The 58,949-nt window shown below is 38.4% G+C and overlaps 3 protein-coding genes across 3 annotated transcripts; 2 read left to right on the top strand and 1 right to left on the bottom strand.

The window, feature by feature from the left end:
- Positions 1 to 8,052: 8,052 nt before the first annotated feature.
- LOC107787893 (putative UPF0481 protein At3g02645) lies at positions 8,053 to 9,413 on the top strand. The gene is made up of 2 exons (XM_016609505.1): positions 8,053 to 8,410; positions 8,554 to 9,413. Exons 1-2 carry the CDS (start codon positions 8,053 to 8,055, stop codon positions 9,411 to 9,413), a joined length of 1,218 nt encoding a protein of 405 aa, XP_016464991.1.
- A 14,830-nt stretch (positions 9,414 to 24,243) lies between these two features.
- LOC142178867 (putative pentatricopeptide repeat-containing protein At3g15130) lies at positions 24,244 to 27,502 on the bottom strand. Its single transcript, XM_075248644.1, has one exon. It carries the CDS (start codon positions 27,100 to 27,102, stop codon positions 25,021 to 25,023), a length of 2,082 nt encoding a protein of 693 aa, XP_075104745.1. The 5' UTR covers positions 27,103 to 27,502; the 3' UTR covers positions 24,244 to 25,020.
- Positions 27,503 to 29,844: 2,342 nt separating this feature from the next.
- LOC107764239 (cold-responsive protein kinase 1) lies at positions 29,845 to 34,889 on the top strand. The gene is made up of 7 exons (XM_016582795.2): positions 29,845 to 30,147; positions 30,853 to 31,041; positions 31,121 to 31,251; positions 31,510 to 31,723; positions 32,210 to 32,441; positions 33,899 to 34,049; positions 34,137 to 34,889. Exons 1-7 carry the CDS (start codon positions 30,123 to 30,125, stop codon positions 34,443 to 34,445), a joined length of 1,251 nt encoding a protein of 416 aa, XP_016438281.1. The 5' UTR covers positions 29,845 to 30,122; the 3' UTR covers positions 34,446 to 34,889.
- Positions 34,890 to 58,949: the final 24,060 nt, after the last annotated feature.

The following is a 58,949-nucleotide window of genomic DNA, read 5'->3' as shown; positions in this document are numbered from 1 at the left end:
GGCCAGGTCAAGACACCTACCGAACATATAAACCCGTGCAAGATATGACATAAAGCTAACAAGGAAGGAATATCAATATAACACCAATAGCAGGAAGAATTCATATGACAAACAGTAGTAAAGATAATTGGGACACTAACGGCAATGAGAAATAACAAAAGAATTAAACGGCAACATAGTGGGGTACATGTGTAGTATAAATGTGCTCAAACTCAACCAATCAAATCATTTCTAATACACGGTATCAACAGTCTCACTTCTTGTAATCTCATATTATAAATCACAACTTCAAATCCTTTAACACACATGGCACCTTGTGCCCACATGTTCCATCTCACTTCGCACGGCAAAATTCACGTGCTACCCGATACATAATATCCATGACTAATGCTAATTAGGATGTTCAAGAGATTTTATTTATATATCGTAAAATAAAATTACAGTTTCTGAACCAAGTAGGAAATCAATGAGAAAATATATTCAGTAGTGTCTTGATCTGGCCTTGTCACTACTCTACCGAGGTTAGGCTTGATACTTACTGGGTACTATCGTGGTGTACTCATACTACGTTTTTGCACATCTTTTTGTACAGAACCAGATACTTCGGATCGGGTTGGTTTTGAGACTTATGCTTGGTGTGACTAGAGACTTCAAGGTACACCCGCTGGGCTTTCGCAGGCACCTAAGTCACATTCTATTGTATTTATTTCCATTATTTTCTTTTGTTCCGGAACAGTGATGTATTTATTATGTTAACTACTCCTAGAAAGGCTTATGACTTGTATTACCAATTTTGGGATTGTAAATTGTACAAAGATTTCTATTTCAAAATTGTTCGATGTTAGCAAACATTGTCGTTATTCCTGTTAATGTTAGGCTTACCTAGTTTTAGAGACTATGTGCCATCACGACTCCTTCAGAGGGATTTTGGGTCGTGACACCGAGCCTGCACCTCGGAACCCGACAGATTTTCACAAAACCCGAACATTTATTCCAATACGAGTTCAACCATACCAAAATTATCAAATTCTAATACCAATTCGTCCTTCAAATCATCATTTTATATTTTAAAAGGTTTCTTCAAAAATCCCCATTTTTCTCAACTTAAAACACTAATTATAAGAGAAAAATAAAGATAGAATCATGGAATGTAATAAATTTCGGGTGAAGAACAATTACCCCAATGTTTTGCTTGAAAATCCCACGAAGAATCGCTCAAAACCGGGCTCTATAACTCCAAAAATGATAAAAATGGCTAACCCTCGGAATAGAGTACTTTTATATTCTGCCCAAGTAACAAGCATCGCGATCGCGGAATACGAATGCAATCGCGAAGAAGAGATGATCAGCTGCCCAGAGAAAACACTACGTGATCGCGGATAAAGGAATGCGATCGCGTAAGGTGAATTATCACTGCCTCAAGGAAAAACACTACTCGGTCGCAAAAGGGAGAATGCGAACGCGGAGGCAAGGTTTCCAAGCTTCGCGATCGCGGGCTTCATTTCACGAACGCGAAGAACAATATTGCCTGCCTCCAAATTACACTACACGAACGTGGATGCACTGACGCGAACATGATGAAGGAAACCAGATGACAGAATCAGCAATATTAAAACCTGAAGAAATGGCTCGTAGCCCATCCGAACATACCAACAGGCTCCATAATCTAACACGGACCCGCTCGAGGTCTCAAATCACATCAACCAATGTCAAAACTATGAATCGCACCACGAATCGATCTTATGAACCTTCAAATCTTCCAACTTCCGAAACTCGTGCCAAAACATACCAAATCAATCCGGAATAACGTCAAATTTTTTGTGGAAGTCCCAAATGACATAACGAAGCTAATCCAACTCTCGGAATCACATTCCGACCCCGATATCACCAAAGTCAACTCTCGGTCATACCTCTCAATCTTTCAAAACTTTAACTTTCCAATTTTCGCCGAAATGCTTCAAATTACCCTACGGACCTCCAAATCCAAATTCGGACGCACACTTAAGTCCAAAATCACCATCCAAGCCTATCGGAACCATCGAAACTCCAATCTGAGGTTAAATACCTAAAAGTCAAACCTTGGTTTCAACTTCAAGCTTCTCAAATGAGAGTCACTCCTAAAAATCCTTTCTGAACCTCTCAGAAACCCAAATCGATGATGCACGCAAGTCATAATACACTGTGTAAAGTTACTCGTGACCTCAAACTGCCGAATCTAACGCAATTGCTCAAAATAATCAGTCGGGTCGTTACATCCTAACATAGGTAGACGAAAAGCAATTAGCTAATATCTACATTCATAGTGGAGTATCATATTCTCACATTTTAATTAAATTAAATAAATATTCTGTAGGGGTAGACTTGTCGTAATTAACTTACAATTACACTGTTATTTTTCCTGCCAAACACCTAAATTTGACGTTTTCTAAAACGACGTTTATCCCTATTTCTAAAAGTAGACCAACCTAGCAGACAAGCCTAAATGGTTGATTTCGGTTGGCTGAGACATCAGATGTGAAATAAGCCTGTTTATCTAAGGAAATATATAGTTTGTTTAAAATTCAGAGTTCTTACCGAAACATACAATCTATCTACTTTGCAAAAGGAAAAAAAAGCAAGAAACTCCCTATCTCCACTACTTTTCTTAGGCTCCTTTCTTGTTAAATTAGCAACAAACTAATGATTGATAATCTACTATATAGTACTATTCATCAATTTTCAAAACTCATTAACAAGACGTGACATCAAAATCTTCCCACACACCATCTATATATATACATATACCTTGGTCATTGTTTTACCAAATAATAGCTAGCAAATAAACATGGCATTGGATCCAATTGTTGCCTCAAATTCAAGTGCCAGGAGATGGACAGAACGCATAAGCAATGCCCTGAAGAAAGAGCTTTCCATTGACTTAAATCTTCGGTTGAAGTTTGGCAAATTCTTTGTCCCACATAGGCGGGCTCTTGAGTTTGGGGGATTTTCCCCCTATAAAAGAAGGCCTAATGTTTAGGATTTAAACACATCTCTCATTTGTCTTCTTATCTTCTTAAGGCATTTGTATTTTCTCTCTTTAGTATTATTTCACTTGTATTTTTGGAGTGGAATAAAATATTGGTTGTGTCCGAGGAGTAGGCAAAATTAGCCGAACCTCGTAAATTCTGGTGTTCCTTTTATTGTTGCTTTATTGTCTTATTTATTATTTGGTGGCTGTCATAATTTTTGGTATAGTAGTTGTGACTTATTCACACTATATACATTTGGCTTCCGCAACAATTGGTATCGGAGCCAAGGTACTGTCTAAGTATGCTCTGTGGTTGCAGCATAGTCTGATCTTCCACATCAGAAAAGATTTATCTTGGTAACTGAGTCAAGGTTCTGTCTGAGTATGCTCTGTGGTTGCAGCTTAGTCTGATCTTCCACACCAGAAAGGAAATAATCTTGATTTGTGTCGTCAGCTATTAAATAATATTTGTGTCAAAGATGGGAGACAATAAACAAGAAGAATCTACATCAAGTGTCAACAATACGTCATCATTGGCATCTTCGCTTATGACAATAATTGTGTCAAATGCGAAATTTGCGGTAGAAATTTTTGACGGGTCAGGACATTTTGGGATGTGGCAAGGTGAGGTTCTAGATGTCCTTTTTCAACAAGGCTAGATCTTGCTATTGAAGAAAAGAGACCAGATGTTATTGGAGAAGAAGATTGGAGAATTATCAACCGTGTTGCTTGCGGTACCATTCGATCCTACCTTGATAGAGAGCAGAAATATCCATACACAAAGAAAACTTCTGCAAGTAAATTATGGAAAGCACTGGAGGATAAATTTTTAAAGAAAAACAGTCAAAATAAATTGTACATGAAGAAGAGACTGTTTCACTTCACCTATGTTCCTGGTACCACGATGAATGAACATATCACCAGTTTCAATAAGTTGGTCACAGATTTGCAAAATATGGATAAAACTTATGATGATGGTGACTTGGCCTTGATGTTGTTGGCGTCACTTCCTGATGAGTACGAGCACCTTGAAACTACTCTACTCCATGGAAATGATGAAGTTTCTCTCAGAGAAGTTTGTTCGGCTTTGTACAACTATGAACAAAGAAAGCGAGAAAAATAGAAGGGCGGAGAAGGAGAAGCACTGTTTGTGAGGGGTCGTCTCAAAATCAAACGAGGACAAAGACGGGAAGATCCAAGTCAAGATCCAGACCCAACAAAGATGAATGTGCCTTTTGTCAAGAAAAAGGGCACTGGAAGAAAGACTGTCCGAAGTTGAAGAATAAGGCCAAACATAACAATGGAAAGGCCATTATAGATTCAAATGTAGCTGATTGTGATGATTCAGACTTCTCATTAGTTACAACAGAGTCATCAACATCATCAAACATATGTTTGATGGACTCGGCTTGTAGCTATCATATGTGTCCCAACAGGGACTGGTTTGTGGAATTTCAAGAAGGAGAATATGGAGTCATCCACACAGCGGATAACAGCCCTCTTACCTCATATGTCATTGGTTCAATACGATTAAGGAACCATGATGGAATGATCAGAACATTAACATATGTTCGATTTGTACCGGATTTGAAGAAGAATCTCATCTCTAAGCCCTAGAATCAAAAGGGTTCAAAATCATTGCAGAAAATGGAGTGATGAGAGTATGCTCCGGTGCACTAGTGGTAATGAAGGCTAATCAGAAGAATAATAATATGTACCGCTATCGTGGCAGTACAGTTATTGGGACAGCGATAGTGACATCCAGTAACGACAAAGAGGCAGAAGCAACCAAGCTATGGCACATGCGCTTGGGACATGCTGGAGGAAAATCCTTAAAAACTCTATCAGATCAAGGATTGTTAAAAAGAGTAAAGGCTTGCAACTTGGAGTTTTGTGAGCATTGTGTTAAAGGGAAACAGACAAGGGTTAAATTTGGTACAACGATCCATAATACTAAAGGCATTTTGGATTATGTACACTCTGATGTTTGGGGTCCTTCCAAAACACCATCATTGGGTGGGAAACACTATTTTGTAACTTTTGTTGATGATTTTTCCCAAAGAGTATGGGTGTATACAATGAAGAGCAAAGATGAAGTGTTGGGAATTTTTCTCAAATGGAAGACGATGGTGGAGAATCAAACAGGCAAGAGGATCAAGTGTATTCGCACAGACAATGGAGGTGAATACAAAAATGATCATTTCAATAAGGTCTGTCAAAATAATGGTATCGTCCGACACTTCACTGTCAGACATACACCACAACAGAATGGAGTGGCAGAACGTATGAACCGGACCTTGCTGGAGAAGGTACGGTGTTTGTTGTCCAATGCTGGCTTGGGAAAGAATTTTGGGCTGAGGCAGTTACATATGCATGCCACCTCATTAATCGCTTACCATCTGCTGTTGTTGATGGCAAGACACCATTTGAAAAATGGTATGGAAAGCCTGCTGTAGATTATGACTCTTTGCACGTGTTTGGCTCAACTGCATATTATCATGTGACAGAGTCAAAATTGGATCCAAGGGCAAAAAAGACTATTTTTATGGGAATTACTTCTGGAGTCAAAGGATATCGCTTATGGTGTCCTATGATAAAGAAAGTAATATTCAGCAGGGATGTTACCTTTGATGAATCTGCTATGGTAAATAAGGTAACAGAAGATACCAAACAAAATGAAGGTGCTTCTAAGCAGGTGGAGTTTGAGGGAAAATTTATTTTTCCTACACAAGAAGCAGAAGAGGAAACAAATGAAGATTACCCTCTGGAAGGAGAGCCAGTAGAGGAGATTCCAACTCAGGAACCTCAACAACAACTTGAATCAATAGCAACCAGCAGGCCAAAAAGAACAATAATGAAACATGTTTGTCTCATAGAAACGGTTGCTTGTGCAACCTCAATTGTAGCTGATGATGTTCCTACAACTTATAAAGATGCAGTCCAAAGTTCAGAAGAAGATAAGTGGAGGATTGCCATGAATGATGAAATACAGTCCCTTCATCAGAATCATACATGGAGATTGGCCAATCTCCCGAAGGGAAAGAAAGCAATTGGGTGCAAATGGGTATTTGCAAAGAAGGAAGGATTTCCTAACCAAGTAGATGTTCGCTACAAAGCAAGATTGGTGGCCAAAGGATATGCTCAAAAGGAGGGAATTGATTACAATGAAGTATTTTCTCCAGTTGTAAAACATTCCTCCATTAGAATTATGTTGGCTTTGGTAGCACAATTGGATTTGGAACTAGTTCAGATGGATGTAAAAACTGCATTTTTACATGGAAACTTGGAGGAGGAAATCTACATGACTCAGCCAGAAGGATTCAAAGTTGCTGGAAAAGAAAATATGGTATGCAAACTTGAAAAAATGTTGTGCGGATTGAAACAATCTTCTAGACAATGGTACAAGCGATTTGATGAGTTTATGTTGCGGCAAGGGTACAAGAGAAGCAAATACGATCATTGTGTGTATTTGCGCAAGCTTAAAGATGGTTCCTTTGTATATCTTCTCCTATATGTTGATGATATGTTGATAGCTTCCAAGAATTCGGAAGAAATTGATAAGTTGAAGATTCAACTGAAGAAGGAGTTCGAGATGAAGGATTTGGGTAAGGCAAAGAAAATTCTTGGCATGGAGATAATTAGAGATAGACGTTCAAAGAAACTCTGTTTATCTCAATAGGAATATTTGAAGAGAGTACTTCAACGTTTTGGAATAGATGACAAGACTAAGCCAGTTAGTACTCCACTTGCTTCCCATTTTAAGCTAAGTACTACTATGTCGCCAATGGATGAAGCTGAACGAGAGTATATGTCAAAGGTACCATACTCAAATGTTGTTGGTAGCTTGATGTATGCAATGGTTTGGAGAAGGCCTGGCATTTCACAAGCTGTTGGAGTTATTAGCAAATATATGCACAATCCAAGGAAGGAGCATTGACAAGCTGTGAAGTGGATTCTACGGTATATTCATAATACTGTAGATGTCGAGTTAGTTTTTGAGCAGGAAGACAATCAGTCTGTAGTTGGATATTGTGACTCAGATTTTGCGGGTGATCTGGACAAATGAAGATCAACTACTGGTTGTGTATTTACTTTTGCAAAGGCACCAGTTAGTTGGAAGTCTACTTTGCAGTCAATAGTTGCTTTGTCTACAACAGATGCAGAGTACATGGCTATTACAGAGGTTGTGAAGGAGGCAATTTGGCTTCAAGGATTGCTAAAGGAGCTTGGTGTTGAACAAAAAGGTATCACAATTTTTTGTGATAGTCAAAGTGCTATTCAATTAGCGAAGAACCAAGTTTATCATGCAAGGACGAAGCATATTGATGTTCGGTATCATTTCGTACGAGAAATCATAGAAGAAGGAGGAGTCACGGTGAAGAAAATTCATATTACGGAGAATCCTGCTGATCTGCTGACAAAGGTGGTTACTGCGATCAAGTTTCAACATTGTTTGGATTTGATCAACATTGTTGAACACTGAAGATTGAAGATTTAGACACAATCAAAAATTTAAAATTTGTTATTGAGAGAAAATTGAAGATGTGGAATTTTGCCAAGGTGGAGATTTTTTGAAGTTTGGCAAATTCTATGTCCCACATCGGTGGGCTCTTGAGTTTGGGGGAAATTTTTCCGCTATAAAAGAAGGCCTAATGTTTAGGATTTAAACACACCTCTCATTTGCCTTCTTATCTTCTTAAGGAATTTGTATCTTCTCTCTTTAGTATTAATTCACTTGTATTTTTAGAGTGGAATAAAATATTGGTTGTGTCCGAAGAGTAGACAAAATTAGCCGAACCTCGTAAATTCTGGTGTTCCTTTTATTGTTGCTTTATTGTCTTATTTATTATTTGGTGGCTGTCATAATTTTGGTATAGTAGTTGTGACTTATTCACACTATATACATTTGGCTTCCGCAACATCTTCTTCCTCCTGTCTGTGTTCTTCAGGTGCCCAAAACACTAAGTGACCAAAAACCAGAAGCCTATACTCCTCAACTCATTGGCATGGGACCATATCACCATTTAAGGCTAGACCTATATCAAATGGAAAGGTACAAACTTGCTGCCATTAAAGAGATTCTTGAACCAGCTCAAATCCTCAATTTTAAGCACCTCTTGATCGACAAACTAAGAGAGAATGACATCGTTGTCCGTTCTTGTCATAACCGGTTCATGGACATAGATGAGGAGACTTTAGCTTGGATAGTAGCCATAGATGGCTTGTTCTTACTTAACATCCTCCGTTCATTGTATGACAATGTGCATGATGATCAGGAGATTATTGATGATACCATTTTCACCCGAGACCTCATGATGCTCGTGAACCAAATCCCTTTTGTTGTCTTGAAGCAAATCAGAAAGTTTCTCTGTCTATCTTCCCCTGAGATAGAGAAGATAGCGAGTTAGTTTCCATGTTTAGGCACTTTTGTGAAATGCATTCCCCACTCGCTTTGCCTACAAACGATCACTCTAGAAAAGTCCAAGTAACTCGGCCTCTTCATTTGCTCGATCTTATGTATCGTTTAATACTGGATGATCGTGTAGATTTTGCTTCTATTCCAATGCAAACTCCAGCCATCATTATCAAACATGACAATATAAATGAAGACGAAGAAGAAGAAGATAATGTCGATGATCAAGATCGAGAAACACATGGAGGCATCATTCACAACTTCGAAACAATCTTGGAGGTCGTGGAGAATATCGGTCCCAGAAACGTGCAAAAATTTGTAAAGCCCATCAACCAGGTTGTAGCCAACATGCCATGGTCAATGATTTCCGGGCTATTTAGGGAAGGTACTCAAAGGAATAGAGACAAAGAGAATGAGATGATCACCGTCCCATCAGCATCCCGATTATGGCGTTATGCGGGAATCAGATGCATCCCCATCCATGAGGGTATCAGTAAGATTAAATTTGATCAAGCTGCTTCAACTTTTTACCTTCCTGTGATCGCTATGAATGCTGGTTCAGAAGTCATACTTAGAAATTTGGTGGTCTATGAAGCTGCCATGTCCAATTCTAAGCACGAATTTGCCAGATATATCAATCTAATGAGTGGGATTGCAGATACTACTGAGGACGTGAGGTTGCTAAAGCAAAATGGTGTTATCAAAGGGGATTTGACTGATAATGAAGTTGCTTGTTTGTTCAGTACTATGCAAATGTCATTTGTAAGGTCTAGTAGAAGTTGTAATGTGGAGATTGCCATGGAGAAAGTCAACAAGTATTATGACCAAATGCTAGGAGTAATAGTTAGGGCTCATAGAGGGTTGAAGAAAAACATCTACCTTTCTTGGAAATTTTTGGCTACTGCTTTGTCCATTTCCGTTGTGTTGCTGCTAATTTTCCAAACATTTTGCTCTGCATATGGCTGTCACAATATTTGGGGCAACAGAAAGTAGAATGATCTCAATAAACCAATTCCTTGTGGGATGAACTAATGTTGTATTGTGGGCCGGGCCTGAACCAGACCGGACCGGACCCGCGATCCTAACGGGCCTAACGGGCATGGTGGGCCGGTCTTGGTGGGCCGGTCCTAACGGTCCCTTAAAGCCCGAGGCGGGCTGGTCTTCAACATTAAGCCTACGAGCCCGGGACCGTTTAGCCCGGGACCGGTTGGCGGGCCTGGTCCGGGCCCAACGGGCCTAACGGCTATAATTTAAAAAAAAATAGCCCAACGGCCATATTTAAAAAGTAGCCATTTGGGGTCTTTTTTGACTGTTTGGTAGTTTATAAAATAGTCATTTGGCCCCTAAACTTTATTTTAACCCCAAACTTTATATAATTACACTTTTCCCCATTTCTCAACTATAAATACCCCCTAATTCTTTCATTTTTACTCACCAATTCATCAATTTCTCTCAATCTCTCTCAATCTCTCTACTAGAATTGCTTATTTTATTGTTGAAACTTCGTGAAAAATTGTGAAGTTTTCAAGTCTTCAACAATTTCCAATTTTCAAGAAGTTGTTCGGCAATCCGGTAAACTCGTTTCAACTCTTAAGTTTTAAGAATATATTTTTGTGTGTTTTAGTTTGCATAATTGTAATTAATATGGCATTTTCTTTGAAAAAAATGTTTGGTAAGGAAAAAGATAAAACCGGTGAAAGTAGTGGTCAACCAACCTTCCCCCGGCTCCCCGACCTAGAAAAGATAAGCAAGTTGAAAGTAGTCGCCAACCTAGACGTCCTCCTCCTCCCGTAATTCTTGATAGTGATCACCCTTATTTTTAATTTACCGATAGTGAATTTTGCCATAATGTTGCACCAGGTGAAAGATTAGATGATGAAATTATGAATGTTCTTTATCCTAATGAAACTATCTTAGAAAATAATGAGGAAAATGAGGATGATGATGATGAAACCCAAACACCGGATTTAGATGATACACCCACTAGTCCTTTTAATAACCCAACTGATGCACTGGCTGACCCACCTGTAGAAACTCCTACTTTTAATAGAGAACCTGCTAAACGCCTAGAAACATCATTAGTTTGGAATTTTTTTACTCAAGTAAGAGAACAAAATAAGGCTAAGTGTAAAACTTGTGGGAAATTAATGGCGCATAAATATACTGGAGACTGTAGAGGAACGTGTAGTTTGACTAGGCACATAAAAACACACCCTAGAGATAAAGCTAGATTTATACAAATGAAAGCGCAGCTAGAGGAGACAAGTGTAGATTCTACGGTTAACCCTAGTACAGGTTCAAATCTAGTTCAACCAGAAATTAACACTATGACCGGAGGTATTTTATATTACGATCCTAATAGAGATCGTGAAGAATTAGCAAAGATGATTACCGTTATGTGCTTACCTTATACTTTTGCTTCTAATCCTAATTGGATTCATTATATTCAAAGAGTTTTTAATCCTACTTATAAAGGTTGGCCTCGCGCAACAGTTAAGAGCGATATTTATAAATATAAACATGAATATGAACAATATTTGCGGTATTTATTTACTCATATACCTAATCGGATTTCTATTACTACTGATATTGGTAGAAGTGGTAATGATTGTGATTATCTAACTGTTACAAGTCATCGAATAGATGAGGAGTGGACAATGCAAAAACGCATAATTGCGTATAGAATAATTAATTCACGTCACACAGGTAAGTTTATAGCTAACACTGTTGCAGATATTTGTAGATATTTTTGCTTTAGAGATAAAATAATGGCAATTTCTATGGATAATGCTTCTAGGAACACTAATGATATATGCATACTTACAACAACACTAAATCCTGCATTTAGTAATATTTTCCATGTTAGATGTATTTGTCATATTTATCATTTAATTGTCGGTGATGGTATGCGAATTTTAAATTTAGAAATTGAAAAGGTTAGAATGGCTCTTAATTGGCTTTTTTATTCAAACCGTAGAAGTAGACTAAGAGAATATTTTAAAAATGTGATGAATATGGCCATAGAGAAAGAAAGGTTCCTAAACCTTGCCCGACTAGATGGAATTATATGTACGAAAGTTTAGTAGTTGCATATGAATATAGAAACCCAATTAATGCAATGTTTAATGCTCGGGTAGGTGGTGAGTATGATGATGATGAAATGCTTACTACTCAATATTGGACGAATGCTAAAATTCTTTTAGATTTTTTAGAACATTTTCAAATTGCTACAAATGCATTTTCTGGGCAATATTATCCTACAATTTCAAACTGTTTAGTTTATATTGCAGCACTATCTGATTTGTTTGTTGAATTTTCGAAGGGTGGAGAAATTTATCAACTTGCTATAAATGAAATGAAACAAAAGTTAAAAAAATATTTTTTTCCTATCCCTCCTATTTATGGTCTTGCTGCAATGTTAAATCCTACAATGAAATTGGGAGGTCCTCATTTTTGGTATTCAAATAATTATAAGGCTTTAGATTTTTCAAATGAGGAACTTGCTACTCTTGCAGATGCAAAAGCCTCAATTAAAATTAATGCTCAAACAATTTATAATGCTTATCAACTTGCCTTAGAGCATGCTAGGCCAAATATTCCAACCCCTACTTCGTCTAGTTCACAATCGTCTAAAAGAGCTGCGGGCTTAAAAGCTCTTAAATCTTGGACGGAGTTCAGGGGTTCTCAAGGTGATAATTATGATGAAACTTCACATCTAAATGAGCTTCAAGTTTATTTGTCTCAGGGACTTGAAAAGGAGAATCCAGACGGCTCTTTTGATCTTTTGGAATGGTGGAAGGCAAGGGAAAAACCTTTTACGATTCTTGCAAGGATGGCTCGGGATATTTTATCTATTCAAGCTTCAACTGTTGCATCAGAGAGCGCTTTCAGTCAAGCAAGACTTCAAATAGGTGATCATAGAGCGTCTATGAGGGAGAGCTTGGAAAAATCAGTACTATTCAGAGATTGGATCCGCTCGGAAAGAAGAAACTTTGGAATTGCGGAATCACAACCGGCGATAGATGAAGCTTATGAAGAAATGATGGCGGAACTTGCGGAGGATTCTGCTTTCGCCCGGAAGTGGTGATGAACAAGCTTCTTTTCCATCACCACCAACGCAACCTCATCCGAACCTTGAAGGATTTATGAGATTTTTTAGAGATACAATGTAGATTATGATGTAACTTGTGCTTTGGCACATCTTCTTTTAGATTTTTTTCCTTTTAATGGTGGTATTAGTACCTTGTTGTGCTCATTTCATTGGGGGAAGGAAGACTAAGAAAGATATGCCATTTTTCGTAATAAAAATTATAAGACATGCCCTTGAATATCTTGTTGCAATATTTTTTTGTCTTTAACTTGGAATTATTTATAAGCTATAATATATATATAACATACAATATATACTACAAGAAAATATATAAGCTATAATATATATACATAAGATACAATATATAATACAAGAAAATATATAAGCTATACTATATATATCCATAACATACAATATATACTACAAGAAAATATATAAGGGAATATATATACATAACATACAATATATATACTACAAGAAAATATATAAGAGAATATATACATAACATACAATATATACTACAAGAAAATATATAAGGGAATATATATACATAACATACAATATATACTACAAGAAAATATACAATGAAATATATATACATAACATTCTATACTAGTATACTATACAATATATACTACAAGAAAATATATAAGCTATACTATATATATCCATAACATACAATATATACTACAAGAAAATATATAAGGGAATATATATACATAACATACAATATATATACTACAAGAAAATATATAAGAGAATATATACATAACATACAATATATACTACAAGAAAATATATAAGGGAATATATATACATAACATACAATATATACTACAAGAAAATATACAATGAAATATATATACATAACATTCTATACTAGTATACTATATATATATATGCTTCATGTTGTACTTTGTTATTAATTTATTATGCATGACAATTTAGTGTTTTACTATTTTATATAGTCATGATATGGTTTACAAGATATTGCCTTAAACAAAAAAAACAAAAAAAAAGCCCGCTAGGCCCGCTAAGCCCAGGACCATATGAGCTTAGGCCCGTCATGGGCTGGTCTCACTCGTTGAGCCCATGAAGCCCGAGACCGCCAGGCCCGGGACCGCCAGAGCCCAGAACCTCTAAGCTCGGACCCGTTAAGCTCGGCCCATTAAGCCCAATTAGGCTCGGGCCCGACCCGCAGTGCAGCATTAGGATGAACTTGTGTGGAAATTCCCCTGTTATTAGGATTTCAGTTAAATACAGTGACAGTGTAAAAAATAATTATATGATCATCGTAGTATATTATAGCAAGTTACAATTTTATTAGATTACCAATTAATGCTATCACAAATATTTATATGTAAATAAATACATTACAAGTGATTTGATTGTGTAAATATGGACATCGTTAGTGTATAAAACTTTAAGTTTCATTATTTTGGTTGTGTAGTTTCTCGTCAAAGAATTCGTTCCCTGCCTCTCTTTCTCTTATCTAGTAAGTTGAGCTAATTTAATATCCATTTTTTTCTTTTCTTTAGGAGATCGTTATATGCACTCCTTTTTTTTAACTTTATATACAGACAGATTTACCAATTATGCTTTAATACTATTCTTTTGTGTAATGAAAGTATAATCTTACATTTTATTTGAATCATGAATTTGATAACAGAATCCACCATTTCAACTCCTTCAAAAGATTCTTTGCACTGGTAAAAAGACAATAAAAAAGTTAAAAATAAAAATTTTAAAATTTGAAAAATAAAATAAAGAAAGACAAGTTTAAGGTAGCCTAGAGAAAAAGTTTCTCTTATTTAATTTGTATTTTTTGTTCTTTTTTGTCATTATTATTTATATGATGATGTAACTTAAAGAAGTTGAATGACATGAACAGGTTACACTCATGCGTCCAATAATAAGAAACTAAAATAAAAATGAGACAAAAACTTTACATAAAATAGATGCAGAGGGGCATGGGGTTGCTACTTACCATAAGAAACTCAGCATTCTTTCATCAATGCCACTCATGTTTCAAATTCATTTAAAGCTACATATCCAGACATATGCGGCTATTTCAAGATATGCTTCAACCAACATGATGTTTATATGCAGCTATTTCAAGTGCAATAATTTGAAACAACCTATCATGTTTCTGCTTTTGAAACCTTTGAGGGAAATGTAATGTTGGTCGCTTAGTTTATCCCTAGATTCCACTGACTCATTTTCTAATAGTCTTCCTTCTTCTTTTGTCACTCTTCTTTTTCTTCTCAACCTCATTCTCAAAAAAACTTCTTAACATTGGCTCCTTCTAATTCCTTTCCAGTTTTAGCAAGATGACATTTCCCTTGCCATCATTTCTTGGATTTGCCTCAGAATTACCAGAAAGTGCCCCAAATGGATGGATACTGATTGTACGGCTATTTGTGTAAAGCCCCATAATTTTTTAGCTTAAATTTTTGATAATTCAGGTTTAGTAATATAATTAAGGTGCCCGAAAGGTATAAGGACATACACATTCTAAATAAGGTATTTAAAAATATTTAAATATGTACATAGGATTAAAATTGAAAAAAAAACAAATAAGATAAACTGGGCCAAAGCCCAATAAGACTACATAGGAACTTATTTGATTAGAAGGGTTTCAAAGCTATATGCATTGGTCTTCCTTAGTCAATAACCAACGAGAGTAAAAGGGGCAAGAAACAGAGAAAAAATCCCTTTTTTTTGCTAACACATATAGCAACGAAAGAGAAACAGATTGAAATAACAAGCTACTACGGTAAACTCCACTTTCTTGTCTTTCTTTAACATTTTTAGTTTATTTTTCTTTTCCTACCATTATTTATCCACCATTAGTATATGCCTACTTGATTTAGAAAATCACAAAAAAATCAAATAGTTTGATTAGTATTGGAGGAGAGTACTCTTAGTTTACTCCGCATTAGCAAGGTTCAAAATAATTTAAAGTTTTGTTCTTTATATGGGGCATTGTGTTAGTTTGGAATAAGTTAACTAGGGATTGGATATGAATGTTAGTGAATAAATATTTTCACCTTTGAGGTACTCTGAATGCAATTAGTCTGATAGTTGGTTCTTAGTCCAATTAACCAGGAAAGGATTCTAAGTATAATATTTGGAAGAACTAATCTAAGTTAGTATTAGTTTGTTAGGATGATAATCACTGCCAATGGGATATTTCCCTTGGACAAGAGAATCATAAATAAAGGTATATTCTTTGAGCACGCACTAATGTAAATTGAACTTGATTATTTCATGTAAATTGAAAATTTGTGAATCGGGAGTGTTTGGAGGATACGTGAAGTCGAAGCTGAGCTAGATTTAAGGTGAGTTGAGGCTTACTCTCCCAATAGAAAATTCCATTAGAACCCCTGTACATGTGTTCAATAAATCTAAGCCATGTCTTCTTGCGATCCAAATATTACTTTCACTTCATTCTTATTCAGTACGATGAAACATGTGACAGAAATACATGCTCATTTGTATTGCCAGTCATTACATGTATTTGTTTGTGATATTTATATTCAGTTAAGTATTCAGTTTCAACATTAATTCATGCATTAATATGATCATTTAGTAGGGAGAAGTGGCCAACCTCCCCCAGCGTGAGTGCCATGATGCCAGGGTTAGTTACCCCACGCTTGCAGGTGCCAATTGTTTGTTGGGGAGATAGGCCGACACTCCCCCATACGTGTTCCCAGATGTTCACGTAAGCAGGGCTACTACGTGTACCGATTTTCAGAAAATGTTCAGTTTTGGCTTATAGTTCAGCTTATAGTATCAGCTTACAATTGATTACTTGCTTATAAAATTTTATATGATTTATAAGATTTTCGGTATGCCTGTTTTCTTTCATATTTTTCCCAGAAGGTCTCGCTCTGCCTTTTTAAAAGGTAGCCTATGAGACTTACTGGGTATCCTTTGGTGATACTTAGCCCGTTTGGGTCTGCTACGTCGTGTGGCAAGTATTGAGGACGCAGGTAACGAGGCACGTGACTAGAGAAGATATTTCGGATTTAGTTTACAGACTCCGTTGATTCATCCCAGTGGTAGCGGACTCTTTTCATACTGTTATTTCTTTTTAGATGTTTATTTTATTTTCGGGGAATGCCCTGCAGGCTATGTATTTCAGTTTTGTCAAAGTCTAGAGGCTCATGACTTGTTTGTGGGTTAGTATTAAGATATTTTAGGATTTATCCTTTATTGATTATTTTATCAGTCCGTTTAAGAACTGCAACTTGAGTAGAATGAATATTTAAGCGCATTAGGTTGGTTGCTATTGAATCTAAAGTTTTGATACAATTAGCACAGGGTTCACTCAACGAGTGGTAAGGGTGGAGTGCCTATCACGTCCCACCTCAGTTGGGGGCGTGACAAGGTGGTATCAGAGCAGCCAGGTTTGAGAAGTCATAGAGAGTCATGAGTCGTGTCTAGTAAAGTCTCATTTATGGGTATGTTGTGCATAATACTTATATTTGGGAGGCTGCAGGACATGTTAGGAAAACATTTCTTTCTTTGACTCTTACATTGTACGTTAGAGCTAAACATTTCAGAATTCTAACAATCCTTTTATCCCTCGTTTCAGAACAAAATGGTTAGAACAAGATCAACTTCATCATCTTATACTAACAATGTTGATATAGCAGCTGGTAATCATCAAGAAGCACCAGCAGAGGTGCATACTGCACCAATGGCACCAGCTACAGTTAGAGGACGTGGAAGAGGTAGAGATCGTGGTCAAGGTCAGAATGCTAGGGGTAGAGGTAGAAATGTCATAGGTAATCAGGCTCGTTGTAGGGCCACTGGACAGACATAGGCTCCACCTCAGTAGGCTGATAATGACCAGGTGGAAATCACACCCCCTCATAACCCACTCAGGGCAAATCAACCATAACAGCACGATGATCGAATTGCCAGAATTTTGGACTTTTTGGAGTCCCTAGCCCCTCCTGCTGGTGGTCGGGCTGCACCTATTCATGCTCCTCCTCAAGACCCTTATGATTCGGATGAAGAGATTATAGAAGATGATTTTCAAGCTCCACTCGAGGTACCACCACCAGTTGTCCCTGCAAATATTGCCCAGCTGGTGCAGTTACCAACAGGAAAAATTGATGCACATGCCTTTCTGAGATTAAAACCTCCTACTTATAATGGTACAGACAAGCCAAATGAACCAATGTTATTTTTGGAAGAGATAGAGGAAATGTTTGTTTCTTTGGGTTGTCTTGAAACACAAGCCACAGAGTTGATTGGGTTTCGATTGAAGGGAGCAGTAGGAAAATGATGGAGAGCTTACAAGAAGGCCAGAGATTCTACATTACCACCACTTACTTGGCCACAGTTCAAAGAAGCTTTCAGGGCCAAGTTTTTGCCTAACAGTCGGATAGATTAGCTCTGATGTCAGTTCGAACATCTTAAACAAGGTACCATATCAATGACTGAATATAAGATGGAATTTACAAACTTGGCAGAGTATGCACCTAATTTGATACCAACAGAGAGAGAGAAAAAGTGAGAAGGTTCATTGAAGGCTTGAATCCACATATGGCAAAAGATATGACTTCACATCAGGATGACAAGACTTATCTTCAGGTTGTTAATATTGCTACGCGTAAGGAGGCTTTTGATAAAATTGCCATGGAAGCTAGAGATAATAATAAGAAGGCTAGAACAATAGGTAGTTATAGTGAACTTTCAGTTGGGGGTAAGAACACGAATCATTCAGCTCACATTCAATCAACAGCTCACTCGTCTCCTTATCCAGCTCCACTCACACATGGCCAACAAAGTAAGGGTCAGACCTATCAGGGGTCCATTGCAACCAGTCAAGTTCAACCTCGGTTCTCCTATCCTATATGTTCTTCGTGCAACAAAAGACATCCAGGGAAATGCCTTTTGGGTGATAAAGGTTGTTTCCACTGCCATGATCCAGGTCATATTAAGAAAGACTGTCCATGGCTTGGACAAGCTCCAGGGAAGGCTCCAACTTCTCAGGCAACGTCCATAGGTAATTCTGCAATTGCACCTCCTCATATTCGGGAACCTATTACTCAGACTAGGCGTGGTGCCAATAGAGGTGGAGCTCAGGGAGGAGGCGGACCAGCCAGATTCTATACAGTTCTAGACAGGCAGAATGCGGAGGCATCTAACAAAGTTATTACAGGTATTCTCTCAATTTGTGGTCGCCCTGCGTATGTATTGGTTGATCTTGGTTCAACTTTCTCCTATGTGTTTCCTTATTTTTGTGTCGAGTTTGAAAAAGCATCAGAACAATTAGGGGTTCCGTTTGAGGTTTCCACACCCATAGGGGAATCTGTTAAAGTTGAATATATATTCAAAAATTGCACCATCACAGTTCAGGGCCGGGAAACATCAGCCGATTTGAACTTATTAGATATGGTTGACTTTGACATCATAGCTGGCATGGACTGGTTATCTTCGTGTCATGCTATAGTTGATTGCCACGCGAAGACAGTTAAATTCTCATTTATTGGGGAAGATCCAGTTATAATTAGAGGTGAAGGGGGTACGTCTGTGGGTAAGTCTATTTCTTACCTTAAGGCTAGAAAACTAGTGAGCGGCGGGTGTTTGGCATATCTAGCACATGTGCGAGATATGAAAGTCGAATCCCCAATGCTTGAATCAGTACAGATTGTGAAAGAGTTTCCAGAGGTGTTCCCGGATGATCTCCTAGGGATACCACCAGATAGGGAGATTGAGTTTAGCATAGACACATTTCCAGGAACTCAGCCAATCTCGATTCCTCCTTATAGAATGGCTCCAGCTAAGCTAACTGAACTTAAGAAACAGTTACAAGACCTCTTAGATAAGGGTTTTATTCGACCTAGTATTTCACCCTCTGGTGCTCCAGTGTTGTTCGTGAAGAAAAAAGATGGTTCCATACGGATGTGTATAGATTACCGCCAGTTGAATAAGGTTATTATCAAAAACAAATATCCACTGCCTAGGATAGATGGCTAATTTGATCAGTTACAAGGTGCTAGGTATTTCTCAAAAATAGATCTAAGGTCGGGATACCATTAGTTGAAAATAAAAGAAGCAGACATCCCGAAAACAGCTTTCAGGACTTGGTATGGTCACTATGAATTTTTAGTAATGTCCTTTGGGTTGACCAATGCACCAGCAACTTTTATGGACTTAATGAATAGAGTCTTCAATCCTTTCTTAGATGCATTTGTTATAGCATTTATCGATGATATTCTGGTATATTCCCGTAGCCAAAAAGAGCATGAGAATCATTTGAGAACAGTTCTGCAAATACTCAAGGAGTGTCAGCTTTATGCCAAATTCTCCAAATGTGAATTTTGGCTCGATACAGTTACATTTTTGGGACACGTAATCTCGAGAGAGGGCATTAGAGTAGATCCATAAAAATAGAAGTAGTTAAAAATTGGCCTAGGCTGACGACCCCTATAGAGATTCGCAATTTTTTGGGATTGGCAGGTTACTACCGTCGTTTTGTAGAAGGGTTCTCTTCACTAGCTGCCCCATTGACAAAGTTAACTCACAAAGATGTGAAGTTTTAATGGTCTGAAGCTTGTGAGAAAAGTTTTCAAGAACTCAAGAACAGGTTGACTATAGCCCCAATCATGACTCTACCCAGCCCTACAGGTAGATTGTGATATATTATGATGCTTCCAGAGTAGGGGTAGGATGTGTTCTTATGCAGAATGACAAGGTAATTGCTTATGCTTCTAGGCAGTTAAAGAAGCATGAGAGAAACTATCCTACCCACGATCTTGAGCTAGCGGCAGTTATTTTTGCTATAAAAATATAGCATCACTACCTTTATGGAGAGCAATGTGACATTTATACATATCATAAAAGTTTACAGTATATATTCAAGCAGAAAGAGTTGAACCTGAGACAACGTAGGTGGTTGGAATTGCTTAAGGATTATGATTGCAATATCTTTTATTTCCGGGCAAAGCGAATGTGGTTGCTGATGCTCTAAGCAGAAGATCTATGGGGAGGTTGGCCAGGTTGTCTGTGGTTGAACGTCCAATAGTAACGGAAGCTCAACAAATAGCTATCCAAGGGGTTCGTCTTGATGAGAAGTATGATGGAAGGTTGATAGCAAGTATGGGTGCTAAGTCTACTTTAGTAGAGCAAGTTAAAACCAAACAATTCGATGATGCTAGCTTGTTTAAGCTCAAGGAAAGTGTCCTTAGTGGCAAGATTAAGAATTTTTCACTTGATGAGAATGGTGTGATGAGACTTAATGGTCGCTTATGTGTGTTTAATGTAGATGATCTTCGCAGAGTAATTATGATAGAAGCTCATAGCTCCAAATACTCAATACACCCAGGTTCTACTAAAATGTATCATGATTTGAAAGATATTTATTGGTGGGATAATATGAAGCGAGATATTGCAGATTTTGTATCGCAGTGCCTAAACTGTCAGCAAGTAAAAGATGAACATCAGAGACCAGGTAGCTTAGCTCAAGTCATTGAAATATCAGAATGGAAATGAGAACGAATAAATATGGATTTCATGGTTGGCTTGCCACAAACTTTTAAGAAACATGACTCTATTTGGGTCATAGTAGACCGACTCACTAAGTCAACTCACTTTTTGCCAGTCAAAACAACTTACACAGTACCCCAGTATGCAACATTATACATAAAAGAAATTGTTCAATTGCATGGTTCTCCTGAGTCCATTATTTCTGACAGGGGTGCTCAGTTTACTGCCCAGTTCTGGAAAAGTTTTCAGGAAGGTCTCGGTACCCGAATTAATCTAAGTACAACCTTTCACCCTCAAACGGATGGGCAGGCCGAGAGGACAATTCAGACCTTAGAAGATATGTTACGAGCATGTTTCTCGATTTTAAAGGAAACTGGGATGATCATCTGCCTTTAATTGAGTTCGCATATAATAACAGTTATCAAGCAAGTATTCAGATGGCCCTATTCAAAACACTATACGGTAAGAGGTGTCGTTCGCCTATAGGATGGTTTGAGATAGGTGAAACGAAGCTTATTGGGCCAGACATAGTACAAGATGCCTTGAGAAAAGTGAAACTAATTCAGGAACGACTTAAAATAGCTCAAAGCCGACAAAGGTCATACGCAGATATAAGACGCCGCGATCTTGAGTTCAAAGTGGGTGACTATGTATTTTTAAAGGTGTCTCCAATGAAGGGCATCATGAGGTTTGGTAGAAAAGGGAAGCTTAGTCCGAAATATATAGGGCCTTCTCCAATTCTTGAAAGGAATGGGCGTGTGGCGTATCGTCTAGCTTTACCTCCTGTGTTATCTTCAGTACATCTAATTTTTCATGTGTCCATGCTGAAAAAGTACTTTCACGACTCGAGTCATGTAATTGATAGGCAGGACATAGAGTTTGATGATGATACTCTGTCATATGAGGAGGTCCCTATAGCTATAATAGACAAGCAGGTTCGTAGACTTCGAACCAAAGATGTTGCTTTGGTAAAAGTAATATGGAGCAACCATTCAGCTGAGGAAGCTACGTGGGAGCCAGAAGAAGCCATGAAGAAAAAGTATCTCTATTTATTTGACATTCAGGTACATAATTTATTTAATGCTTTAAAATAATTTTTTTGGTAAGTTATGGGTGTTTGTACTTATAGTGATGTAAAGCAGCTTTAGCGGGTATATTGGTATGCCTTGATAATGTATTTTATTAGATTCAGCAGCTGGAGGTGCGAAAATATTATTGTTGGGTTGTTTGGATAGGTTGAAAATTTTGGATAGCTCCAGTTACAGAGGAAATTCTGCCGAACTATTTGGAAATTTTTGGAGTTAGACAAATTTTGGGGTCCTAAGATCTTTCTTTTAGACTAAAGGACAATTGCGACACAACATTCGGGGACGAATATTCCTAAAGCAGGGGAGAATATAAAGCCCCATAATTTTCTAGCATAAAACTTTGATAATACAGGTTTAATAACATAATTAAGGTGCCCGAAAGGTATAAGGACATACACAGTCTAAATAAGGTATTTAAAAATAATTAAATATGTACATAGGATTAAAATTGAAAAAAAAAACAAATAAGATAAACTGGGCCAAAGCCCAATAAAACTACATAGGAACGTATTTGATTAGAAGAGTTTCAAAGCTATATGCATTGGTCTTCCTTAGTTAGTAACCAACGAGAGTAAAAGGGGCAAGAAGCAGAGAAAAAAAATCCCTTTTTTTGCTAACACCTATAGCAACGAAAGAGAAACAGATTGGAATAACAAGCTACTACGGTAAACTCCACTTTCTTGTCTTTCTTTAACATTTTTAGTTTATTTTTATTTTCCTACCATTATTTATCTACCATTAGTATATGCCTACTTGATTTAGAAAATCTCAAAAAGATCAAATAGTTTGATTAGTATTGGAAGTGAGTACTCTTAGTTTACTCCGTATTAGCAAGGTTCAGAGTAATTTAAAGTTTTGTTCTTTATTTGGGGCATTGTGTTAGTTTGGAATAAGTTAATTAGGGATTGGATAGGAATGTCAGTGAACAAATATTTTCACCTTTGATGTACTTTGAATGCAATTAGTCTGATGTTGGTTCTTAGTCCAATTAACCAGGAAAGGATTCTAAGTATAATATTTGGAAGAACTAATCCAAGTTAGTATTAGTGTGTTAGGACGATAATCACTGTCAATGGGATATTTCCCTTGGACAAGAGAATCGTAAATAAAGGTCTATTCTTTGAGCACGCACTGATGTAAATTGAACTTGATTATTTCATGTAGATTGAAAATTTGTGAATCGGAGTGTTTGGAGAATACGTGAAGTCGAAACTGAGCTAGATTTAAGGTGAGTTGAGGCTTATTCTCCTAGTAGAAAATTCCATCAGAACCCCTGTACTCCATGTGTTTAATAAATCTAAGCCATGTCTTCTTGCGATCCAAATACTACGTTCACTTCATTCAGTACAATGAAATATGTGACAGAAATACATGCTCATTTGTATTGCCAGTCATTACATGTATTTGTTTGTGATATTTATATTCAGTTAAGTACTCAGTTTCAACATTAATTCATGCATCAATGTGATCATTTAGTAGGGAGAAGTGGCCAACCTCCCCCAGCGTAAGTGTCATGATGCCAGGGTTAGTTACCCTACGCTTGCAGGTGCCAACTGTTTGTTGGGGAGATAGGCCGACACTCCCCCGTACATGTTCCCAGATGCTCACGTACGCAGGGCCACTACGTGCACCGATTTTCAGAAAATGTACAGTTTTGGATTACAGTTCAGCTTATAGTATCAACTTACAATTCATTACTTGCTTATAAAATTTTATATGATTTATAAGATTTTCGGTATATCCGTTTTCTTTCATATTTTTCCCAGAAGGTCTCGCTCCGCATTTTAGGAGGTAGCCTATGAGACTTACTGGGTATCCTTTGGTGATACTTAGCCCGTTTGGGCCTGCTACATCGTGTGGCAGGTATTGCGGATGCAGGTAACAAGGCACGTGGCTAGAGGAGATATTCCGGATTTAGTTTACAGACTCCGTTGATTCATCCCAGCGGTAGCGGACTCTTTTCATACTATTATTTCTTTTTAGATGTTTATTTTATTTTCGAGGAATGCCCTGCAAGCTATGTATTTCAGTTTTATCAAATTCTAGAGGCTCGTGACTTGTTAGTGGGTTAGTATTAAGATATTTTAGGATTTATCCTTTATTGATTATTTTATCAGTCCGTTAAGAACTACGACTTGAGTAGAATGAATATTTAAGTGCATTAGGTTGGTTGCTATTGAATCTGAAGTTTTGATACAATTAGCACAGAGTTCACTCAACGAGTGGTAAGGGTTGAGTGCCAATCACGTCCCACCTCAGTTGGGGGCGTGACAATTTGCGTGACAATTTGCCTAACCTGGCTCCAAGATACAAATGGAGGCAATATGACTTTGTATGGCAGAGTATGTCTTTGCCATGTATACCTCTGTCTTTACCATGAATGGAAACATCTCTACTACGAACTCTTTGAGGACATATTCCGAAGATGGATTCTTGTCAACTTGTGGAGATAGTGGGATATCCTTTCTTGATTCTAAAAAATAGGTGGATTTGTAGGCTTCACCACATTTGAAGTGCCCTGATTTCCACTCTATGAAAAACTGAAATGATTTCTCCTCCCAGCATTATAAATTTCGGAATATGTTAATTTGGCTCCTATTGAAGTTCTTCACATAATTCACCAAATCGGGTTTGCCAAGCATACTTCCAAGTTCCAATAGTGTGTCCATCTCCACATAGTGACAAACTAGAAGACTGCATTTCCTCCTAGGTGCACCACCTGCTGTACCCTTCATTATACTCCTAGTTTGCACAACAAAACCAAAGGTTTAAAGCTGAATCCATGGTAAAAATCCAAAATGAGGGCATCCTCTGCAAGTCCTTATGGAACATGTTCCATTCCTCAAATATACTATTCGATGCTACTTTCCCTGAGATGCTTGAACATACCCTTGATGTGCTCATGACAAATATACTATCACCAATAGTCTCTGCAGGAACATGCTCCATTCTCAAACTTATGGAACCTATTGGCATCTCTGACTAGAAGTATTTTCTTGAAAATCTTTGACAAACCCTTGATGTACTCATGACAATCTCCACAAACTCTCAAGTTTTTAAAAACACGAATAGGCTTCCCCTCAATTTCATCCCCACCCGAAAGCAGCGCCAAACCAATTGCCAATTTCTCGCTGTGAAATCTCAGGCTCTCATCCTTCGTTTCTTCTTCAACATCGTGTAATGAAAAGCTTGCTTCTCGTGTGTAACCAAATTCATCTTTCATTTTCTTCTCCATCCTATACAAAAACTCATGGATAGCTTTTGTAAGTGGGTGTGTCTCATCTCTATTGAAGAAAAAGTGCATTTTCTTGTCAATCTCCACCCAACTTTGTCCTGCTTCTTTCTTTAAACCTTTTGCTTTCACCAGTCCTCTTAATCCCTCACATTCTTCCCACCGGCATGCATCAGCAAAAATGTTTGACATCAAAACATAATTCACAGGATTATTGCCATCTAATTTCAAGAGAATCTCCCCAACTTCTCTTCCTATTTCAACATTCTTGTGCACTCTACATGCACTAAGCAGTGTCTGCCAAATGCCGACATTTGGTTTTAGCGGCATGTTCTCTATCACAACTTTAGCTTCTTTCAAGCGTCCTGCTCGACCTAGGATGTCAACCATGCAAGCATAATGCTCCACTGAAGGTTTTAAACGATTAGAATTGCATAGTTTTGAAAAGTATTCTTCACTTTCTTGAACTAGCCCTGAATGACTACAAGCTGTGAGCAGAGCTAAGTAGGAAACTTCATCAGGCTCAACATTATCCATATGCATTTTCTTGAATAATCCAACTGCTTCTAAGCCAAGACCATACTTCCCATACCCTGTAATCATAACTGTCCAGGAAATCACATTTTTATGTGGCATACCATCAAAAAGTGCTTCAGCTTCCTCTATTAAGCCACATTTGAGATACATATCAATGACTGAGTTCAATACTGATATGTCTAAACCTGCTGGTACTTTTACTGCACAGCAATGCAATTGTTTCCCAAGCTCAACAAGAGCAAAATCAGCAAAGATACCCATCATGCTTGACAGCACAAACCCATCGAATTCGATGCTACTTTCCCTGAGCTGCTTGAACAGGTCCATTGCTTCTGGTAGTTTGCCTTCTTGAGCATTTCCTACCATCAGCGTCGTCCATGATATTACACTTTTCTGTTCAAGTTGACTAAACAACTTCTGCGCTTCAAACAAGTTGCCTGATTTGACATACAAATCAATAAGCGCGCCGGCAATAACTTTCTGGCTAGAAACAAGGAATCCCCTTGTTATCAAAAAGCCATGAATTTGGCTTCCTTCACGGACTGCCTTAAAACCACTGCACGCCTTCAATGTGCTTGCAAACGTAAACTCATCTGGTATTTCTCCTTGTTCTTGCATTTGTTTGAACAGAAACAAAGACTTATCACCAAATCCTCCAGTCGCGTACCCTGCTATCATTACATTCCAAGTTATAAGACTCCTTTCAGGCATTTCATGAAACATATTTTCAGCCTCACCAATTTTCCCACATCTTGAGTACATATCAATAATTGAATTGCCCACAACTGGATACTTTTCAAACCCACTTTTACCGCACAACCCATGAATCTGTCGTCCATTTTCCAGAGCACCAATAGAACCACACGCCTTTAAATTAGTCGATAAAGTAAATTCATTGGGTCTTACATTGGCACAAACCATACGAGAGAGAAGTAACAAGGATTCTTGAGCATTACCCCGTTGTAAATACCCACACATCAAAGCTGTCCAAGAAACCACATTTCTTTCAAGCATTTTGTCAAACACTGAGCGTGCCAATTTAATTCTGCTGCATTTCCCATACATGCCAATGAGATCATTGTTTATCATCAAATCAAATGCATAACCCATCCTCAATACAGCTCCATGAACTTGCTTTCCCACATCCAAAATCAAATTCTTAGAACAATTTCTTAGAAGTTCAGCCAACTTTTGCCTTTCCTTCATTACTACAATCGTACCTTGCTGCATATTCTTATCAGAGAGCTATAGCATTTTATTACTCAAATGACCAACATAAACCTTCAAATCTCCTTCGGGACGGCCCAGTCGGTTTGTAGCCTATTATATAGTGGCGGTTTACCCGGTGCACACTAAAAAAAAAGTCCAAATATTTGTCATCTCATTGGAAACTCAGGAAATTGTCATTCCAAGTTTAGCTATTCAATGAAATAGGAATCAAATACAGACTGTTCTAATTTCTTCGGCGACTTATAAATTTCGAACTTTTATTCTACTTTTCATTTAGTTGACAAATACAGACTGTTCAAATTTCTTCGGAGCATAAATCGCGTAGGAATGCGATAGGCAGAATGTTTATACTGTCGCAAATTTATATTTGTCAATTGCACGGATTTGTCGTACATTTGTAGCATTCACATATTGCGGTTTATAATTTAAATTCACGTAATAATGTTTTACATGTTGCATTCGTAGTCGCATTCATGATTGCGAGTTGTAAGTCACATGATTGAGATTTATAAGTCGTACTCGTTAAGTGCGATGTATAAGTCGCATTAATTGATTGAGTATAAATCGCATTCGTTGATTGCGATGTATAGGTCGTATTAACTGATTGCGATGTATAAGTCTGACTGCGATGTATAAGTCGCATTAATTGATTGCGATGTATAGGTCGCATTAGCTGATCGCGATTTGTAAGTCACGTTGATTGCAATTAATAAGGCGCATTCATGTATAGCGTTCACGTCATGCATTTTATAAATCACATTCTCCTGTTCCTATTTATAGTTCACATTCATCTATTGCGATAGGTTGGATTCATGTATTGTGATTTATAAATCGGATTTCATTTATAAGTCACGCATGGATTCCAATTTAGAATTCGCATTCATATATAGTGATTTATAAGGCGCATTTTCGAAGTCTCATTTAATACTATTTATATTCACATTTCTAACTCCTGTAATAGTTACATACCGTAAATTTTCACTTCCAAATCCTAACTCTTCCGGACAAAGAAGTGTAACTTAACTACTTTGATGCATATGTGTACTCAGTAATGCTTTATCACCTGAATTTTGTTGGACTATAATAAATATATATCATGCTACATTAAAGAATAATTCATTGCTCTAAATAGAAAAAAAAACCTTTATTTTTGGATAAATAAAAAAGAAAATTTATAAGTAACTAATAAGGAAATACAAAATGAAAATAAAAAATGGGGTAAAAACTGAGGAATGTTTTAAGCGAACAGAAACCGCAGTCAACAAATGCGGCTTATAAAATGCATTTTGCATATGCGACTTATTGCTTGTATTATTAGTGACTTCTGTCTGATTTTTTCCATTATACTTTATCCTATAAATGTGTTCTGTTCTAATTTTATTAGGAGCTCGTAGTCTTCCAACTTACATGTTCGCAAAAAGAAACTACAGTAGAACCTCTCTAAATTAATACTCGGTAAATTAATAAATTCTCTAAGACAATATTTTTTCTCGTGTCCCAACTTGGGCCAATGGAAAAAATTACCGATTTCAATAAAATAATAAGATAATATATTTTCGGAAGTCCCCTATATAAATATATGGTCCATTAATATTATAAATTAATAATTCTTTAAATTACAAAAATATCTACGACAATTTAGTGAAACATGATTCTAGTATTTTGTTTTTTCTTAAAATTTAAATCTAGTTGAAGCTCATCTCTAACTTTTCTCATTGCATCCAAAAGTTTCGGTGTTGTCTTCTCGAACTGCACCAAAAAATTATGAAGAGTTCTAGACGCGATAAATGCTTCCCTACGCGTAACTGGTTCCAAAGGTATTTATCGTCTTCAACTTCATCATCAACATTGTTTTCTCCGATGGAATGAATACTCACATAGTACTTTACGTATTTGATATGTTATTGTTGATTTTGTGACACCTTTTAGATGAGAAGCCATTGTTGGGTTCGGTTTGAAGAAATTTTCTATATTGCTTATATAGAAATTTTCTATATTCCCCAGACTCCACTTGTGGTATCATACTCGGCCGTTGTTGTTGTTGCTTATATAGTTTATTCTCTCATCATCATACATTGAATGTTTTTAGTAAAAATATAATGAATAATATTTGATTATTATGAAACAATGAACATTACAATGAATCATTTAGTAAATAAAAAATATTACAACGAATCATAAATCATACATTGTACTTTATGTATAATTAATTTATTTTGTATATTAATTCAATAAATTTAATACATAAATTAGTAAGATACCATGATTTTGATCTAATCAAAATTAACCTTCATTGAATATCGAAAACACGCTTTAAATTAATAAATATTAATTTATCGATTAAATAATACCTCTATGAAATAATAATATTTTATGGTCCGATAATATTAATTTAGAGACGTTCTACTGTATTTTAAAATTTTAGTAGTATGATTTAATATTTCTCCACTAGGAATTAGATTAAATTATTACACAATGTTAATCCACTAATATGATCTTCCGACTCACATGATTTAAATTTTAATATACAATGTTATATGACAAAATAGTATTACAAGGAACTTCATATTTTCTCCCGTTTTCAAATAATTAGATAATTTCTCCGATAATAATATTTTACTAGTAAATGATTTGAACAAGTAAAATTTCAATCGTTTAAAAAATAAAATAAAAAATTTAGTAGTAAGATATTTTATTCGAAAAACTGTCCATAGAACATTGGGCTAACTGCAGAAACAGCATTGGTGTAAGCGAATCACAGTATCATTTTCTAATTCTGCCGTCCTCTGTAACCAAGACTCAAACAACAAGACAACTAATACTAGTAATTCTTTTTTGTCTTGATGTTGTGCTGGCAACTCTGGATTTTCCGACAGCACCAAGCTCTTCGATTCTTCCTATGTATCTTTCTTCTCTGTCAATATCTCCCTTCCTTAATCTTGGAAAAAGAAGAAACATTCTCAGAAACAGAAGAACAGCCCCAAAAGCTTTAACTGTTTCACAGATATATTGGTGGAGCTATGCCCTGTTTATCATATGTTGAAGGTTTGGGTTTCTGGCTTCTCTTTATTGAATGAAAAGTTGTCATGCTCACTTTTTTTTCTGCATTTGTTTTCATTTGGGTGCTAGATTTAGTGATACATATTTCCTGATCGGAAACAGCCTCTCTGCCACCATCTGCACCATCGGGTAGGGGTAAGGTCTGAGTACGTACTATACTCCTCAGACCCCACTTTGTAGTATTTTACTGGATCGTTGCTGTTGTTGTTGTTTTTTATGAGGACGGTGGTATCCGGGCCAGCTTTCGCTCAATTAATCTACCCGCCGAGGCTTAGGCAGTCAGATAGGAAAAAATCAGACTGTTTTTTTGCCTAAGCTGAGATTTGAACCTGAAACCTTATAGTTCTCCTTCTACTTTGGTGGGAAGAAAATCAATGTTATACTAATGTTTATTAATAAGAAGCACATCATAAAAATAGAATGCACATATTTTTAACTAAGAACCTAAGAATTACAGTGTCAGGTGTTATATAACGAATATTTGTGTTTTCCAAATTTATATATTGCTTTCTACTTAAAAGGATTTTAGGAGTGCAGTTCAATTTAATAGACAGCATTCTTACAAGTGTCAGGTGTTTGAATCCTTATGTTTAGCTTGGCATAATATATGCAATTGCATTGTCTAGCTTTCTTAAGCTTTGACATATAATTCTATGCCGCTTAAGATTGAATTGTCCTTTGCGGATACAGTGATATCTCCATTACCATCAAGACGTCTGTTGCAGAACTCTGCATCGAAGCAGCCTTACTCGGGCTTGTTCTTTTTTCTTGGAAGCCTCGTTATTCTTATAATCCTGGTTGTTCTCATTCTCATCCTATGCAAGTTTTTCAAACCAGGAAAACTGCGAGCTTTGATTGGTCGCACAGCTAAGCCTCAAGGTTTCACTGATGCTCCTTTAATTTTATTATAGTTGTTCGGAATGAAATAGTACTAAATCCTTTTCTTCAAATGTTACAGGGACGAGTGATGCCCTTAGTGTACATCTTCGTACAATAAGCTACTTTAACTTCCATACATTGAAGAAGGCCACGAAGAATTTTCATTCAAATAACCTACTTGGAAGTGGTGGATTTGGTCCGGTTTTCTTGGTATTAGTTTTCTGCAGCCTTTTTTTGTGTTAAAGCTGATTACACTGTTTCTTACATGGATAAAGTTATAATTATGCATGAAAGACCCTTTAGGGCCTTGGCTCTGTTATGAGATCTTGAGATATGAGACAGCATCTAAGGTTAATGTGTCTAAACACTTTAAAAAATGAGTCTAAAATCCTAAAATGATAAGCTTACTGGGTGTTCAATACTATACCTATATACATGATAATCTAAATAAGGTACTGTTTTGCGTAGGGGAAGCTAGGAGATGGGCAGTTGATTGCTGTCAAGAAGCTGTCTGTTGACAAATCACAGCAAGGGGAACGGGAGTTCCTTGCAGAGGTGCGGCTAATAACAAGCATACAGCACAAGAATCTGGTCCGCCTTCTCGGCTGTTGCTCAGATGGGGCTCAGAGGCTGCTCGTCTATGAATACATGAAGAATAGGAGCTTGGACCAAATATTATATGGTACTCCATTGTGTTTCTCTTTCCTATTGAGCTTGTTATAAGTTATTACTTTTTGAGTTGTGAACTCAGATAGCTTTCAGAAACAAAGGAGCCAAACGGATTGAGAAGTAGTGAATATAAGAAATCAGAATGTCATTGTTTTTTCACCTTTATGCATCTGTATCACTCTTGAAAACCATATGTTTGTACCCTTGAATGATATCGTCATATTATATTCATTGTTGTGCTGCTTCTCATGGAGTATTATTACATCTTATTTGGGTTCAAGATTGAATGATAGATTGTAGACCCTTGCTTTCATTTATGAAAAAAGTGAGTTCTGTGTGCTTTGACCTGAAAAGTTTTCACTACTTTTGTTTCTAGAGCCGAATCTTTTTTGCTAGTTGTCTCCTACACTTTTGAGGATTAATACTTCAACTTTGAGATACAGATTGTACATCTCTCGATATTGGGTACCATAACTGTACTAGTTCTTGCTTTTCACAGGAAAGAGTAATATATTCCTTAACTGGAAAGCTCGGCACCAGATAATTTTAGGGATCGCACGAGGATTACAGTATCTTCATGAGGATTCACACATTAGAATTGTCCACAGGGACATCAAAGCCAGCAATATTCTGTTGGATGACAAATTCCAACCAAGAATTGGAGATTTTGGCCTAGCAAGGTTTTTCCCTGAAGATCAAGCATATCTCAGCACTGCATTTGCTGGAACCTTGTACGTGTTTCTCACTTCAATAGTCTATTATGCTATCTCAAAATAACACCTTTAACATAGAAGCTGTTTGGAAAGGGTGTGTTTGGTATGACTAAGGAACTTTCCTAATATATCATTTCCTACTGCGTGGTCTTAGATGGTTAGATATTGTTCTCCTAGGAAAATATTGCATAGGGAAAAAGAATTATCGCTTATAATTATAGGCCTGGAAGTGATTGTCTTTTACCAGGATCTCAATTCTTACTGTATACCACTTTTTTCCTACCAATATGTAAGCAATATTATCAGTTCCCCATCACCACCTTCTTGTCTTCTCTGCTACCATATGCTGCCTACAATGCCCATCTGAATACTGTGAAAATGAATTAAAGAATAGTTTTCCCAAGAAAAACATATTCTTTCGTGTGAATTTATCAACGACAATTTTTGTAAGATGGAAATGAGGTTGTTCTTTGCAATAGTATCGGTCAGGTGTTTAAGTCACAGGTCACGGGTTGACAGATTTACAATTGCAAGTTACATACTCTCTCTCTCTCTCTCTCTCTCTCTCTCTCTCTCTCTCTCTCTCTCTCTCTCTCTCTCTCTCTCTCTCTCTCTCTCTCTCTCTCTCTCTCTCTCTCTCCGCCGCTGCCGCCGGAAATCACCCACCGGCGGCGGACCATCTCCAAACACCTCCAAATTAACACCATGTAATCTCCACAACCTCCTCTTCCCATATCTCCAAATCAATTCCTTCAAAAAACCCTCAAACTCCTTGAATTTTAGGAATCAACAAGACATTTTTATAACACACCTTCCATAAAAACTACTAGACTACTTAGAACAGGGACAGAGACTAATGCAACTGTAGCATATTAAGATAGTGAGCAAATACAGGGAGGAGGGTGCAACAAAAGGAGATAGCTTGATGACTTACGGATTTTATTTACAGAAAGCTGTATCCCTATGACGAAGTACTCTAATGAACCAACTTCATCTTATCAAAGTAGGTTCATGGGCTATTATCATGCTTTCTTCCACAAAATAAAGAAATCTGAAAACTTACTAAGTGTTTTGCACTCAAGGGTGTGGTCTAGTGGCCAGATATAAATCTCGTAGATTACTCCTCTAAATTCAACTCCTAGTTGCTCCATATCACAAATGATTATACTGTGCTGTTAATCAAGCGTCGCTTTTACATTTTGATCCTCTTCGATATGTTTTCTTTCACGTCTTCGGAGAATTGAATTTAGCAGTTCCAGCTATAAGTATGATACTATTATACATGAAGAATGGAGAATTTATTTTGAGAAATCTTCTGATAAGGTTATGAATGTTGCTATATTACTATATTGTCCAGAGAATGGTACTTTTCATTTCATGAACTCTTTAAGCATAAATTTATAGACATGCATCAACAAATTTCGTTTAAGGATTGGGAGATTTTATGTCATCTTGGTATATTTTTGCCTGTGCAGAGGCTATACAGCTCCTGAATATGCCATTAGAGGAGAACTGACTGAAAAGGCTGATATATACAGTTTTGGTGTTCTTGTCCTAGAAATTATCAGTTGCCGGAAGAATACAGATCTTTCTTTGCCTTCAGAAATGCAATATCTCCCCGAATATGTAGGCTGTCAAAATTTAACTTATGTTTCGTTATCTTTTGATGAAACAGAAAAGGTTGTGTGTTTGACATTGATTGTTCAAGTGCAGGCATGGAAGCTATACGAAAGGTCAAGATTAATTGATCTAGTTGATCCCAAGATGCGGGAAGATGGCATTGTGGAAAAGGATGTCATGCAAACAATATATGTGGCTTTCTTATGTCTTCAGCCGCATGCAAATTCAAGACCACCGATGTCTGAGATTGTTGCAATGTTGATACGCAATGTTGCAATAGTTGAAACACCAACTAGACCAGCTTTCTTAAATCGAAAGAGAAGGAACGACAAGAAGCTTTCTTGGGATACCATAACAGATGGTTTCCCTTCTCCTCTGCAGAGTGATTCACCTTCAAAGTAGGGTGCTGTACGCCTCCACGGGAAGCTAAATCATTGAATATGGTTGATCCTGATTCTTTTTATCTTCTGTGTGTTGTCAATAGTATTTGTACATATATATGTAGAAATAAAAAACAACCAAGGTTGCTTTTTCTAATTTTCTGCAGGGATGAGGAATTATAGTTTGAGTGTATTAGTTAACATGATTGCAAAGTGCTTTTGGTGATTGAAACTGCATCGTGAACGTAATTTCTTGATGAGGAAGTTGCACTTTGTTTCAGAAGAATAAGAGCAAGGAAAGGAATAACATCTAGTAAAATAAGGAGAGAAAGGGAAAAGGAATATCATTTACCTATTTTTGGTTCAATCAAAATAGTAGAAGGAAACGAATAAGATGTCGTTTTACAGAAATGACTATTGTTTGAAGGCTTATTGCCGGGCATAGCTATAATTTAGCTAACTACATTTCGTAGCTACTAATTGTTTGTCATGTGATGTATGTCGTTATATTTTACATCGTATTCAATTTCATTATATTGAATTCAGTTGTATTCAAACAACAAAAATCAAAAAAATAGGGTGTATGCCGCTGTATTCAATTCGGTTGTATACACTGTATTCAATTCGATTATATTCATTCTTAATTATTTTACATTTTATTCAATTTTACTCTATTCAATTTGACTGTATTCAAACAACAAAAAATAAAAAATACAGTGATATTCGGCTATATTCTATTCACTGTATTCATTCGTAGCTACTTTTACATTTCTCAAATTTGAGTTTATTTATATAAAATACAATGTATTTGTATTATTGTATGTGACTCAATAGCAAAGAAGAGAAGAAAGTTCGTCGTAGATGGAGTCTTCTGGCCAAGCCAAATATTATATACATTATATTGTATTAAAACTAAAAATGGAGACAGAACAAAAATTCAGCCAAATTGAGAATACACTATCACATTGTATCTACCAAAATCTGGTCAGACGAATACACTCAAATGTGAGATACAAAGAAAGAAGAAGAACCCATGAATCTCGGCATCTCCGTTAGATCCATATCTGGTGATGCCTCCGATCTTCCCCTTCATTGTTTTCGCCACCGATAATGAACCCATTGCGACTTCGTGATTTTCATATCCGGATCTGACGGTGGAGATGAGAGGAGAGAGAGAGAGAAAGAAAGAGAGAGGCGGATGTTTGGTTGGGCTCCGACATGCGATTTCGTGATTTTCATATCCGGATCTGACGGTGGAGATGAGAGGAGAGAGAGAGAGGTGGATGTTTGGTTGGGCTCCGACAGAGCTCCATCGGAGAAGGTGACCGGTGACGACGGAGTTGGACGGCGGTCTTGCCAAGGACGAAGAGAGAGGAAAAAAGGACAGAGAGAGTTGAGGGAGAAGAGAGAGGGTTGAGGAAAAATATTGATATAGTGAAATAACTCTATGTATTTAGTATAACTATGATGGGTAAATTGAAAATTCTTGGTAGCTATGAAAAGTAACTAAATTAAAAAGTAGTTATCATCCATAAATAGATCTTAGATTTAGCTATGGCTGGTAAAATTTTCAAAAAATATTTATATGCATGTTTGGACTTGTTAGACTATGATAATCCATTGATAATTTTATTATTTTTCATATTCATAAGACTTTATCCCACCTTTTAGAGGACATTCTACGTATATCAGAATAATATTTTACTACCTAATAAAATATATTTTTTTTAGTAAAAACCTTTCACAATATTAATTAGTAGAGATAAATTTTAAAAATGTATGTTATACATAAGATATAATAAGATATTGTAGGTTATTTAATTTCATGTTACTATAATTTTCTGATTATCTAAAATAATTTGAAAGTTTATGATTTTTCTCCCTTGATTTAGATTAACTTTTCTTTGCAAATATGAAAACAACATAGAAATATGGGGTTCAATAATCATTTGTACTATGGTCATAACCTTGTAAATGGTTTAGATGTTTTAGTTAACGCAACATTAATGGTTATGTAAGATAGTTTGTTATTGGCAAGTTGGAAGTGGGATTCTTCCCACATCGGAAGAAAGAAGTTTCGTGCCTGTTATGTGAAACACCCCGGGACCGACCTTACTCGTACCGTGCCTGTTAGCCTCGGAACTGATCATTATGAAATAGCACATAACAGGCACGAGATTGACTCAACAGGCACGAGATTGACTCAATAGGCACGAGACTGACTCAACAGGCACAAGATTGACTCAACAGGCACGAGATCCTAAAGTTAATTATTTTTTAACAGAAAAATCAAATTTATTTGAATTTTAAATTCAAAATTCGAATAAATAGTCGTGTCTGTTTGTGAAACAAGACATCTTTTCTGAAAGGGTCTGTTGGTTGCCTATAAATACACAAGAATTCCAACGAAATGGTATAGAAAATCACAAGTGTTATTGCAGGCTTTGTTGTATCCTGAAGAGAATCGTTTTGTATTTTCCGTAAATTAGTATACATGCGATAACTCTTTAAGGACAGTCGATTTTCACGCCTCAAAGCCAATTTTGTTTATTATTTTCTAACAATCTTAAAGAGTTATTCTGCTATGGAGAAATTGATATCTGTTGTTGAGAATCCGAAGGAGTTCATCAAACTTGATCGCTTTGATGGAACGAACTTTACCCGTTGGAGAGACAAGATGATATTCTTGTTGTCCGCTCTCAATATCTACTATGTTCTTGATTCTGCCTTGCCTCCGATGCCTGAGCCCACAACAGAAGATTCTGACGTAGTCAAGGAAGAAAGGAAGAAACGAGAACATGATGAACTGTTGTGTCGCGGCCATATTCTGAATACTTTGACAGATCGACTCTATGATCTTTACTGCAATCTGAAGTCGCCAAGAGAGATTTGGACTGCTCTACAAACTGCATACCAGAATGAAAAACGAGGTATTGACAAATTCCTGGCTCTGCAGTACTTTGAATTTAAAATATTTGATACTAGGCCTATATTGGATCAGATTCATGAACTGCAAATCTTAGTATCAAAACTAAGTGATCTTGAAGTTAAAATTCCTGATGCACTTCAAATAGGTGCTATTCTTTCGAAATTGCCTTCCTCTTGGAATGACTATAGAAAGAAAATCCTACATTCTATGGATAAAATGACTGTGGAACAATTTCGTACTCACATTCAAATTGAAAGTGAGACTCGTGCTCGTGATGCTATTAGTCAGCCTTCGAGTTCCGCAGTCAATTTTGTCAGTCAGAATGATTCAGGAAGTGGGAACAAACATCTGAAAGTTTCCAAAAAGTCTTCTTTTAAAAAAAAAAGACTTTAGTTGTCATCATTGTGGAAAGAAAGGCCATATGATTTGGGATTGCAGATATAGAAAGGCAGGAATAAATTTCAATGCAGGCAATACCGAAAAGTCTGGAAAGATTAAAAAATCTGGAAATTCTGAAAAGGCAAACGTAGTGGAAAATTCTGCCCAAGGACTGGTTGCCATGGTTTCCGCAATGCAAATTGGTATGGTCATAGAGTTGAATGTGGCTACCGCTGCTACAAATACTCAAGACTGGTGGCTAGATTCGGGTGCTACTATTCATGTCTGTTATGACAAGAAGATGTTCAAGACATATGCAGAAGTGCAGGATTCTGAACAAGTCTTGATGGGAAACCATGTTGCGGCAGATGTTGCTGGAAAAGGAAGTATTGAGATTAACTTCACATCTGGCCAGAAGTTGACGTTACTGAATGTGTATCATGTTCCTGATATGAAGAAAAACTTAATGTCCGCTGCTTTGCTGTCAAAGAAAGGCTTCAAGATAGTTATTGAGTCTGATCATGTAATAGTGTCTAAGAATGGAGTTTTTGTTGGAAAAGGCTATAACTGTAACAACATGTTCAAATTGAGTATTAATGAAATAAATTATGTTTCTGCTTACATCGTTGAGTCTGATTCTTGTTTATGGCATGCTAGACTAGGACATTTAAATTTTGGCTCCTTAAATTATATGTCCAAAAATGGTTATATCTCATGTAAAACTCAACATATAAAATGTGAAATTTGCATACAAGCAAAGATGACTAAGAAACCATTTCGTAAAGTTGAAAGATCCACAGAACTATTAGATTTAATACATTCAGACTTGTGTGAATTAAATGGAGAATTAACTAGAGGAGGCAAAAGATATTTTATTACTTTTATAGACGACTTCTCTAGATTTACATATGTTTACCTACTTAGAACTAAGGACGAAGCTTTTCAAAAGTTTAAAGAATACAAGTCTGTTGTGGAAAATCAAAGGAGTAGGAAAATTAAAATTATTCGAAGTGATAGAGGCGGAGAATATTTTCCTAACGAATTTAATAAGTTCTGTGGAGAGCATGACCTAATACATCAAATGAGTGCCCCTTATACTCCTCAACAAAATGGGTTAGCGGAAAGAAAAAAATAGAACTTTGGTGGATATGGTTAATGCTATGTTACTTAATGCACATCTGCCACATAATTTATGGGGTGAAGCACTACTAACTGTATGTTATATTTTAAATAGAGTACCTTCAAAAAGTATGCATATTTCGCCTTATGAGCTTTGGAATGGTAGAAAACCAAATTTAAATTATTTTAAAGTGTGGGGGTGTATATCCTATTATAGAGTACCTGACCATCAAAGAACAAAATTGGGTCCTAGAGGAATTAAAAGTATTTTTGTAGGATATGCACAACACTCCAAAGCTTATAGACTGCTAGATCTAGAATCTAATGTCATTATAGAATCTATATATGTTGAATTTATTGAAAATAGATTTATAAATGACAATGTTGATGAAATGACTGAAATAAATGGAAAACGTATTGATGCTAATAAATTGTCGCTTTCTGAAATTATTAAAACTAAGGAAAGAAGTGATGATATGCAGATAGAACCAAGGAAAAGTCAAAGAATAAGAAAAGAAAAACATCTTGGTTCTGATTTTATTTCTTCACAATCTATAATATTTCTTGTTGAAGGAGATAGGACAAACGTTTGTAATCAAATTCCAATTGTATTAAATGTTGAAGAAGACCCAAAGACGTTTCAAGAAGCAATGTCTTCTAGAGACGCTGCTTTTTCGAAAGAGGCCATTAATGATGAAATGGACTCAATTATATCCAACAACACTTGGGTTTTGGTTGATCTTCCTCTTGGATCAAAACCTATAGGTTGTAAGTGGGTCTTTAGGAGAAAGTACAATACATATGGTTCTGTCCAAACCTTCAAAGCAAGATTAGTTGCAAAAGGTTTCACTCAAAAGGAAGGCATAGACTATTTTGATACATATGCTCCTGTTGCAAGAATAACATCCATTAGAGTCCTTTTATCCTTGGCCTCTATCTATGATCTTTACGTACATCAAATGGATGTTAAAACAGCCTTTTTAAATGGGAACCTTAGTGAAGAAATATATATGCAACAACCTGAAGGTTTTGTTCTTCCGGGAAACGAGAAGAAAGTTTGTAAATTGATAAAGTCTCTTTATGGTCTTAAACAAGCGCCTAAACAGTGACATGAAAGATTTGATAGTGTAATACTATCAACCGGATTCGTACATAATAATGCAGACAAGTGCATTTACTCTAAATTTACAAAAGAATATGGAGTAATAATTTGTTTGTATATCGATGACATGCTGATTTTTGGTACGAATCTACAAGGAATTACCGAGACCAAGAAGTATCTAACCTCAGTTTTTAAAATGAAGGATTTAAATGAAGTTGATACTATTTTGGGAATCAAGGTCAAAAGAGATAACAAGAAAGTGACTTTGTCACAAGCACATTATATAGATAAAATCCTTACTAAATTCAGTCATTTAGGAATAAAGGGGTATAATACTCCTTATGATTCTAGTGTTAAGCTAACTGCAAATACTGGAAGAGCAGTAGCACAGTTGGAGTATGCAAGTGCGATAGGTAGTATGATGTATGCAATGCATTGCACTAGACCCGACATTGCATTTGCTGTTTGTAAACTTTCAAGGTTTACCAGTAATCCAGGTAATGATCATTGGAAAGCAATAAGTAGAGTACTTGGATATTTAAAATATACAAAGCACTTAGGCATTTGCTACAATGGTTTTCCTAATGTATTAGAGGGATATTCTGATGCAAGTTGGATTACAAGTGTTAATGATAATAAATCCACATCAGGATGGATATTTACTCTAGGCGGTGGAGCCATTAGTTGGGCATCCAAGAAACAAACATGTATTTCCCATTCTACTATGGAATCTGAATTTATTGCATTAGCAGCTGCTGGAAAAGAAGCAGAATGGCTGAGGAATATGTTACTTGATATAAAGTTGTGGCCACAACCTATGCCAGCCATTTCCATATTCTGTGATAGTGAGACTACAATGTGTGTTGCTCACAATAAAATATATAATGGGAAATCGAGACATATAAGCTTGAGACATGCTTATATAAGAGAATTAATTACAAATGGAGCTATAGCTATAATATATGTGAGATCAAATAAGAATTTGGCTGATCCACTTACAAAGCCATTAGGTAGAGATATAGTACAACAAACTTGTGGAGGGATGGGGCTGAGACCCTTAAATTAAATACAAGGAATAGGAACCCCACTTGAGTTAGTATACACTCTAACAATATAAGTTCAATGGGTAATAACAAGTTATTTGTATTGTTTAAGCACTGATCTCCTCTTTAGGAGCCCTAATTTTATTGTACTACTTACTGTTATATGAGGAGTTAAGGAGTTGTTAAATGCTTGTTATAACAAGGGCATAAAGACAAACTCCAAAGTGCATACTGTTACATGAAGAGGTTGATTAATCTTAATGGAATTATTAATGTCTGGAGTAACAGGGACATAATAACTAATTCCACCTATATGAATATTGTGGTGCCGCTTCTAGCAAGATTTAAAGGGTTGATCTTGTAAATATTCATGAATTCAGGATGAGCACATGGCCGTAAACGTGCTAAAGCGAATACTGGATTTTTTAAGCTACTAGATAACGCTGTGTGTGTGGTACTTTCGGTTTTGGCACAAGGATTTGTGGTTCAAATCTTAAGATACCATTAACTTCGTCAAAACTTTAATATACTTACACTAAAGGAAAGTTCAAATCTGTAAAAGATACTTTCAATTATTCACAAGTGTTATGAAGTGAAATAATAAACTAGTGGGGGATTGTAAGATAGTTTGTTATTGGCAAGTTGGAAGTGGGATTCTTCCCACATCGGAAGAAAGAAGTTCTGTGCCTGTTATGTGAAACACCCCGGGACCGACCTTACTCGTACCGTGCATGTTAGGCTCGGAACTGATCATTATGAAATAGCACATAACAGGCACGAGATTGACTCAACAGGCACGAGATTGACTCAATAGGCACGAGACTTACTCAACAGGCACGAAATTGACTCAACAGGCACGAGATCCTAAAGTTAATTACTTTTTAACAGAAAAATCAAATTTATTTGAATTTTAAATTCAAAACTCGAATAAATAGTCGTGTCTGTTTGTGAAACAAGACATCTTTTCTGAAAGGGTCTGTTGGTTGCCTATAAATACACAAGAATTCCAACGAAATGGTATAGAAAATCACAAGTGTTATTGCAGGCTTTGTTGTATCCTGAAGAGAATCGTTTTTATTTTCCCTAAATTAGTATACATGCGATAACTCTTTAAGGACAGTTGATTTTCACGCCTCAAAGCCAATTTTGTTTATTATTTTCTAACAGGTTATAGTAAAATTTCCATGTTAGAAATGTCTTGCTCAGTTACCGGAGGCTTAACTAGTAAATACGAAAGAGTAATGGGTACGCAAGAATTTTTGTAAACGGTATAAATATTTGTAGAAGTAAACAAATGATAAACTATTATAACAATAAATGGTGTCATTTTTTATATTTGTATCCGATACTTTAATTTTATTTATTATTTATACATGCAAATTATGAAAAAAAATTGACGAAATGGTGTCACGTGGCACCGCTTTAAATAAGGTGCCTACATCCCTGCGAAAGAGTTATGACTTATGCATGTCACTTTGTTGAAGACATAATTAAGTAAATAAAAGTATATCTTCTCTAATAGCATAAACTTTTGTAACTTAGGTGAGATGGTCATGCCCTTCAACATGGTATTAGAGCAAGCTAAGGTCTTGAGTTCGAGTCTTACCGCTACCTAATATCATAAAAAAAATCACGTGTTTGGCTCATAAAAAAGAATCAAGCTTGTGAGCACGTGATTTTTGTGAGCACGTGATTTTTGTTTCGCACGACAATCGCTCCAAAAAGAAATAAAAAATAATAATTGGCCCTGCTGTACAATTTTTGGATTTCTGTGCGGCACCTTGTTGACTTATTTGTGACTTCGGCCCATTTTTATTTATTTACTTTATTAAAATAAAATTCAAAAAAAATATATGTGTCCTGCATAATTCGAACCGTAATCCGGTCGTTAAATAGAAAATCATGAATAGGCATCTTCGTCCGTGATTTTATTTTGTTTGACTTTACCTGTTTTGAAATATTTTAGTGTGTGTGCAAATAATTGTATTGAGTGTGTATTTAATTTTAATTTGATTTTTTTGGCTTAGTTTTGTTTTAAAATAAATAAGAAAAAGGAAATAAATAAAAAAATATATATTGAAAGGACCCCTTCCCTTCCGGACTTGGGCCAATTTTAACAAAATTGGCCCAAACAAATAGCCCAAAACCCAGGCCTGCCCGGTCCAGACCACCTGATGCCCAGAGAATCCAAACGACGTCGTTTTGGTACAGGTTGATCTGGGCCGTTGATCTCAAATTGATCAACGGCCAAGATCAGTTCCCCATAACCCACCAATAAACCCGACCCAGCTCACCCGGACCGACCCCAACCCTTTACCCTTGAAACGACACCGTTCCACTTAAGCTATCAGATCCAGACCGTAGATCTAGATTGATCTAACAGTCGAAATCAATCCACCCATTAACTATATAAGACCATAATCTTACCCTGCCCCCCTATCTGAACCCCAGCCTTCGTCTCCAAACAAACAGCCCTAAAACCCTAGCCGCCCCTGCGTACTTTCGCCATGAAAGCCGGCGGCATGGATGCCGGTGACCTTGCCCTGAACACCATAGAACCCCCTCACCACCCTGAACATAGACCTGTTAACCGTTTAGTTCGAATCACCCTCCAGGTCCTCGAATCTTCATTTGAAGATTCGAGTCAAAACTCGATCTACACCAACCAACCCCAGCTTCACACCAGACACTCCCCAGACCCTCCTCGTGACCAAACCATACTTGGTTTGGTCTGAATCTGATCAGGGAAGCCTGAATCCCAGATCTAAGTTTTGAAAGTTTTGTGTTCCTTCATCACTGGCCCATGCCAGTCCGAGCCAAAGAGATTAAGGTCTAATGGACCTTAATCGAAGTGTTTCTCATCTGAGAAACACTTCGATTAAAGTCCGTTCAGCCTTAAGAAAGGTCTGTCCAAATCCGGTTTCAAACTTTTAACTTTTCAAGTTTAAGGTGAGTCTGCTTTCTTTTCCTTTATTTGTTTTTAGTCCGTGTGATTTGTTTTAAAAGACTGTTCATATTTGTTTTAATTTTATCAACTTTTGTTTGTCCACTTTGTTTGAACCTCTGTGTTTGTCTGAATCCCTCCCCTCCTATTCTGATAAGGCATGTGTATTGGTTGTATTCCAAATTTGTATGACTAACTGATTCCTCGAAGTACAATTCTGTTTTAATCAGTATAAGTCGAGTCATGTGTCCCATACTTCTGAATGTCTGATTTTTGGCTATGATTGTGTATGTTAATGCTAATATAGTCGAGTCGACATGAGTCGTCAATTAGTTTCAACTGTCTGAGCATAGTAAATCGATTTGCTTCTGTTGAACATTTGTTGAATCAATTAAGAACCAATTTTGTTTACTTATAGCTGTTGATTTGGATCAGTAATGTAAAAGGGATGTTTGGTTTAAATGCTGAATTGGAGGGCATGTGCACTCTTGCACAGCATGTGCATTGGTGCACCTCATGTGCATTGGTGCACCTCATGTGCTTTGTGCACAGCCTGTGGCCTGCATAAAGGTCTTTGTTTAATTTTAAAATGGTTTGACAGCATATGCTGTCAACATATCCTACTGCCCATACTTGCTTTTAGTTAAATAAAATGGAAAAGTTAAATCTGCCAGGGAATGATGGGGTTTTTATACCTAATTAACTAAAGTGGAACTGAAAAAGGTTAAAGGCACATGGGAGGGTACTGGGATACTCGAAAAACAGGCTGTTAAAAGGGGTAAGGAAGGCATATAAAAGCAGGGGGGATCTGACTGAAAAAAGGATATACAAAATTAGAGAGGGAGAATATACACACACTGGACCTTGAGAGCTGAAAAGGGGAGGGGGACCATCTGATATGAGATACACAGAGAGGGGGATTGAGAGATAGAAATACACACACACACACACACACAAAAGGATAGACAGAATCAAAGGGAAAAGGAAAAACACACTGTGAGGAATTTTAAAAGAGAGAGCTGATAGAGATACACAGAAAAGCATACAGAGATAGAGAGAGACACTGGGAGGGAACATCTGAGAGTTCAAATTCTGAAAACTGAAACTGGAAAAGTTTTCTCTTTGATGATCCAAATAGATTTCAAATTGAGGACTAACATTAGAACTTGAAAAGAAAGGAGATAGGGAAAGGGATATCACAAAATCAGGAATTGTCTTCTCCCTACTGTTTGTTCGATTCTCATTTGGTTCAAACTGTCCAAGTTAGTCCTGTTTTCCTTCAAGTGTCAGTTAAGTCTATTGTTTGGATTTGTGTTGTTGGCTTCTCCTGGAATTGGATTGCTTGATTTTCTGACTCCGTTACTACTGGGAATTTGTCTCATTTTGCCTCTCCTCCATTGGCTTTATTGGTCTCTTGCACTGGGATTTCGGTTCTATTTGGTACCTGCTGTTACTGCTGTTGTTTGGTATCGCTTCTATTGCCCAACTGACCCCTTGCTTCTCCTGTTGTATCCAATATCCAGGTACATACTAAGACTCGCATTTGATGTAACAATGAAAGCATGAATCAAAAGATTTGAAGGAGTTATAATCACCTGTTGTATTGCTTACGAATTGCTTTTTTAATGTTGTTAAGATATGCAGTTTCTTGGTCTGTTAGCCTAATAGAGACACATTAGTAAGGTTGTACTTAATTAAAGTTTATGCCCATCTAAAGCTGTGACATTTTATTCGTTTAGTAGTACATAAGATGTAAATACAATCCATAAAATGTGCAGCCATTTTAATACAATTGCTAACTCAAACTCGCCATTTCAGCATGTTTCGAATATGTAGGGGCAAATGTTTGTTTAGATCTAGCTAAAGACAATGCAGTTTCGAACTCTTGAGTTTCAGTTTGCGTGAAGCAGTTTATAGGATGAGTTTAAAATACCATTAGTCGCATTTCCTAACAAGCAATTTTAATTAATCTTGTCTGAATAAGTTAAAGTTAGGGAGCTCTTGTAACAGTCATAGCATTTCATCAATCTCATATACGTTTCTATTATCAAGTTCAAAGCATGTTTTCATGAGGTACAATGTTTCTTTATTCCGTAAATAATTAATCGGATGATTAGCTAAAATCTGGATTTGGGCCAAACACATAGTTAAAAATAGCACGCATCTTTTCTTCTATTTTTAAGAGATAAACACATTAGAAATGTAATCGCTTTAGGATGTTTCTTCTAAAATAATGAGACGAGCCTCGCCAAATGAGATGTAAATCGCGGGGCCCTCAATAAATAACCATGATAATTATCTAGAATTCAGGATAGGCCATTTAATAAATTTCATGGCCTTCCACAAATAATAACGCGCTAGACCCCCCTTAGGCGCCCTTAATAAATTACACTATTAAACTTGGGTGCACATTGATGTGACCCGAATCCAAGTCTCAACGGAGTCGAAATGTGTTAACAACTACGGGCGCATTGACTGTGACGTGGTTCGAGGTGCATTTTCACGACGTTGCAATTCTATAAAAATAAATGATAATAATAAAAGCGGTTTGAACTTAATAAAAAGCACATAAGTCACAACATGTATTTAAATCAGGATATTTAGCTATTATAACAATTTAAGCGACCGTGCTAGAACCACGGGATTCGAGGGTGCCTAACACCTTCCCTCGGGTCAACAGAATTCCTTACTTAGAATTTCTGGTTCGCAGACTTCATTTGGAAAAGTCGAAAATTTCCTCGATTTGGGATTCAAGATAAACCGGTGACTTGGGACACCAAAAGCCAAACCTTTCCCAAGTGGCGACTCTGAATTAAATAAATAATCCCATTTCGAATATTGTCACTTAAATTGGAAAAACTCCCCTCGCGCATTTATCCTTCGGGGCGGGCGCGCAAAAAGGAGGTGTGACAGCTCTGGCGACTCTGCTGGGGAATATTGAACCCAGAACCACTGGTTCAGGGTTCAAGAATTCGAGCTTAGAATAATTGTTATATTTGGCTTTATTATCTGATCTTTATTACATGTTTTTGCATAACGTGCTAAATGTTGTCTTTTACCGCTTTGATATTATCTGAACTGTATATAAACTGTGCCGAAACCCTTCTCTTCTTACCTCCGGGGAGAAGCTCGCTGGTCGAGACTCCCTATTCTGTTAGTGTCAATGCCCGAAATAAGAAAGAGGACGGATAAGTTACGAAGCCGGACGGCCTTTTGGTTCCCGATATGTTGCCCCTCCTCGACTCGAGTTGTCCGCTCGGGTACACAGTCTAGAACAAATACCAAGGTTTAAACCTAGTATAACTCGACTTCATGCCGGATCCCTAGTAGGAACGCTTATTTGCATCATGTTGCATTTGACTTAGGGGGCTCAACACAGGGGTTGGGTCCGTCTAGGACAAGCAACCTGAAATGAAAAGACCACCCTGCTGCATCCTATTTGTTTTGCGCATTTATTTGCTTCGGTTCCGCATGCTGACCGGTTTCTAAAAAAAAAAAAATAGCAGCGTAGGGAGATAATTACTTATTTTGGAAAAATAAAACCAATGTCCAAGTAGTGTCGAAACCTTGTCGGAATTTTTCTAAAAAATAAAAATAAAAAAAAAAGTTGCTTTTAGTTTGATTCATTAAAAGAAAAAAAAATATAAAAATTGTTCTTTTCTTTTTATTAAGAAAAAAAGGGGTATTTATTTTAAAAAAAATAAAAAAAATGGAAAACTCATAATTCAAAAAATGTGTTGTTTCTTTTGTAGTACCCTTTTATAAATTCGGACTAATAGTCCAAATATTGCAAAAAACAAAAAAAAAATATTTTTTTTTAGTATTTATCTTTCTCCAAAAATAATACTTATTCTTGATTGCTAGGTTTATTTGATTTTCTCTATTCACGATATGACCGAACTACGCCGGTTTGATTCTCGCACGGGGTGAGATACGTAGGCAACCCTCGGCGGGTCCAACCTCCCGTTTTGCAAAAAAAAAAAAAAAATCTAGATAATTTTAATTTTTGAGTCTAATAAAGTTTATCGCCCTAAATAAATGTGCAGGATGAGCACGATACAAAATGAATCGTTTTCAATAATGACCAAGATCCCTTTTGAGTTGCGATTATGGTGGAACAACTTAGGCAAAGAGGGGCAAGGCAAAGTGAGGAAATATCTGAAAAATCTCCCGGATTTACTAGACATTCAGCCTCGGGGTGATATTATCAGATCATTGGTCACTTACTGGGATTCGGCGCATAATGTATTCCATTTTTCAGACTTCGAACTCACCCCGACGTTGGAGGAAATAGCGGGATACATTGGGGGTAATGAAGCTCCGTTAAGGTTCAAGTACTTGATTGCACCTAGGGCCGTCACGGTACACCGATTTTTGGATTTTCTGAAAATACCCCGAACATTTCACCATCCAGATCTTGCCAAAGGTTTCTGCAGTCTCCATCTCATGTATGCTAGATACGGTCATGAGGGCGGGTTCAATAAGCCGGATTTCAAACTATGTAGTAAAGGCAACCGACAAAAATGGGACGAACACAGGCAGTTGGCTTTCATGACGGCCTTCTTAGGTCTTATAGTGTTCCCGAGGAAGGACGGCAACATCGATCTAAGAATAACTGGGGTTGTCAGTACTTTGCTTACCCAAGATAAAAGTACTCTGGCGCCTATGATTATGGCTGACATTTTCCGGGCTCTCACTGTTTGTCGAGCCAGGGGTGACTTTTTCGAAGGATGTAACCTACTGTTGCAAGTGTGGATGACCGATCATTTATGTCATCGCTCCTCACTTTTGGGTTATGGTTCGCCAGAGAAAACTTGTATTGGAGAATTCTACACGAGAATCAAAGGGCTCAATTTACCTGAGGGAGTCACATCATGGACCTCATTTCTCCGAACTCTCACCGCCAGCCAAATCCAATGGACGCTCGGATGGTCGCCTATCGAGGAAATCATATACATGCCAGCAACCCGGCCTCACTTTCTGTTGATGGGACTGAAAAGTATCCAACCCTATGCACCGTATCGGGTGTTGAGGCAACTTGGGAGGTACCAAGTGGTACCGAAAGATGAAGATTTGAGTACCCAAGTGATTGAAATCAGTCCGAACGGTCATTTCCCTGAAGAAGAAGTTCGCCAAATCTGGAGTGAATGCCAACATCTGACAGCAAACACTTGTGTGATCGATACGGCAAAAGGGGAAGTCGCCCCAGGATATCACGCTTGGTTTAGAGGTAGCCTGTCTTACGAAAGACCGGCTAAGAGGCCGCATCTCAAAGATTTCGTAGAATCATCCCAAGGGCAATGGAACTGGTTAGCAAAAGAGAAGGGTTATCGGGCAGAGATTGGAGATTTGAAGCTACAAATAGATAGTTTGAAATTTGATAACAACATACAAATCGCGGCGGATCGAAGCGAAAAGAATAGGTTGATCCAAGAGAATGAAGAACTTAAGGCCCAAGTCCAAAAATTGAGATTGTCTCTTGATGAGCAACCCAGAAGTCAATCAGACCAGCGGTTGATAAAGGGTTTGAAAAGAGAGATCACGGAATGGCTAGACAGGTTAGAAGAATCCGAAAAGGTCATGACAGAGTTCAAGGCGCGGTGGGAAACAAGAGTAGATAAGCATCGCCGATGTTTGAACCAATTGAAACGTGACCACGAGAAGGCTGTTTCCAAAATAAAGAGGGAGATGGCTACACTTGAGTTTAAAGCAGTTAAGCAGGCCAGGGATTTCCAAATGGAGAGTAGACACTGTTACGACTTGTTGGCCCAAATGAAGGAAGAAGTGCGGCAACTGAGGGATCAGCACGTACAGGACTCACAGGTATTCAAGACGTGCAGTGATCAGATAAGGCACCTACTCGTAGAGAAGAAGCAAACCAGAGATAGGATCAAGGCCATTGCCCATGCCATCACCAGACGATGTCTACGATGTGAAAACATGTCCAGCACTACCGTCCTCTCGGCAGTAATGGGTTATGTCAAGTAGACTATGCATGAGCTGGAGCAACTTGAGAGGGGATCTCACGCCTAGGACCGCGGCGAGGCCGAACGATGCCCCGCGGAAACCAATTTTTAAAACCATAATGCATTCATAGGTCAAATCTGTATTTTTAGCATCTTCTGCCTGTTTTTTCATCAAGGTGATTTTCAGTCTATTTTGAGTCTAGGTTTATTTTCAAAGTTTGCTCTTTCTTTTGCAAAATGTAGCTTGTAATAGAACGTTTCAACAATAAAGAGGTTGTTTCTTTTACGCTCATTTGTGTTTTTCGAACTACGTAATGATCTGATTCACGTAGGCATCGTGATACGTAGGCAATCCTCATCGGATCCGGTCGCATTTCTTTTACTACGAAAATAAATAAAAAAAAATAATAAAAGGAAAACAAAAGAGAAAAGAAAAGAAAAGAAAAAAAAAATGAAAAAAAAGAAAAAAAAAACTAATAAAAATGCCAGAATGACGCATGCTCTCGCAGCAAACATATAGTGATCCACTTAACTGAATAGGTGCATCATGCCCAACATGAGATTAACTATCTGTTATTTGCTGCAAATTAATCGTGCGTTTGTCATTGAGCATTCCCAGGGTTTTTGAAAAGACGGTTGGTTTGGTGAAAGTCTGGCCTCGCACTCATACTTCACGAGGTCAAAGAGAAGTGTTCAACTACCTGTGGTTAGGGCCAGAAGCAGTACTCACACTTACTTCACCAGGTCAAAAGGAAGTGTGGAAATGTCTTCAGAAATTCCATTACAAACGATCCCTGTTTCTGAGGAAAGCTCAATCTCAGCCGTCCTCACACCTGAATCCGCAACTGTGGAGGAAAATAGAATCCTACGGCTCTGCATGTTGGAAATGCTGGACGACTGGAACAATGGGAAAGAGTCGCCAAGTGTCGTCCCCGGATTCCCTGAATTATTCTCCAGGTCAAGTGGGACTTCTAATGTCCCCATAAATTACCCTGCTACCCCATTTGGGTACCCAGCCACCTCCGCCTTCTCTGCAGGATCACCTTCTGAGCCTCATCCCCGAATGTCGGCCACTGATGCAAGCATGAACATCTTTACTGCATCGCCTTGCCCAGCTACGGCACAGCCTGCCACATACAAGCCAAGCTTTGACTCATCCTCTTTTACATTCCAAGCACCATCGTTCTCAATGGAACCAACTAGGTTCGCTACCAGTACTAATCCTCTACCGCCTCAGTGCGAGCTCGCACCAGGACAGGATTAGAACCCCAGAGTTGTAGAACAAAATGAGATTGCCAAGAGAATGAGAAGCCTTGAACAAAGTCTGAAGAATATGCAAGGATTAAGCGGGCAAAAGAGCGTCTCTTACGCCGACCTGTGCATGTTCCCTCACGTGCACCTGCCAACGGGTTTCAAGACCCCCAAGTTCGAGAAATACGATGGGCACGGTGACCCCATTGCACATCTTAAGAAATACTGCAACCAATTGCGGGGAGCCGGCGGAAAAGAAGAACTGCTAATGGCATATTTTGGGGAAAGCCTAGTAGGGATAGCTTCGGAATGGTATATGGATCAGGAAATGTCCCGATGGCATATATGGGATGATCTCGCCAGAGATTTTGTAAAACAATTCCAGTACAACATCGACATTGCGCCATACCGAAACTCTCTGTCGAATTTGAAGAAGAAGCCTTCGGAAAGCTTTAGAGAGTATGCTATTAAGTGGCGTGAACAGGCGTCGAGGGTGAAGCCCCCCATGGATGAAGTGGAAATGGTCACTACCTTTCTCCAGGCTCAAGAGTCTGACTATTTCCAAAACATGATGTCGGCCATGGGTAAGCCATTCGCGGAAGCGATCAAGATTGGAGAGATGGTGGAAAATGGTTTGAAAACGGGTAGGATTCTGAGTCAAGCAGCCATTAGGGCAACTTCCCAGGCCGTCCAAAGCGGGTCTGGAGGAACGACAAGGGGAAAGAAGAAAGAAGAAACGACTATGGCAGCCTCTGAAGCAAGGGAGTATCGTCATCCCAGGCCCCATTTTCCGGAGAGAGCCCCACGCCACTACTACCCCCACTCAAATTTGGCATATGCCTCATCAACCTTATATGGTCATGAATGCCAAACCTTATAACCATCCACCACAACAAGCCAACCGAGGCCCAGCTCCACCTCCCAGAAATCAGCCTCCTTACCGCAACCACTATAACCCACAACCCCCGCAGAATAACTACCGCCCCCAGGAGCCACCTCGACGGCGGACTTTCACGCCCATCGGTGAACAATACTCTACATTGTTCCCTAAGCTAGTCCAGTTGGGTTTCTTGCAACCAATTCCCCAAACGAGGCAAAACCCAACATCGCCTTCTTACAAAGCCGGAGTCAGATACGCCTATCATTCAGGAGCCGAGGGACATGATACGAACGACTGCTGGTCATTGAAAAGAGTGGTCGAAAATTTGATAGAGAAGGGGAAAATAGTGCTAAGGGACGAAGAGATCCCAAATGTGACTAACAATCCATTACCTGCTCACAATAATGGGCCGCTGATAGGAATGATTTGTGAAGACAAAGAGTTCGATCCTGCTTTGAAAGCTATAATTGCCATTGTCGACACGGGGAAGAGGCCCGAAATGGACTAGAAACCAGAAAAGGGGAAGGGGTCAAGGCTATAAAGAACAAGCCTGAAAAGAAGGTAGAGAAGAAAGTGGTACCTGTAAAAAATGAAGTTCTTTACATACCACGAGGTCGAGCTGAGAAGACGCAGAACTTCGGGATCAAAAAGACAAAACCTATGTACGTGCCAAAAGGGGCCTATGTGGTCCGGGGGACGATTCAACCACCTCGGCTGAATGAGCTAGTGGTTATCGGACGCGTGCCACAAAAGCCGATGACCAACCCGTCCACAGTGCCGTGGAATTATCAAAAGACTTTGGTAATGTACAAAGGTAAAGAGGTCATGGGAGAACTTCCAGAAAATACTTTCATTGGAAGGTATTCAAATACCCAAGAGCTGAACAACGCCACGCAAAGGCGCTTCCCTCCAAAGAAGCCCGTGAGTGTTGAAGAAGCGGAAGTGTTCTTCCAACAAATGAAGATGCCGGATTACGAAGTGATAGATCAGCTGCGCAAGCACCCTGAGCAAGTATCCATGCTGTCATTATTAATAAGGTCAACCGAGCATCAAAAGATCCTGCTGAAAACCCTAAATGAAGCATATGTACCGGTCGAAACCTCGGTGGAGCAACTAGAGCGGATGACAGAAAGATTCTTCGCCGTCAACCAAATCTCTTTCAGCAAGAATGATTTACCCCCGGAAGGAGCAGCACACAACAAGGCCTTGCACTTAACAGTTAAATGCGAGGACTACTACGTCAAGCGGGTAATGCTGGATGGGGGCTCAGGCGTTGACATTTGCCCGCTCTCCACACTGCAAAGAATGGAAATTGAGACCGAAAGAATCCGACCCAACAACGTCTGCGTGAGAGCTTTCGACGGCATCAAGAGAGATACCATGGGAGAAATAGACCTGTTGTTGGTCATAGGACCAGTCGAATTTCGAGTAACCTTCCAAGTGATCGACATGGACACGTCCTACAATTTCCTCCTTGGCAGACCTTGGATCCATGCGGCAGGAGCCGTGCCTTCCACTCTTCACCAGATGGTGAAGTTCGAGTACGAAGACCAAGAGATCGTGGTCCATGGGGAAGACGAACATGCCATTTATCGGGACCCATCCATCCCGTATCTTGAACCGAGAGAAGGGAGCAAACATACGGTCTATCAAGCCTTCGAGATTGTACTGGCGGAGCAGCACGAAGAGGGAATACCTTGCCCCCAGCCTTTCTTGTCTAACGCTTCGGTCATGGTGGTCAAAGAGATGATCCGGCACGGATTTAGGCCAGGGAAGGGACTTGGACGAACCCTTCAGGGAATGACAGAACCCATTACTTTGTCAGTCATCAAGAAACCTTTTGGACTAGGTTTCAAACCTACTCCAGCGGACGAAAAATGGGCAAAGAAAAGGAGAAATGAGGGCTGGAAGTTGCCTCAACCACTGCCGGATTTATATGCGACTTTCGTCAGGCCAATGTACGCTGAAGAAGAAGATGATGAGGTCTTCACAGCAAAGGAAATCGAGGAAATATGTGGGGCGATGAGAGAAATGCTCTACGAGGTCCACATGGTTCAACCAGGTGAAGGCACAAGCACTGCTGAGATGCTGTACAAGGGACCGTACGCCCAACTTCAAAACTGGGAGGCCACGCCATTCCCGACTAGACGGAAGTCCGGGTAGACCTGTCCTGCCACCTTTCCTGTATCACAAGTTATCTCCGGGACATAACTTGAACGTTTTCTTCTTTTCAATTGTTGTTTTTGAATTCCTAGTTGTAAACATTGTTGTCTTCCAACTTTCCAAAGAAAATATACAAAACAAATCATCATTGCTTTCCTATTCTTTCTTTTGTTCTGATTTTTGTTACTTTTCCTTTTATCTTCCTTTTCAGTCCTAATAATGCGGCTTTAAATATGACATGCTTGCGGACTTCACGCCCAGATCACAATGAGTTATTTAACTGCAAATTAATGAATCCAGAACCAGAATATGATGCGGAAGAGGCTTTTAGGGAGATAAACCGAGAGTTGGAATATTTCGAGAATAAACCTAAGCCAAATCTGAATGACACTGAACCGGTAAATTTAGGAACCCCAGAAGAAATCCGGGAGACCAAGATAAGCATTCACACGGACCAGAAAACGCAAGAGGCGATAATTCAACTTCTTTTTGAATTAAAAGATGTGTTTGCTTGGTCATATGATGACATGCCAAGATTAGGTGTTGATCTGGTGGTTCATAAATTGCCGATTCATCCTGACTGTCCGCCGGTTCAACAAAAGCAACGAAAGTTCAAAACTAAGGTCAGCGACAAGATTAAAGAGGAGATCACCAAACAACTGAAAACGGGAGTGATTCGGGTAGTCCAATATACAACATGGTTGGCGAATGTGGTTCCAGTACCAAAAAAGGACGGGAAAACTCGGGTATGTGTAGATTACCGTGATCTGAACAGAGCAAGTCCCAAAGATAACTTCCCGCTGCCCAACATCCACATCCTCGTTGACAATTGTGCCAAACACGAGATATAGTCTTTCGTAGATTGTTATGCTGGGTATCACCAGGTATTGATGGATGAAGAAGACGCCGAGAAAACTGCCTTCACCACGCCTTGGGGCACCTACTGTTACCGGGTCATGCCATTTGGTCTGAAGAATGCTGGGGCTACTTACATGAGGGCCATGACTGCCATTTTCCATGACATGATGCACCAGGAAATAGAGGTGTACGTGGATGATGTGATAGTCAAGTCCAGGACGCAGGATAATCACATCCAAGACTTGAGGAAGTTCTTCGAGAGGCTAAGGAGGTACGACTTGAAGCTGAACCCAGCTAAATGTGCTTTCGGAGTTCCGTCGGGCAAACTTTTGGGCTTCATCGTAAGCAGGAGAGGAATCGAGCTAGATCCAACTAAGATAAAATCCATCAGAGATCTACCTCCCCCGAGAACAAAGAAAGACGTGATGAGTCTGTTGGGCAGGTTGAATTACATCAGTCGGTTCATTGCCCAGCTGACAAGCACGTGTGAGCCCATATTCAAGCTGTTAAGGAAAGATGTGGCGATTAAGTGGACAACTGAGTGTCAAGAAGCCTTTGATAAAGTCAAAGAATACCTTTCGAATCCCCCAGTCTTGGTCCCTCCAGAATCAGGGAGGCCACCTTTCTTGTATCTGACAGTCTTGGAGAACTCTTTCGGCTGCATCCTCGGGCAACACGACATAACCGGAAAGAAGGAGCAAGCAATCTACTACTTGAGCAAGAAATTCACCGGCTACGAGGCCAAATACACACTGTTGGAAAGGACATGTTGCGCTCTCACATGGGTTGCTCAAAAGCTGAGACATTATCTCCAAGCCCACACTACGTTCCTCATAAGCAGATTGGATCCTTTGAAGTATATATTTCAGAAACCAATGCCTACTGGGAGACTAGCTAAATGGCAAATCTTGCTTACGGAATTCGACATAGTTTATGTCACTCGCACGGCCATGAAAGCCCAGGCGTTAGCAGATCATTTGGCCGAAAATCCGGTCGATGAGGAATACCAGCCATTGGATACTTACTTTCCAGATGAAGAGGTAAACACCGTAGAAGTGATCTCGGAGGAAGCTCATGTTTGGAAGATGTTCTTTGACGGAGCCGTGAACGCCAAGGGTGTAGGGATTGGGGCAATTTTGATCTCGCCTTCCGGTCAGCATTATCCCGCCACAGCTAGACTTCGTTTCTTTTGCACAAATAATACAGCTGAGTATGAAGCCTGCATTATGGGCATGCATATGGCAATCGATCAGGATGTCGAAGACTTACTGATTATGGGAGATTCTGACCTGATCATCCGGCAAGTCCAAGGTGAATGGGAAACTCGGGATGTCAAACTTATACCATACCGACAACATGTGGAGGACCTCAGCAAGTGCTTTACATCAATAGAGTTCAGGTATATTCCGAGGTGTCACAATGAACTGGCAGATGCACTTGCTACTCTGGCTTCTATGCTACCCTACCCGGGCAAAACCCACGTCGATCCTTTGGAAATCCAAATCAAGGAAAGACATGGTTACTGCAGTGTAATCGAGGCGGGATCAAATACGCAGCCTTGGTACCATGACATCAAGAGGTTCCTGAAGACGCAAGAATACCCCGAGCACGCTACTGGAGATCAAAAGAGGACCATTAGGCGACATGCAAGTGGTTTCTTTTTGAGCGGTGAATTGTTATATAAGAGGACTCCGGACCTCAATCTCCTAAGATGTGTCGATATCGAGGAAGCGAGAAAGATCATGCACGAAGTACACGCAGGTGTGTGCGGACCTCACATGAACGAGTATGTCTTAGCAAAGAAGATCCTTAGAGCAGGTTATTACTGGATGACCATGGAAAAGGATTGCTTTAGCTTTGTTCGGAAGTGTCATCAGTGTCAGGTGCACGGTAATTTGATTCATGCACCTCCCATGGAACTGCATCCCATGTCCGCACCTTGGCCATTTGTCGCTTGGGGCATGGACTTCATTGGATCGATTGAACCAAAGGCTTCGAATGGACACAGGTTTATACTGGTAGCCATCGATTATTTCACAAAATGGGTAGAAGATGTCACTCTAAAGTCGGTCACCAAGAAAGTTGTGGTGGATTTTGTACACTCAAATCTTATCTGTCGCTTCGGTATTCCTGTGACTATCATTACAGATAACGCAGCAAACTTGAACAGTCACTTGATGGGAGATGTGTGCGAGCAATTCAAGATAACACACAGGAATTCCACGCCTTATCGGCCAAAGGCCAATGGTGCCGTAGAAGCGGCAAACAAAAACATCAAGAAGATTTTGAGGAAGACTATCCAAAGTTCCCGACAGTGGCATGAGCAGTTGCCATTTGCACTATTAGGGTACCGCACTACGGTACGCACATCGGTAGGAGCGACTCCTTATCTTTTGGTTTATGGGACCGAGGCTGTAATACCGGCAGAGGTAGAGATTCCTTCGCTTCGAATCATTGTCGAAGCAGAAATCGAAGACAGCGAGTGGGTCAAGGCTCGACTGGAGCAATTGACGTTGATTGATGAAAAGCGGACGGCTGCAGTTTGTCACGGACAGTTATACCAACGAAGGATGGCCCGTGCCTACAACAAGAAAGTCCGACCCCGGAATTTCGAAGTAGGTCAGCTGGTGCTAAGGCGTATTCTGCCGCATCATGAAGAAGCAAAAGGAAAGTTCGCCCCAAATTGGAAAGCCCCATACATCGTAAGGAAGATATTGCCGAGAGGGGCATTATATTTAGGTGATATCGAAGGAAATGACCCCGACACAGTAGTAAATGCGGATGCAGTCAAGAGGTACTACGTCTAAATCATACTCCAATGGTCCTGACACGTTGAAAATGGCGAAGGTGTTTATTCCCCACTACTCCCCAAACACTACCCAATTCTCTCTACCAATTTTTGAGCCGCTTACAAAACAAAAAAAAACAAAAAAAAGAGAAAAAAACAGCGAAAACAAAACATTGATTGAGGCCTGAACTACGTTTGACTTGATTCCGAAAGGATACGTAGGCAGCTTCTCCCTGAGGTTCAGTCACACCAACAATAAAATCCCATTCACCCTGAAATTGAAACCGGGGCACGTCGAGCAGTTTAGAAGTTAATATCATCTACCTTTTCTTTACCAAGCACAAGCCTTCAAATCAATTACCAAATATGGTGGGGGACCAATAAGCGTCACAAATGGAGACCAGCACACTCTGAATTGAGAAAGATAAAATGAGAGAGTCTCGGCGGTGAAAACCTTCGGGCACCACGAGGCGACGGGAGTAGAGAAACCAAAAGGAGAGAGCTTGTTTAGTAAAAACTCGCAAAGAGTGCTATCAAGCGATGACAGAAAGAGAAATGAGAGAGGTCAGCCAGCGAAAACCCGCAAAGGGCGCTGTTGGCCGAAAAGAATGACGCCATCCCAAGAAAGTTTCGGCAGAGTGCCACCAGTTTGGAATCACAGATCCGTTCTGGTTCAGGAAAACGCAAGCTCTTAGAAGGTCAGACGTCCAGTCCAAAAAGCATGTCATGTCATTGAAAGCCAGCGTTATCTTCTTCAGATAAGTCTTTCTCATCCCGAAAAGGGTATTCCTTTTCTGATTTGTTTTCCCCTTTCTTTGTTTCTTTTCGAATCCCTTTCGCATCTTAACCCCGAGTTCAGGATACACCGGAAAGGACAGGTGGCAGGTTTGTTTGCACGGAATCCCGTCTCATGAAGGAAAGCACCTCATCTCGTTGATATGATTACCCAAGCATGATGAATCATGACGTTTGATGGTGTTCCGGAGTAAAGAAAAAAGAGAGAAATCTTGAAATCTTCCCCAGCAAGTCCACCTTCGGACAAATCCCCACAGAGTCTCCCCCTGTACAAAACCCCACAGAGTTTCTCTTTTGTACAATCTCCCAC

This window comes from Nicotiana tabacum, unplaced genomic scaffold, assembly GCF_000715075.1.
Source record: "Nicotiana tabacum cultivar K326 unplaced genomic scaffold, ASM71507v2 Un00007, whole genome shotgun sequence".
In the NCBI taxonomy this organism is placed as follows: Eukaryota; Viridiplantae; Streptophyta; class Magnoliopsida; order Solanales; family Solanaceae; genus Nicotiana; species Nicotiana tabacum.
The sequence above is the reverse complement of the archived record's forward strand: the minus strand, read 5'-3'. Positions and strand labels throughout refer to the sequence as shown.

Excerpts from the sequence above, each read along its gene's own strand:
- LOC107787893 (XM_016609505.1), top strand. The coding sequence starts at position 8,053 with ATGGAAAGGTACAAACTTGCTGCCATTAAAGAGATTCTTGAACCAGCT. Across the intron at positions 8,411-8,553 it reads TGAGATAGAGAAGATAGCGA|ATTTTGCTTCTATTCCAATG; the intron begins GTTAGTTTCCAT and ends ATGATCGTGTAG.
- LOC142178867 (XM_075248644.1), bottom strand. The coding sequence starts at position 27,102 with ATGCAGCAAGGTACGATTGTAGTAATGAAGGAAAGGCAAAAGTTGGCT.
- LOC107764239 (XM_016582795.2), top strand. The coding sequence starts at position 30,123 with ATGCCCTGTTTATCATATGTTGAAG. Across the intron at positions 31,252-31,509 it reads GATTTGGTCCGGTTTTCTTG|GGGAAGCTAGGAGATGGGCA; the intron begins GTATTAGTTTTC and ends TGTTTTGCGTAG. Across the intron at positions 31,724-32,209 it reads CTTGGACCAAATATTATATG|GAAAGAGTAATATATTCCTT; the intron begins GTACTCCATTGT and ends TGCTTTTCACAG.